Below are 62,793 nucleotides of genomic sequence, written 5' to 3'. Positions count from 1 at the left end.
GCTTTCGATCTCGCTCCATTTTGTTTTCCTCTTATTTAATTAATTTTTATCAATTAGAGAGCATAAATCATCGCAAAACGCTAATCACTGAAAGCACACTAGTCTAATCAGAACTGGCCTATCACTGAAACTAGAATCGCCACAATCAACGGTTATTTCAAATGCTTTGTTCCTTAGAATTACGCTTATTTGCATGGTGAAATCAATTGGTAATCTCTATAGTTGCATTGAAACTTGATTTCAAAAGAAGAGCGTCTTGGCTACGTCTGCTCCTACAAAAATTTTTAAAAATCGAAGAACTAGGCTGACTAATGTAAGCTAACTATGCATCAAGGCTTATTAAATCGGAAAACTATTGATGCATCTTGACGAAAAATCAAGGTTCAAGACAACTATGCAGACAGTTTTCAATCGGAGTACTCGCCCATTCTACACTAAATGTCCCGTAATTCTACAGAAAACCCAAATTAACTCTTTCAACAAAACAACTAGTTCCAATTCTTTCAGCGGATAAAAATTAATGGTCAGCAAATTAAATTTTTGTGGCAGAACTTGAGAGCAAGATGGATTCCTATCATGAGATCCACTAACAAAGGAACAAACTTTACTTAGGTAAAAACTTAATAAATATGAGCGCATTAGTATAAATTACAAAATATAAAACTTTGAAAACAGGAAAATCATAGCAAAAACTGCTCTTGATGTTGCTCAATAATCTTTGAATGACTGTGGAAGACAAAGATCTGGGGAGATAAAGAAAATAAACAGCTGATGTAAACCAGCATTTGTGACATGATATGCATTTAGCGTTTCCGTATTTATGTTATGTATCAGCAGGGTAGAGGAGCCCAACAATTGCCAAACAAATCTGAGAGCATAATCATCATCATTTTTAAAAACTAAGCTAAAGAGCAGCTGAAGTGAAGCGTGAAAATATATTTTGAGACTCACCTTCGAAGGAGTCTTGTCATCAAGAGTCTTGCATCTGCTCTTTCAAAAAACAAAATGAGAATCGAAATCAAAGCTCATTATTGATTAAATTTGACGCAAATCAAATCTCAACTTTGTAGCCCGCCAGTTTTCAAACGGAGCACCCCAGGAAGCTCAGTCATCAGAATAAAGTTGTGCTGAAACCAAAAACTGAACTCGTTAAATTTTCCGCGAGTTGCCAAACATTATTCTTGTTTTGTTTCTCCAAAAAACTGCAATTCTTCGCTGCAATTTTTAATCAATAGTTATTTTGAACTAACATATATATTTGTTTTTCCGGTAACTTCCAATAATCAAACAGAGAAAATTGTCCATACTAAATTGTATTAAATCCACGCTAACTAACATTCAACGAGGGCAAAAATAGATTAAGTAAAAGTTATTGTCTTCTAAAGTATTTCATCATTCTAGCTAGTTCGTCAATTGCTTCCATGATTCCCTCCCCCGTTTCACCCGAACAAGCATGAACATGCCACAACCTATCATTTACTCTGTGCATTTCAAAAGCATCAACCACAGTTTCAAGGCCAACAAAAGAAGATAAATCTGCTTTATTGACCAATAGCAACACAGGAACACCGCGCATTTCATGCTCGCCGAGATGTGATATCATTTCAGCGGAGGCAGTTTGAAAGTTTTCAGAATTTGCACCATCGACAACAAATATAACACCCTCTGTATAGTTAAGATAATGTGCCCACAAAAGACGCAACCGGTCGTTACCCATGTCCCAAACATTCAATTTGGCACCACTGGTAGTAAGTACAGTCTCAATGTTAAAACCTGCACTGGGCATTGTCTGAATTTTGGTATTTAAAATTGCCCAATACAGAATGGTCGTTTTACCGGAGCCGTTCAAACCGAACATAAGAACTCGCCTGTCTTTGGATGTGGTGGCTGAGAGAGTCTGAATCCAATTCATTTATCTCAAAATTTGGAAAGTAACAGTTGCATTCAAGGATTAACATAGATAAGTTTGAATTAAAATCTTGAAATTTCACCAATTCATCAAACTGTGATCGTCAGTTGTGTATTGAAATATTAATAAAAGTAGGAACATAGATGGCAGATTGTCAGAAAAAAGCCGCAATAGCTTCGTACATCTGTAGCCACAAAATGACTGGCTACAGATGTACGAAGTGGCTGAGAGAGTCTGAATCCAATTCATTTATCTCAAAAATTGGAAAGTAACAGTTGCATTCAAGGATTAACATAGATAAGTTTGAATTAAAATCTTGAAATTTCACCAATTCATCAAACTGTGATCGTCAGTTGTGTATTGAAATATTAAGTCAGAAAAAAGCCGCAATAGCTTCGTACATCTGTAGCCACAAAATGACAGCAAGAGAAACAGTCCAAAAAAGAAATTTCTTTTCAATAAATACTGATATATTTTTCGATTAAGAATCCATTTAACTTATTGCTGCTTCTATTAGCTGCTCTCAAATAATCTTCAATCAAAATGACACAAACTCACTTAAAGAATACTCCATTTCTTAGGGAGGAGGTCAATTATGAGTGAAGTAAGTCACGTGTGACCAAAAACTTATTCACGAAACTCGCCCCACTAAGAGTGAAACATTTTGATGTAATTGTGACGTTATATTGCCGAAAAAAAACATTGACAACGAATGAAAAAAACCAAGAGGGCCAATAATATCAGGTATCGCATTTCGGTTATTATATAAAAATTGAATCTCAAAATGTAATTGATTCGCTCTTGACAGCAAAAGGAGAAATTAAAACTAATAACTACTTGGAAAAAGCAGCATGTTAAAATTCGCTCGATCAGCAAAAACTTTTTTACGCCTGCTTTTCTCACTTTCTCTAAAAAAACGACATGAACAGAAAATGACCCTCTCTTCTATCTTATCACACTTAGTTTTCACAAGCGACATTGAATTTTTCAACCAGTTGAATACACTCCAAAAAATATTGATTAAAAAGAGACGCACCACCAATACTCACTTATTCACGCGAAAGGACACAAAAACTCGCTCCACAAAGAGGAAAATGACATCACGAACGCAATTCAGTTGAAATTGCACGAGCAAATGAACAAAAAGCATTGGAGATTTTGAGACATCATATTATTGTAACATAAGAGGACAATTCCTGAAATTTTTATTGTCTAAAAAAACTAGAACTAGAATGGATTATGAGTGAAAACCATGCAAAAAAGACGAACCAAAAAATAAAAACATGATTGGAAGTCAAATTGTCGCACGTAATAAAAACTAGCAAGAAAGCAATTTTTTCAAACAGCACTTTCTCACATTGCCTTAAAATTATGGTGAAAAAATTCACACCACAAAAGGACTCGCGCTTTCGCTCCACTTCCTGTTTGGGCGTGACCAAAATCACTACTCCAATTTGACATTAAAAATCATGAAAATAAGCGAACAGATCTTTGAATAAGACAGCTCGCCAATAAAAAACATACCCGGTAGATTGCTGGAAAAGAAGCGCCGTTGATTCCAATAAGCATGAATGGGATTGAAAGAATAGAAGATAATGAAAAAAAAAGAATTTTGTACAAAAACATTTTTTAATTCCGATCTATTTTGATGGCATTTCGTAGTTGAACATACTTCTGTTTCTTAGAGAGAGGCTGTAGGGGCTATTATCAATACCAATAAGCATTAGAGACGGTAACTAAGACTTATAGGAACACCGTTCAAATAGCGGGCATCTAAAAGTGGGCTTTATGGGTTTCTCCCGTTTATATTTCTGACTTCAATTTTTTTATACTGACTCTGTTCATTTTGAATTGCTTTGCTGAGCAACTGATGTTCAAAATAACTTTTAGCAGAATGAGAGAAACTAGCTAGAGAAGCCAAAACGATTTCACGCAAAAAGTTGAAAAAGCGGCAAAATGAGGTAAAGCGAAACATTTTTTTGTTCGACGAAGTAAAAAAATAGGACCGCTATAATAGCCAGCTGAGAAGATGAGGGCGGCTATTAATCAAATACTTTGATTTATAATAAAATAGGGCCGCTAAAATAGCCGGCTGAAACAATGAGGGCGGCTATAAATTAAATAAAAACTAAAGTTTTTCTATATGTCTCCCTCTTTGACTTTCGGGCCTGAATAGGTTTCTTCTAACCTATGTTTCCGGAAATAGAGGAATTAGGAAAGCGAGGAATTAGTTCATAGTTATTACGTTTGATGACATACTAAGGTACCAAAAAGCTACGTACACCTGAAAATTTTTCCAAAAACGTCAGAATAAATAAAATCTTTATATCAGATCTCTGGTAACGCGTCATTACGCTTTCACCTTTTCTTAGTATTCACAAGACTGTTTGCATAGTTTTTAAACTGGTTTCCCATGATGCCTACAACACCCATAAATTTTTCCAATAGGTTCGTGATTGAAATGCACATCGGGACTGAAACAAAAAGAAGAGATAGAAATTGACAGAATTTTATCCTAAGTTTCAAAAACTGTTCTAATTTGGCTAGCAATTTCAGTTGGATTCTAGAAGTATACTTAATTCAGCTTCTAAACTGAAAGCTACTAAACTTAATACCAATGTCAGCTAGCAAACACTCTAAAGTACTTTGATAACCTAATTCTCGACGACTTAATGACCGGGCTTTATCCCGTCTCTTTTGATTTTGCTCTGGACCTTGATTGTATTCACTATCCTGCGTAATTCATTGAGTGAATAGATTTAAAAACCAATCAGTTGAAACAGTGAGTGAGGTATGTCAGAAGTCAAATGTGAAAGTCGTGACTTATGTAAAACGAAAAACGTGATAAAAAGGTAAACAGAATTAAAAAACAGAAGGACAAATCCTGGCGTACAATTCAAAGAATTTTCATGGACTAAACAAAAACTTTACCTAGAACCAACTATGAGTTAATTGGGGAAACATTTCTAAAAAAACGAGCTAAGAAAAACAGAAAATCAAAGATAAAATGCCGAATGCGAACAAAAAGCCACTAGCGAGTAAGGGAAATTCGGTTGAACAAAAAAAACTAGGCCTAGAATTAACTATGAATGAATTGGGTAAACCATTAAGAAAATCCGATCCAAAAAATCGAAAACAGAAAAAAAGGTGAAATTGCCGCACGTGAACAAAAAATCATCACAGAGAAAGCGAATTATTGTTCAAAAACCGTTTTCTCACTCTACTTCAAAGTAAGACTGAATAAAATTCCACTCTTTTTCGCACTGTTTCGGCTAGACTAAAAAAATTACTTCAATTTGACTTCAAAATCATGAAAAAAGTGTGAACAGAACATAGTTCCGTACACGACTCGAAGTAAAAACTTCACCATCCTAATTGACATAATGAGCCGTCAACAGATTTTCACTAAACATTTTGAATTAAAACAGGGAAAAATGGCTACAAAGAAGTATCTCATAAAAGTTCCTACATCAAAACATTTTTGGCAAAAAACTACGATACGGTTTATCTGAGTTCTTCAAGCCTCTACAAATTGGGGCTGAAAAAAAAACAACTAATTTATACAGAGAAAATCGACGATAGAACTGAAGGACAAATTCAAAATATTTTCTTTTACAAAAATTCTCGAACACAACATAAGCTCTACTTCCCAACTGTAAATTTGAGGAAAATATCTACCACTTCTGCTCAATCATTGACCCAACCAACACCTGGAAGAAAAATTAAACAAAAATTGCAAAGAACGAAAAAAAATCATGAAAAGAATAAAAAATTTGTGTTATTCAAAGAATCGAATAGATTAGCTCTAAATCCCAACCGTCATTTTAAGGGAAACCATCCACTACTTTTGCTCAAGCATTGGCCCAAGCAACAGAAGACAGAAACAAATTTAAAAAAGTCAAAGAACCTGAAAAGAATTGGAAATTTGTGTTATTTACTTCATAGAGTTCCTTTTCTGGTTTTCAATGGCGACATTTAGGAGAGACATCTATAAAATATCTCAAAAATAAAGATTGGAACAAGAAAAACGCCAACGAGAAGAACAAAAAAAAGCAAAAAAAAGAAACACAGACGAAAGTCAGCCAAAATTTGCTCAAAATTATTACTCTTTCGTTAAGTAAAAAAACTCAAAAAAATAAATTAACTAATTTAGAGAGCAGACAAAAAATCTAGAGCAACTTTAAAAAAACCACAGAATTTTGGATAAATTTTTGGAACAAAAAAAACTACCGAACGCCTTAGTACTAATGTATAAACCAAACAAAAAATTTTACCTGAAAAAATTGGATTTTGAACACAAAAGAAAACTGTTATGAAAATGACGCACGTGATCAAAAACATTTGCTCGCTTAGCGAAAAATTTTTCACACCTACTTTTCTCGCTCGCTCTCTCTCTCTCTCTCTCTCTCTCTCTCTCTCTCGAACCGAAAACACGAACTGAAAAACACTATCTTTTCTGTTCTTCAGTAATTTCGTTTTCACATTTAGTTTTCACGCACTTCATTTCCCGTTTCAGATACACTCCAACAAAATGACCGATCAAAAAGACGGCTGTCCAGTAAAGTCAAAAATAGCCAGTAAAGTCAAAAATAGCCCCATTTAACGCACTGCGGTTATTAACAAAAGGACAACAAGCCATAGTCACGTACTTGAATAAAACTTTCATTTCAGAGTCATAATACTGTTTCAAGAACTTCTTTAACAGATTTAAACTGAAAAACAAAACGAATTAAGTGCGCCACTTAGATTCTGAATGAGGACAATCAAAATCACTAAAAAATCAAGAAGTCAAGAATGATGAAAGTCACCCGAAAGTCAAAGCGTCAGACGAAAAATCGCATAAAAATCCAGGGTACCAATATAATCGCTACAAAGTTTCTATTTAGAGCAACTTAACAGTCTGTTAAACTGAGACTCACCTGACCTCAAATAAGACATCTTTATAGCTTTGAGGAAAAATTAATTCTCTTTAGTAGATTTGAAGGCAACTTTTCACAATGAAGATGCATTGCACAGAACAAATATACTAATAAGGTCAGAATTGCTCTCGAACGACAGGCGAATGGGGTTATAGTGTAGCCCTATAAAACAATGGTTCTAGCCAATGGTCCAACAAAACATGCATCAACTGGTTCTCAACTTAATCGAACTAGCATGAAAGCAATGAGACAAAAAACCATTGACAGACTATATTTGAGAAAATTCATTAGCTTGAGGACAACTCAAACTCAGAAAACACGAACTCGAAATTTGAGTTTAAAAAACTACGGGACAAGGGTTAGGGTTTTGCATCTAACAGATGTGGCTGAGAATCATCAATTGTTCAGCGTGTTAGAAAATTACTAAATTTTCTTAAAAAAATAAAAGGTTACCAATTACTACAACTTGTTTGTAAAGCAGCGCTTATGATTATTGCTTTTTCGAGGCATACTGAATGACTTTCATTCAGATTCCAGACAGAAACACAAAAAGCCCACAGTTCAAGTGAATTTTAGTTGAAAGCTTACATTGTATCTGCCTCAAAGTTTCATATTTACCGTACTATACTTGAGGTCTAAAAACAAACTACTTCAACTTAATGGCTAACCAACAGCAAATAATTTAAAAGAACAGACGGTTTGCTACAAATTTATAACAGCTGATAAAGTGAGCAAATGGAAACGAGCAAAATCTTGTTCATTCGACCTTGTGTGTAAAGGAAATCAATTTCAAAACTTCCAATTATTTAAGAACTATCATAAATCTGAAACATCTATTTTTTTATTAAATATTTTCTTTTAAGTTCTTCTGAAATATTTCATCATTCTGACCAATTCGTCCAATGCTTCCATAATACCTTCTCCCGTTTCAGCAGAGCAAGCATGTACATGCCACAGTCTATCAACTACTCTGTCCATTCCGAGGGCATTTACTACTGCACTTAACCCAATAAAAGATGGCAAATCAGATTTATTCACTAGGAGCAATAATGGAACTCCACGCATATCATTATGAGCAGCAATTGGACGAAAAATTTCTCGCGAAATTTGCAAAGTATCTATATTTGACCCGTCGACCACAACAATAAAACCTTGGCAAAACGGGTAATAGTGAGCCCACAAAGGACGCATTTGCTCCTGATCACCGACATCCCAAATTGTAATCTTTGTACCACTTGAAGAGTTGATGGTCTCAACGTTAAAGCCGATAGTGGGAACATAAGTTACTCTCTGCTTTAAAATAGGCCAATAGAGAATAGTTGATTTACCACTATCGCCTAATCCTAGCATGAGAACGGTACGCGTGTCCTTAGAGGAATTACTAGATCGCATCCAATTCATTGGCACCTTAAACTTCTAATATACATTAAGCATGTTACTCCTTCACCGTCTGTAGAAGACGCTGTCAAAATTATCACGTAAAACTATTGTCCAAATGACCAGCACTAACTCAGTCGTACTTAAAATGGCAAGGAAACTTTACGGCAAACTAGAGCAACAAGCCAATGAAAACAAGTTATTATTAGAAAAAAAAAAGAGAAATCCTGCGATACAGCAGACAAACTACGTGGTACATTACGGTCATTCTTTCTAAAGTAAAACTCGCAAAAAATAATATTTGACAAAAAAGACACTTTTTGTTACTAAGTGGTAATTACTTTGTACGAAACTCATTGGTGTTAAAGTGGCTCCTGCTGGGTGATAATGCAACTGTATAATGCACAATAATTACAAGTTTGATAATCCCTCTATGAATTAAAAGTGACCTAGAGGTTTTGCTATTCATCTCGCCTGAATACGAACCGTTAAATGGAGCAGTGGGGGATTGAGGACGGTGGGGGATTGAGGCAGGTGAGCACGGGGGAGTGGAGTCAATGTCGTGTTTGACAACCAGCAGGCTTTACCTTTAATGCCATTTTTTGACGACGTAAACTTGTCAGACAAAAAGTCGGTAGTAAGAAAAATTACATGAAGACCAGGAGGACTAACAAGATTCATTTGGGAGCAGTTAATCAACCAAGAATTAAAGAGTGAAAGAGTCCACTCAAAGCCAAAAAGTCAAGTGATAAAAATGCATTATTATAGATAAAAAGATATTAAAAATTTTGTTGGAGACTAATTAGTTACAATGTATCTGCCGAGAAACAATTTTTGCCTTTATCACTTAGAAAGAGAATCAAACGAATAAAACAGTCATGGCTTAGGTCTTGATGAATCAATTTCTTATAGTTTTAGGGGAAAAATGAGTCGATCAGTTGTTAAAAATCGGCAAAAAAACTCTTCAAAGCATCATTTCATAGGCTTTATATTTCATAGACTCTATAACGGTCGGTCAAATTATGTTAACAAGATTATCACATCAAAACATCATTACTTAAAGACTGCAGGGTTTCATTAGCACATTTGATTGGTAAGCAAAAATACTCGGATTAGTGCGTGTATTCAATTTGTCAATATTATTACATGGCAAAACATTCTGAATCAGGTTTTCTTAAAGCTCTATCTTTGCTGCCGTTGAGTAATTTTCACCGAAGGAGGGAAAACTGCTCGACTGTAATATGAAAGGCTCAGAGCGATATGAGTATTGAGGCAAATAAGGGCAGTCTCGGATAAACGAGTCTGCTCAAAAAGAAGGCAAAAAGAAGTTAAAGTGTTAGGGTGATCGGGGTGGAATGAGGTGCGGATAAAGTGGAGACGAGGGGTCTGACACGCAAAACTGCCCCTCACGATTATTTTTTATTCTCATTAGCTTTGACCACTTTTACAATTGGACTAGTGAAACTCGAAAAGAACAGCTCGGGGACGTAAAACTGGCAAGACGAGAAGTCGTAGTACAAAAATTAGCATTAGAAAAATAAACAAGCCCGATATGATTGCTACCAACTTTGAGAATAATTAATCAAGAACTGAAGCGAGATATTCCACCCGTTATATGACAAAATGGATAAGTAAAACAACCCAGACATTTCCCGAATGAGGTTCAGCTCATCTATCGGCAGAAAGTTTATAAAAAATCACAATTTCACGCACGAAACTAATCCTACAACGGTCAAGTTCTGATTCCTAGCATATAATATTCCAATCAAATCGTCATTACGTTAAATTCTCGGAGTCGAAATTCCGCATTTCAAAAGTCGAGTATTTTTGAGGATTGATAAATGCATTTCAAATAGCAATAGTATAATATGGCAAAATTTCAAATCGGTTTAATATTGTTTTATTTATGCTACCGTTGGGCAATTGGTGCATGAGGGAGATGAGACCGTTCGTCGACTGTAATGAAAGGAACTTCTGAGCAATACGGGGATTGACGCTCGACTCCCGGGGACTGATGATCTTGTGGGGTTAGGGGTGGAAAGAGGTGTGAGTGAAGTGAGGGGGGGGGGGGGGGTGGGGTGGGGGGGGGGGGGGTGTTGTAGGGAGGAGGGGGAGTTGAGTTAGAGAGGGGGAGAAGAGAGTGGGATCTAAAACCCACAACACGCCATTATAAGTTTTCTTAGTAGCTTCGGTGATCTGTACACTTAGAGGCTAATAAAGCTCTTAGAGAACTGCTCGGTGACTTAATGCCCGCCAGGATTTTTATTTCGTTTTTGCAGACGATAAATCTTCTATCGTACAAAAAATATGCATCTGAAAAAACGTTGCTTGAGAACAAATAATTATTCAAACTCTCACGGATAAACGAGTCTTTTCGAAAATAGGTCAAAATGGTTAACTTTAGAAAAAAGGCTTCATATAGACTACAAGAATAATTATAGTGTATCTACCGAGGAACAACCTTTTCCTTGATCACTTGGAAACAGATCAAAATATATATTACAGGCGTATTATGGGCCTTGACGAAACCATTTCTCCGGTGACATTTTGAATAACTGAGGTTCACCTCATCTATTGGCAAAAGATTATCAAACGAAAGCAGAATCATTTCACGGACGAAACTAAATCTACAACGGTCAAGTTCTTGTCTCCTAGATTTATCAAATCAAGCCATCATTACGTTACATTACAGGGTCCAAATCGTGCTGTAAGATGTAAATTTAATCGGATTAGTAAGCGTAATCCAAATTGTTAACGCTTCGGCTTTTATTGTTTCCACGGTTCAGCAATTAATACATAAGGGATAGAACGTTATGGAAAAAAAAGCGAGAGAATAGAGAATCTATTGTTTTAAATGTATGAAAATATGTAAAATTAAAAAAGTGTGCATCGTAAGGTAGCATCATCGTTATCATTGTTATTATGATCATGAAACCAACCCGTTATTACGAATCAAGAGATTGGGTTGGTGGTAGATAATTTTCAATGATAGGCTACAATGGTATGCATGTATGAAATCAGGCAGATTATCACACGGAATAAGAAGATTCATAAGAGGTATCTCACACGTATGGACACAAAATGATCATGGTTTATTGTTGCTCCGAGTCAAAAATTGCCTCATTCCACAATTAATAGAGAAAACAGTTTTTCCTCGCGAACAAACCCCTTTTCTAGTGAAGAAATGCGTGTTTTTTTTAATTATTTCAGTATTGTATAGCCTAATTAGAAGTTGAACAAAAATAATCACAGTAAGGTTCCACAGTTATGTGGTTAATCAACAATAATTATCCATTATAATCAATATTTACCTTTTAATGGTTGTACAAATAGCAATTTATAGATGGAAATTTAACCCGCGGAAAAGGAAAGAGTCATATACACAACTCTTTCCGAACCCTTTGGAAAAAAGGCACCTGTCCTATCTTTTGGTATTTTTCAAGATCAGTGGAGCAACAAAAATTAGGACTTAAAGCTCTCTTTTTTAATATTAAAACTACCAACAAACGTATATCCGCCTCAATCAAGGCAATGTGAAAATCGAAGACTGCTTTTTTATGTACAATTTAATTAACCACAGCACAATTTATGGAAGCACAATTTATTTGATTGATCTTTTCAGGGTGAAGTCGTCTGCTGTGAAATCAGTTATAATCAGAAACAGTTACAAGACACGATATACTTGACAATAACGCACTATGCATGTAAAACGACGAACACTTCATTACATTAATCTATAATGGCAAGCGTCAAAGCATACTTCATATCACAAAGTTATGCATCCAATTTTGTTTATCTTAATGAGCCACCGCAAACATGCTTTAATCGGAACACTGCAAACCTACTCAAGTCCTATTTCTGCTCAACTCTCAACTCTCAAATATTAACCTCTAAGCTCATTTTTGAACTCTATTCTTTCGACAATTATACTCAATATGAATACGCATCGATGAAACTATTGTTGATTTGAGAGTTGTTGAAGTATTGTAATAAACAATGATTCAAACATTGATGACAACAACGATTAAGATTTCATGACAAACAATTACTCGCATATCAGTGAACTTTGTGTAGATGGTAGAGACACGGAACAATCAAGAGTTATCATTTCTATTTTGGCAGCAAATAAAATATTTAATGTATCGATTTAGCACAGCATAGATAAAGGCACAGGCAACTAATTTAAATTGGCAATCAAACAAAACCTGATATTTTTCTCTTCAAGCAAAATTTCAAATCTAGTTTTTCTCTATTTTCTTTATCATCGAACAAAATTTGGTGAAAGGGTTAAAAATTGGCCCAGTTGAAGAGAAATTTTACAGATTTCGATAAATATTGACTCAGAACGATGCACAACTCGCTAATTGTGATATTGAAAGGGTGTTTATAAAGATGTCCCGCGGTGGTTCAAATTATTCTTCTGGATATTCATGTGGATTTTTATGTACTGATTTGATAGATATTTGATTGATTCATGGTCAAAAGACTCCAGAGGACTGATTTTTGGTTTGATAGAATTGTTTGATGAAATCGAAGATGGTCCAGATAAGATGTTGATAATTGGCTAGATGAGAAAGATAGTTGCAAATAAATTCTAAGATATTTCCAGTCAGCAAAAAAGCAAAAGTATTCAAATTTCGAAAACTCACTTCCCGCGGCGAGACTGGACGGTAAAATTGTAAACACTTCTCAAAGTAACTTCTATACTTGTAAAAGTTTCTTACCAAGGATGACTTACTAGAAAAATTTACAACTTTGAGGACAAACTTTCAAGAATTTGCGCTGCAAAGGTTAATTTTATAAGAACTTACAAGTTGAAGGGCTGTCCAGTAAATTTCTTGCAACTTGGCTACGGTTAAATTTTGCTCTCATTGGTGCTTCCACTGTGGCTTGATCATTGTAAATGTTGCATATAAAAAATAGTTGCATCTTTGAGGTAAAAATTTAAACAGTTTCTTCTAAAAGCCAAAATTTGGTTGATCTCTAACTTTACAATGTGCAAAAATAGGCACCATTAATTATGAGGACTCGAATATCTTGATGATTTAAGACATATGCTTGATATCATCGGGCTTGTCAGGTTGAAAAATTTTGCAACTATCTTATCCCGAGATAAACACATTACATCATTGAGAGGTTTTGAGAGACAGAGACGGGTACGTGCTGCGACTTCGTTCTACCTCTTTACAGCTTGCCTCGTTTTTTGCCCTCATTACCAGTCTTTGTTAAGGTCAAATGACCAATTCCACTCCAAATGTACAACCTTGTCATCGTCGACAATCTTGCTAGTCACCGAGTAATGACCACGTGCTATCATTCCTGTAAAAACACTATCTAGTGGCAGTCGTAACGCAACAAAAATGTGTCCAAAAAATTGCAAAGGAATGTACGGAAAGAGTGAGAATAGTACGCATGTCACGTGTAGTTACTGAAGTTAAACTAAAACCTATCTCGACCAAAACCCACACACACACACTGGTCGAATACCAATCGAACATGTCCATGCATTGCATATGGAGAAATAACCAAAAAAGTGTGCAACAATTCTCATAAATAACCCTTATATCTAGCTAAAGCCATTATACACATGCCCGAGTATTTCACAAATAATACTTCGAAACTAAAATCCCGTCAAAAAGAACACACCCGGAAGCTCAACGGAAAGTAGTCGCCATTGATTCCCATAACTCTAATTGGGATCGAAGGAACAGAAAAAAAACAGAAAAACATTCATTGCTGCATATAATACAGCTGAGCGGATACAGAGGCTAGTTTCAATACCAATAAGAATTAGAAATTTCAATGACTAAACAAAAAACAAGACGTGAAATAGTCTATGAATGGATTGGAAAAGGCATTTAGAAAAAAAAACACAAGCAGGAAAGCAAATTTTTGTTCAAACACGGCATTTTCACTCCAATTTAAAATTGAAGCGAAAAAATTTCAAGTCGCAAAACAATGAAAAAGCATGAAAAGTGCGAAATCATCTTAAAACAAAGCCAAAATGGATCAAATTCCGGAATCGACTCTGCAGTGAGCATCAAAAAAGAGAAGACTATCTTAATTCAAAAAAAGAAAAATAATTTAAACCAAAAAAGAAAATAAAAAAATTCCATTATTTTTTCAATTTGTGCAAGTACAAATAAAAAGACAGACAATATTTCAAGTAATCGAGACTAATTAATTGCACACACAAATTAAGCGCAAAAAAGTCTCTAAATTTCGAAAACTGTAAAACTCTAATACTTTATACTTTAAGGAAACAATTAGTGTAAAAACCACAGCAATTCCGATTCAGCAACCGATGAGACCTGTCATTAATGCGATTCAGTCATAAGCGCAATTCAGTGACAACTACAATCCAAAATCCTCAACGACATTATTTCAAAAAACTTGAGATGTCATGAAATACCTTTAAGCTGTTGTATGGGCTGAAATAGGGATGCGCCAATATTGTTTAATTTCCTTAAAAAGGCATCTTCCTGGAAATTAATCTCTGTAACCTTTTGCACAATATGAGCTCAATCACTGAATTAACCAAAGCCAGCCTAAGAAACTCTAAACAATCGAACAGGCAAACAAAAAACTGCAAAGTTTAACTTGAAAAATGTGATGCATTAACTTGAAGTTACAACTCCTAGTAGCAGCACCCATAAAATAGAGAAATAACTTTTTAAAAATATATTAAAAATGGAGGGATAAAAAACTGCTAAAACAAAAAACGTCCAGCAGGGCAAAATGGCAAATATAGCTCACAATTTCAAAGTTGCGCTTAAGTCTATCCATTTAGAAGTTTTTCGAAAACTAAAACATAGCAACATTTTATGACAATTTCGACTCTAAGCCTCTTTTGAATGAGTAAAAAAGACAGCTACCGATTAACTGTAGGCATTTTGAAACCATAACGAATAAAAAAAAACAAAAGCCAAAACGATCCTGGATTTAAAAAATTGGATCAATTTCTATAACAAGTTTCCACTCGGAGACAACAATTGTCAAAACTACTTGCCGAACAATTAGTCCTAATTTAGTAAAAAAAAATTAAGATACGATACAAAAAAACAGCAACGATGGAAATTTAGACAGTCAACAAAGCTCATGGCCCTATAAGCGCAAGAATGAACACACACAATTGAAAACAATAAGAATTTTTTTTCAAATATTTATTGTTTTGCGAACGTTAAAAACGGCAACAATTTAAGGAAATGTTGAATCTAAGCACCCTTAGAATGAGTACAAAACACAAAGACCTAGTGGGAATTCATCACAGACGAGCCACGAAAGAGGCAAAAACTAATGAAATTGCTGAAAACAAAATCATTTAGAGTCAGTGGCGTCCCAGTAGAAGAGCCTCATAACTACATTCCAAAAAACTACAATATCTCAAAAATTAAGATTTCATATAATACCTTCAAGCTCTTGTAGGGGCTTAAATATGGAAGGGACAATATGAAAGCAAAATAAAAATTCACTCAATTATTTCGATAAGAGATATGTCAGTCAGCAAAAAAAGCTAAATTTGGAGCGAAAAAAGGCCACATCAAAAATCAAATAAGAACTTTTATTCTTGAGAAGAAGCAATGATACCAATCAAAAACACTAAAAGATAAACAAAAAAAAACATTTGAGGCTACAAAACACTAAATGCAATTTTTTGAAACTCGCCAAACCCAAAAAAACTACTACTGCGAACTCATAGGAATAATATACTTACTTATCACCTACTATAAATCAATGAAACTTATCATATATGAGACCAAATGATCAGCCAACAAAAAACAACCAAATTTTACAAAAACTGTAAAATCTCTAATACTTTGTGAAAACAAGTAATGTGAAAACCACACTTCAAATTCCTCAACCAAAGTATTTCAAAGGTGTCAAAAAATACCTTCAAGCTGTTGTAAGGGCTTAGTCAATGAAGGGACAATATGAAAGCAAAATTAAAATTCGCTCAATTATTTCGAAAAGAGACGTTATGTCAGTCAGCAAAAAAAGCTAAAATTGGGGCCAAAAACTAAACAAAATAGACAGCACTAGAATTCCAATACGGAACTTTTATTTTTGAGACCAAGCGATCAAAACCAAGCGATAACATTCGAGACTAAAAAAATCTATTTTTTGAAAAGTGCCAAAACCATAAAACGACTACTGCGAACTCAAACGAACAATGGACTTACTTATCTGTTACTATCAATCAATGAACCTTATCATATATGCCACTAAAAAATCATAAGCCAACAAAAAACAACCAAATTTTGCAAGAAAATGTAATACTTTGTGAAAACAAGTAATGTAAAGAACAAAGCAGCTCCGTATCAGCAACCAGTGAGACCCGTCATCATTGGAAATCAGTGATAACCACACTTCAAAATCCTTCACCAACGTATTTCAAAGGTGTCATAAAATACCTTAAAGTTGTTGTAGGGGCTAAAAAGGGGAGGGAAAATATGAAAGCAAAAATGAAAAATCACTCAATGACTTCGAAAACAAACGGTATGTCAAAAGCTAAAGTTGTAGCCAAAAAAAGCTAAAGTTGTAACAAACGGTATGTCAAAAGCTAAAGTTGTAGCCAAAAATTGAACAAAATTAGTCCGCACTAAACTTAGCACAGAGCTGGCAGATTGCCAAAAAATAGCCCCAATAGCTTCGTAGATCTGCAGTCTCAATAAAAAAACAGTAAAAAATGACAGAAGAAAAAAAATAGTAGTTTCATTGAGGGTTGAGATGTTATATTTTGATTAGGAGTCTGTATAAGTTTTTGCTGCCTCTGATAGCTGCTGAAACAAACTTCATTTAGAGTGACACAAATTCACTTGACCTTATCTCTTTGAATTAAAATAAACAAAAGTCAATTTCAAAGTGAAGAGGTCATTTCTGGACAGTAAGGTAACTCACGTGTGACCAATAATTTAATCGCGAATGAAAAAACTCGCTCTACTAAGTGAGTGAACGAATCAACAAACAGCAGATTTGAAGTGGTTGTGACGTCATATGGTCGTAACAAACACCTTGACGAGGAAATAAAAAACCAAGAACGCCAATTATAGCCCCAGCCATCGCTGTGTGGCTATCAAAAAGAACTTATTTTCGAGACCAACAATAACACAATAAGAAAAACATCGAAAACATTCGAGAACATAAAAATCCACTTGCATTTTTTTTGAAAGAAATGTGTTATAACCATAAAAACTGCTGTGAACTCACGCGAACAATAGACTTCCTATCTCTTATTATCCATCAATGAACCTTGTCATATATGAGAATAAATGATAAGTCAACAAAAAACGACCAAATTTTGCAAAAACTGTAAAACTCTCTTATACATTGTGAAAACAAGTAATGTACAAATCAGAGCAATTCCAATCAACAACCGATGAGACCAGTCATTAATGCAATTCAGTGATAAGAGAGTGTTGAAAACGAACAGCGTTATTAGTTACAGAAAGCAAAAAAACAAAAGGGAAACATTAAAATGTTTTACAGAAACTAAAAATAACAACACTTCAAGAAAATGTCAACTCTCTGTAACTCTGTATCTCTAGAATGAGTACCAAACACAACTACCAAACATAACCGACTAACGTCGGGCAAATTGCTCTCAAATAACTGGCGAGCGGTTGGCTTCGTCAGTAAATAGCCACGGTTTAGTGAGTCTAGCTTTAGATTAATTGAAGGGGCGTGAGGTAAGCACACCGGGGGTCAATGGGAGGTTTTTTTACTGCAGGGGCCTTTACGGCCTGAATGATGTGCAGCGGTGGTGATTGGGGGGAGTGTGGTGAAGTGGGAGCGGGTGATGTTGGGGATGGGAGAGTTTCTGTGAATCACATACTTGGAGACTATTGAGCTGCAAGGCTCTAAGAGCACTGAATGCCCGCTGCTGGACCTGCCTGATTATTCCGTTTTTGAGGACGAAAAGTCAAATAAGTCCAAAGAAAAATCGGTCAAGCGAAAAAATGCATGAAAAAAACCAACAGGATTAATATAATTACAAGATTCGTTACAGAGCAATTATTTAACTGTATCCATTTTGATAAAATCCAAATTTAAATTCCTTAAAACGGCATCCTCTTGGAAATTACTCTCGAAAACCTTTTGCACAATATGAGCTCAATCAGTGAACTAACCAATGCCAGCCGAAGAAAATCGAATAGACAACCAGTAAAATGCTATTTTTAATAATTTATTTTAAAAACTGCCATGCATTAACTTGAAGTGTGACAACTCTTAGTAGAAGTACCCATATTACAGAGAAATAACCTTAAATAATAAAAATAAACAATTAACCAAAAATCACAAGATGCTATAAAAATGGAGCGATAGAAAACTGGCAAAACAAAAAGCGCCCAGAGGGGCATAATGGCTTGTAAGTCTATCTATCCATTTGTAAGTTCTCCAAAAACTAAAAAATAGCAACATTTTATGACAATTTTGATTCTAAGCCTCCTTTTAATGATTACAAAACACAATTACCGATTAATTGTCAAGCATTTTGAAACAATAAAGGAGAAAATAACAAAAGCCAAAAACGATATCTGGATTTAAACTAGATCAATTTTTCTCACAATCTGCCACTTAGAAACAACCATTGTCAAAGCTATTTGCCGTACAAATAGTCCTCATTTAGTAAATAAATAAGATGTGATACAAAAACACGGCAACGGCAGAAACTTAGATAAACAACAAACTCATGGCCCTATAGAGCAAGAATGAACAAAACAATTGAAAACAATTAGAATTTTTTTTCAAAAAGTATTGTTTTGCAAACACTTTATGGAATTGTTGACTCTCTGCACTCTTAGAAACCAAAACACAACGAACTAGCGGAAATCCATAACAGACGAATCACAACAAAGGAAAAACCAACGAAATGGCTTTAAAATAGTCAACGTCAGTTGCGTCCCAGTAGGAGAGCCTCATAACTACACTCCAAAATCCCCAATCACAGTATTTAAAAATATTAAGATGTCAAATAATACCTTCAAGCTATTGTAATGACAAAAAAAGTGAAAGGACAATATGAAAACAAAATTAAAATTCACTCAATTATTTTAAAAAAATTCTTATATCAGTAAGCAAAAAAGTAAACTAAATTTGGAGCCAACAACTGAACAAAATTAGGTCACATTAGAAGTTAAATAAGAACTTTTATTCTTGAGACCAAGCGATGAGACCAAGCAATAACACCACAAGAAAAACAAAAAAAAACATTGGAGACTTAGATTCAAATTGCAATTTTTTGAAACCATAAAAACTACTGCAAACTTATACGAACAAAAGACTTATTTATCTCTTATTATCAATCAATGAAACTTATCATATATGAGACCAAATGATCAGACAACAAAAAACAACCAAAGTTTGCAAATAATGTAAAACTCTAATACTTTCTGAAAACAAGTAGCGTAAAAATCACAGCAACTCCGCATCAGCAACCCATGAGACCCGTCATTATTGCAAATCACTGAAAACCACACTTCAAAATCCTCGCTTCTACATTTGGTAAACTACATTTGTTTAACAATGAGGATACAGGAGAGTCTCAATTCCAGAAATGTTTTTACTGAGGCTTATAAAAATTCAAGTAGAGGGCAAACTGTGTTTTATGGCTTTATGGGTTTACCTCGCTTCTATTTTTGCTTTCGTTTTACGGCATTTGCTCTGTTCATTTTAGATTGCTCTGTTCTCTTTAAAAGCACTTTATAAAAATGAGAGCAAAATTACACAAGCCTAGAAGATTTCAGGCAAAACATTGAACAGTGTGTGAACCAAGGTAAAGCGTAGAAAACTTTTCTTCAAAAAAGTTTTAAAAAATAGGCTCGCTCAAATAGATGGCTGCGAAGATAAGGGCGGCTGATAAAAACTAAAGAACTGCAGAGTTGATTGATTTCAAAATGTGCGTTCATACCTTTATTTGTTGCAACATAGTAAAAGTAACTCTACTTACCTAACCACACTTCAAAATCCTCAACCAAAGTATTTCAAAGGTGTCATAAAATACCTTCAAGCTGTTGTAACGGCTTAAACAAGGAAGTGACAATATGAAAGCAAAGTTGAAATTCACTCAATCATTTCGAAAAGAGACTTTATGTCAGTCAACAAAAAAAGCTAAAATTGGGGCCAAAAACTAAACAGTAATAGACAGCACTATAATTCCAATACGGAACTTTTATTTTTGGGACCAAGCGATGAAACCAAACGATAAAATTCGAGACCTAAAAAATCTATTTTTTGAGAGGTGCCAAAACCATAAAACGACTACTGCGAACTCACAGGAACAATGGACTTATTTATCTGTTATTATCAATCAATGAAACTTATCATATATGAGACCAAATGATCAGACAACAAAAAACAACCAAAGTTTGCAAATAATGTAAAACTCTAATACTTTCTGAAAACAAGTAGCGTAAAAATCACAGCAACTCCGTATCAGCAACCCATGAGACCCGTCATTATTGCAAATCACTGAAAACCACACTTCAAAATCCTCAACCAAAGTATTTCAAAGGTGTCAGAAAATACCTTCAAGCTGTTGTAAGGGCTTAATCAATGAAGGGACAATATGAAAGCAAAATTAAAATTCGCTCAATTATTTCGAAAAGAGACGTTATGTCAGTCAGCAAAAAAAGCTAAAATTGGGGCCAAAAACTAAACAAAATAGACAGCACTAGAATTCCAATACGGAACTTTTATTTTTGAGACCAAGCGATCAAACTAAGCGATAACATTAGAGACTTAAAAAATCTATTTTCTGAAAAGTGCCAAAACCATAAAACGACTACTGCGAACTCACACGAACAATGGATTTATTTATCTGTTATTAGCAATCAATGAACCTTATCATATATGAGACTAAATATGAGAATAAAAAACAAACCATTGAATTGATTATTTTAGGCAACCTTGGCAAAAGAGGCCAATTTAACACAAAACTCAATTCTATTTCAAAAAAAATCAACGTCGAAGTCAGAAAGCATTAGCTTCCAATTGAAATTAGGACGAAAAATATGTGACCATTAGACATGAACTCAATCATGGTTTTTTGAGAACAAATGGTGTCTAATTCACGAAACCACTACACATAGAACTGAGCAATTACTCAGGTTCATTCCTCATGCCTTATAAGCAATCAATGACACAGAACTAACCAGAAAAAAAGCAAAAATCAAATATTAATTATTTCGCTTGTGTCAAAGTGATAAAAATTTTAGCTTCCCGCTGATAAATTAAAGCAGTTGCAATTGGGCGCAATTAGATGACATATTTATAATATTAAAAGCACTCAAGGGAAGAAACACTCAAAACAGATGTCAAATTGCCGCATGTGAAAAAAAATAGCTTTTAGAAACCAGATACTTCTTCAAATACCAGTTTCTCACTGCACTGTCACATTTTGTAAGAAATAGCGCTTCAAACGTACTCGCTATTTCACTCATTTTAATATTTCACCGTGAAAAAAATCAACTCTAATATGACTTCTCACTGACGTGGAAAACCCAGAAAAGTGAACAAATCCCAAAACAGCCAAAATTGCAAAGTCCAAAAGCTATTCTTAAAACACCTTAAGGAACATTTCGTATTGATTTAAAGACCATGTACTCGATACCCAAACTATGGGCAAACTACATTTGTTGCACTTTATAAAAATGAGAGCAAAATTACACAAGCCTAGAAAATTCAAACAAGACTAGAAGATTTCAGGCAAAATTGAACAGGGTGTGAACCAAGGTAAAGCGTCGAAGATTTTGATTTTAAAAAGTTTAAAAAAATAGGCTCGCTTAAATAGCTGGCTGCAAAGATAAGGGCGGCTGATAAAAACTTAAGAACTGCAGAGTTGATTGATTTTAAAATGTGCGTTCATACCTTTAGTTGTTGCAACATAGTAAAAGTTACTCTACAGACCAAACCACACTTCAAAATCCTCAACCAAAGTATTTCAAAGGTATCATTAAATAACTTCAAGCTGTTGTAACGGCTTAAACAAGAAAGTGACAATATGAAAGCAAAGTTGAAATTCACTCAATTATTTCGAAAAGACACGTTATGTCAGTCAGCAAAAAAGCTAAAATTGGGGCCAAAAACTAAACAGTATTAGACAGCACTATAATTCCAATACGGAACTTTTATTTGTGGGACCAAGCGATGAAACCAAACGATAAAATTCGAGACCTAAAAAATCTATTTTTTGAGAGGTGCCAAAACCATAAAACGACTACTGCGAACTCACACGAACAATGGACTTATTTATCTGTTATTAGCAATCAATGAACCTTATCATATATGAGACTAAAAAATTAGCCAACAAAAAACAACCAAATTTTGCAAAAAAACTGAAAAACTCGCCAATACTTTGTGAAAACAAGTAATGTAAAAATCACAGCAATTCCGTATCAGCCACCGATGAGACCTGTCATCAATACATTTCAACGATACGAGAGTGTTGAAAACGAACTGCGTTATCAGTCGTAGAAAGCAAAATAAAAAACGAACTACCATTAAATTGATTATTTTGGGCAACCTTGGCAACAGAAGCCAAATTAACCTAAAAAACTCAATTCTATTTCAAAAAATCAACGTCGAAGTCAGAAAGCATTAGCTTGCAATTGAAATTAGGACGAAAAATATGTGACCATTAGACATGACCTCAACCATGTTTTTTGAGAACAAAAGGAGTCAAATTCATGGAACCAGTACTCATGAACCTGAGCAATTACTTAGGTTCATTCCTCATGCCTTATAAGCAAACAATGACACAGAACTAACCAGAAAAAAAAGCAAAAATCAAATATTAATTATTTTGCTTGTGTCAAAGTGATAAAAATTTTAGCAGCCCGCTGATAAATTAAAGCAGTTGCAATTGGACGCAATTAGAGGACATATTTATAATATTAAATGCACTCAAGGGAAGAAACACTCAAAACAGATGTCAAATTGCCGCATGTGAAAATCGCTTTTAGAAACCAGATAATTCTTCAACTACCAGTTACTCACTGCAGTGTCACATTTTGTAAGAAATAACGCTTCAAACGTACTCGCTATTTCACTGACTTTAATATTTCAGCGTGAAAAAATCAACTCTAATATGACTTCCCACTGACGTGGAAAAGCCCAGAAAAGTGAACAAATCCGAAAACATACAAAAATTGCGAAGTCCAAAAACTATTCTTAACACACCTGAAGGAACATTTCGTATTGATTTATAGAGCATATAATCAATACCCAAACTATAGGCAAACTACATTTGTTTCACAATGAGGATACCGGAGCTAGTCTCAATTCCAGAAATATTTTTACTGAGGCTTATAAAAATTCAAGTAGAGGGCAAACTGTGTTTTATGGCTTTATGGGTTTACCTCGCTTCTATTTTTGCTTTCGTTTTACGGCATTTGCTCTGTTCATTTTAGATTGCTCTGTTCTCTTTAAAAGCACTTTATAAAAATGAGAGCAAAATTACACAAGCCTAGAAGATTTCAGGCAAAACATTGAACAGTGTGTGAACCAAGGTAAAGCGTAGAAAACTTTTCTTCAAAAAAGTTTTAAAAAATAGGCTCGCTCAAATAGATGGCTGCGAAGATAAGGGCGGCTGATAAAAACTAAAGAACTGCAGAGTTGATTGATTTTAAAATGTGCGTTCATACCTTTATTTGTTGCAACATAGTAAAAGTTACTCTACAGACCAAACCACACTTCAAAATCCTCAACCAAAGTATTTCAAAGGTATCATTAAATAACTTCAAGCTGTTGTAACGGCTTGAACAAGAAAGTGACAATATGAAAGCAAAGTTGAAATTCACTCAATTATTTCGAAAAGACACGTTATGTCAGTCAGCAAAAAAGCTAAAATTGGGGCCAAAAACTAAACAGTATTAGACAGCACTATAATTCCAATACGGAACTTTTATTTTTGGGACCAAGCGATGAAACCAAACGATAAAATTCGAGACCTAAAAAATCTATTTTTTGAGAGGTGCCAAAACCATAAAACGACTACTGCGAACTCACACGAACAATGGACTTATTTATCTGTTATTAGCAATCAATGAACCTTATCATATATGAGACTAAAAAATTAGCCAACAAAAAACAACCAAATTTTGCAAAAAAACTGTAAAACTTGCCAATACTTTGTGAAAACAAGTAATGTAAAAATCACAGCAATTCCGTATCAGCCACCGATGAGACCTGTCATCAATACATTTCAACGATACGAGAGTGTTGAAAACGAACTGCGTTATCAGTCGTAGAAAGCAAAATAAAAAACGAACTACCATTAAATTGATTATTTTGGGCAACCTTGGCAACAGAAGCCAAATTAACACAAAAAACTCAATTCTATTTCAAAAATCAACGTCGAAGTCAGAAAGCATTAGCTTGCAATTGAAATTAGGACGAAAAATATGTGACCATTAGACATGACCTCAATCATGTTTTTTGAGAACAAAAGGAGTCAAATTCATGAAACCAGTACTCATGAACCTGAGCAATTACTTAGGTTCATTCCTCATGCCTTATAAGCAAACAATGACACAGAACTAACCAGAAAAAAAAGCAAAAATCAAATTTTAATTATTTTGCTTGTGTCAAAGTGATAAAAATTTTAGCAGCCCGCTGATAAATTAAAGCAGTTGCAATTGGACGCAATTAGAGGACATATTTATAATATTAAATGCACTCAAGGGAAGAAACACTCAAAACAGATGTCAAATTGCCGCATGTGAAAATCGCTTTTAGAAACCAGATAATTCTTCAAATACCAGTTACTCACTGCACTGTCACATTTTGTAAGAAATAACGCTTCAAACGTACTCGCTATTTCACTGACTTTAATATTTCAGCGTGAAAAAATCAACTCTAATATGACTTCCCACTGACGTGGAAAAGCCCAGAAAAGTGAACAAATCCGAAAACATACAAAAATTGCGAAGTCCAAAAACTATTCTTAACACACCTGAGGGAACATTTCGTATTGATTTATAGAGCATATACTCGATACCCAAACTATGGGCAAACTACATTTGTTTAACAATGAGGATAAAGGAGAGTCTCAATTCCAGAAATTTTTTTGCTGAGGCTTATAAAAATTCAAGTAGAGGGCAAACTGTGTTTTATGGCTTTATGGGTTTACCTCGCTTCTATTTTTGCTTTCGTTTTACGGCATTTGCTCTGTTCATTTTAGATTGCTCTGTTCTCTTTAAAAGCACTTTATAAAAATGAGAGCAAAATTACACAAGCCTAGAAGATTTCAGGCAAAACATTGAACAGTGTGTGAACCAAGGTAAAGCGTAGAAAACTTTTCTTCAAAAAAGTTTTAAAAAATAGGCTCGCTCAAATAGATGGCTGCGAAGATAAGGGCGGCTGATAAAAACTAAAGAACTGCAGAGTTGATTGATTTTAAAATGTGCGTTCATACCTTTATTTGTTGGAACATAGTAAAAGTAACTCTACTTACCTAACCACACTTCAAAATCCTCAACCAAAGTATTTCAAAGGTGTCATAAAATACCTTCAAGCTGTTGTAACGGCTTAAACAAGGAAGTGACAATATGAAAGCAAAGTTGAAATTCATTCAATCATTTCGAAAAGAGACTTTATGTCAGTCAACAAAAAAAGCTAAAATTGGGGCCAAAAAATAAACACTATTAGACAGCAATATAATTCCAATACGGAACTTTTTATTTTTGGACCAAGCGACGAAACCAAGCGATAACCTTCGAGACTTAAAAAATCTATTTTTTGAAAGGTGCCAAAACCATAAAACGAGTACTGCGAACTCACACGAACAATGGACTTATTTATCTGTTATTAGCAATCAATGAACCTTATCATATATGAGACTAAAAAATTAGCCATCAAAAAACAACCAAATTTTGCAAAAAACTGTAAAAATCGCCAATAATTTGTGAAAACAAGTAATGTAAAAATCACAGCAATTCCGTATCAGCAACCGATGAGACCTGTCATCGATACTATTCAACGATACAAGAGTGTTGAAAACGAACTGCGTTATCAGTCGTAGAAAGCAAAATAAAAAACGAACTACCATTAAATTGATTATTTTGGGCAACCTTGGCAACAGAAGCCAAATTAACACAAAAAACTCAATTCTTTTTCAAAATAATCAACGTCAAAGTCAGAAAGCATTAGCTTTTAATTAAAATTAGGACTCATAATATGTGACCATTAGACATGACCTATAATGACGATAAGATAACAAAAGGTATCAAATGATAAAAAAGTAAAAATCATTTGTTTTTTGATAAAAAAGGGTGTCCAATTCATGAAAACCACTACTCATGAACCTAATCAGCAACTAATCAGGTTCATTTCTCAAGCCTTATAAGCAAACAATGACACAGAACTAACCAGAAAAAAGCAAAAACCAAATAATTATTTTACTTGTGTCAAGTGACAAAAATTTTAGCTGCGCGTTGATAAATTCAAGCAGTTGCAATTGGGCGCAATTAGAACACATATTTAGAATATTAAAACCACTAAAGGGGAGAAACACTCAAAACAGAAGTCAAATTGCCGCATGTGAAAATCGCTTTCAGAAACCAGATATTTCTTCAAATACAAGTTTCTCACTGCACTGTCAGATTTTGAAAGAAATAACGATTCAAACGTACTCGCTATTTCACTCACTTTAAAATTTCAGCCTGAAAAAAAATCAACTCTAACATGACTTCCCACTGACGTGGAAAAGCCCAAAAAAGTGAACAAATCCGAAAACATCCGAAAATTGTGAAGTCCAAAAACCATTCATAACACACCTGAAGGAACATTTCGTATTGATTTATAGAGCATATAATCAATACCCAAACTATAGGCAAACTACATTTGTTTCACAATGAGGATACCGGAGCTAGTCTCAATTCCAGAAATATTTTTACTGAGGCTTATAAAAATTCAAGTCGAGAGCAAACTGTGTTTTACGGCTTTATGGGTTTACCTCGCTTCTATTTTTGCTTTCGTTTAACGGCATTGGCTCTGTTCATTTTAGACTGCTCTGCTCTGTTTAAAAGCACTTTAATAAAAAATGAGAGAAAAATTACACCAGCCTAGAAAAGTCAAACAAGCCTAGAAGATTTCAGGTAAAAAATTGAACAGGCTGTGAACCAAGGTAAAGCGTAAGAAACTTTTATTCAAAAAAGTTTTAAAAAATAGGCTCGCTTCAATAGCTGGTTGCGAAGATAAGGTTGGCTGATAAAAACTAAAGAACTGCAGTGTTGATTAATTTTAAAATGTGCGTTCAAACCTTTAGTTGTTGCAACATAGTAAAAGTAACCCTACCAACATAAACAAACGCACATGGAGTAATATTCCGAAAGGCAGAAAACGTGGCAATAAAAATCAAGCAAAATGATTTGTCCTAAATTCTTCAGTCAAAACAAGCTTGATTCTGCAGAGATCAAAAGGCCTCGAAAACCAACATAAAAGCTAATAAAACCAAAACACATTATCCAAGACACTAAAAACAGAAAATAGTATAGAAACTGCTTAAAAGTGTCTTAAACGGCAAAATCACAAGATTTCACATTATACTCTAATATAATATTGAGATGGTTGAAATGCTCAGATAGAAAAAAAATACGTTAGTGTTTGTCAAAATTGTTAGTACTTGTTAAAAACACTTTACTGAAAAGAGATAGGTAAAAACAAAAACTGCTTCAGAAAGAGCAGCAGATTATCAAAAAGTTTTGCGAGTACTTTTTTCGCCCTCTCTCTCTCTCTCGAAAACATTAGGAACAGAGAATCACTCAGCTCTCTCTGTGCTTCAATTAGCTCAGCCATTTGACCTATACATTTAAGTTTCACGTGCAGCATTGAATTTTATATCTTGTTTTAAATACTTACATAGCCGGATGACTCCATCCAAAACGAGCTCGAAGCCAATTACACACGAAACAAAATATGCCTCCATCCATCTTTGATTATTCATTTGAAACATTAACAGTAAAAAACATGAGATAAACAAAATTTGCAAAAGTGTGATAAAAATCTGACGAAAAAGTTATCACAGGTCCCAATCCCGAAAAAACTATTGGCAAGAAAAATTACATTTAAAACAGTTCTCATTCAATAAACGACCGACCAGCAATTGAAAGAGAAAACTACGAAAACGGTACACATGGTGAAAACCGAGAAACGAAGATAAGAAATTTCTTGTTTATAAAATTCCCGAAAAATTCAACATTTAACATTTTCTGTCCTCAATTATTGACCAACTAAATGCCTGTCAGAGTCACCATAATCGAAAACAGAAAAATGAAACAAAAATTACAGATTTAGATAATTCATTATGTAAAAAAGAACAAACTGCCCATGTAAAATTGAACTGTCTCCTCCCATTAACAATACCTGTTAAATACCGGTTAAATTAACTAATGAATAATTAACCATTGCAAAAAGAAGACATAGGCAAAAAATCTCACCATGTAGAGAAAAAATAAGCCAGAATTTTATCAGAAACAGCTTAAAACCAATAGCAATCAAACCAAATGATCACCAAATGCACATTATTGCTTAACAAGAGTTCAACGAGGCAAAATAGCTCACAATATCATTTAAAGAATAAAAATTACTACGGATGGTCAAGAATGCTCTGAAGCACACTGTTACTAGCAAGCTATTCGAGACAAACACTCTTGGCTGAAAAAATTAGAGTAAAAACTTAAAAAAATACTGAATAAGACGCACGTGATCAAAAATATTGCTCCCTTAGCTAAAAATTTTTCAATAAATTTTCTCGCTCTTTCTAAAAGACCGCATGAACAAAAATAACTTTCTCATACTCTCCTCTTTTGGCTTCCTTTCAGCCGTTTGAACTAAAAACAGACCTCACGTGGAGCATTGACTTTAACATCCTGTCTTAAATACACTAAAAATTATCGGTCAAAAAAGCCGGAAGAAATCCGGAAGCAACTCTCACGCAGAAATCCACCAATCTAACTGACATAATGAAAATCCTACTTAAAAAAACTGATCATTTGAAAACACTAACATGATAATGAACAAAGGAAAAGTATCTCAGCAGAAAAGCATGTGATAACTCATTTAATAAGTTGCGACTCCAAAACAACTAATAGCAAAATACTATGCGAACCAGTTAGTTGTCATTAATTAAAGATCTGCCACTTGGCAAAAACCAACAAAAATATTTTTTGTAGAGAAAACTGAGGTAAGGGAAAAGAAATGAAGAACAAAATCAGAGACTCAACAAAGTTTCCTTGAAAATTTAACTAAACATAGCCGGCAGATTGCCGGAAAATAGCCGCGAGACGCTTGTGGCGTTACATGAATTGAAACTAAGAAATAAAATAGACAGATCGACCACCAGTCCTTTAATAGACCACTAGACTTTTTGGGTTAGCTTCGGACTGTCATTTTTATGAGACACATAAGCTCTATAACGAGAAAGCCCTATTAGGGCTTTTCAAAATTAATATTCGAAATCAAAAACTCAAGACTCTAATAATCAAGAATTAGGGCATATATGTTTGGGACTACTTAGATGCACACTATTGACCTTTAATTAGTAAATGTTCATAAATTTTAAAGTTCCATAAGTGAGTTCATTTTAGTGAGGTAAGTCACTGAAAAAATCAATTCCAAGAAGTCAGGGTAAGACGAAACAAAAATCTGTTAGACGACTTAAAAAATAGGACCGCAATAATAGCCGCCTGGAATTGCTGACGCGGCTATAAAAAAACTATCCGCAAACTGCAAAAATGCCAATTCCCCACCATTATTTTTGCAACTAACTGCTATAATTGCTTCTGCTCAGGCATTCACTAACTGAACTGGCAGATTTTTTAAACAATAAAGAAAGGAAAAAACCGGCGAAAAATAAGAAATTTGTATTTGTTATTTTGTTGAAAAGTCTCCTGTCTAACTTCCAATGGCACCTGTTCAGAGCAACAACTCTCGAACAGCTCTTAGTTAAATATTCAACAAGAAAAAAAAACGAAACATCCAAAGTCAGAAGAAAAAGAAGATCAGTCAAAATTACTGAATTATCATAACAAAAACAACTCAAAGTAGAATCATTTCAATCAAAAGGCAGCCAAGATAAGTAGAACAATTGAATAAAAGACAAATACACAAAACATTTGAAATCAATTTTAACAAAATAAACAAGAAAAAATTAAGTATTTTTTTTAAATATTAACACAAAGATAAAGCCAAAAGAAATCCTTATAGTATTGAAAAGTTCGAAAAACAATAGGCAAGTCATAAGAGATTAAGGAACTTGTCTAATATTAGAAAATAAAACGACAACCAGCAAAAAAGAATAGTTTAAAATTTCTCCATATTTTTTGTCATTTTTTCTCAACAAAAAAGCTTTAAACCAACAGAACTATAATCATTTGGTATCAAAACTCCTTAATAAAAGACATCTCTTTATATCCGACTGAAGTAGCATCGAAAAATAGACGAAAACCTTGAAATCAGCATAAAACTCATATTATTTACCAGAAACCTTCGAACAGCTATCACAGCACGCCTAAAACTAATCAATGTAATAATCAAACCTCCCAGCCAAATAAAAATGTAAAAAAAACAGCTTTTCAAAGCCGCATATAAACAAAAAATTTTGCTCGCTCACAGAAATTTTTTCATATCTCAACTTCTCGCTCTCGCGAAAACAACGGGGTACGAGCAAAAAACCTTCTTTTTTCACTCCACATTTCAATTTTGTTTGGCACCGATACATCAAATTTATCAAGTGTTTCATTTCGTGCTTCAAAATTTACTTCGATAAAATTGACTAAAAAGCCATCTCCAATGCTCCTCTTCGAGTCGTAAAAAGACAACGCACCAATACAATTCAAGAACTTCGGATTGTAAAAAAAGGAGAGCGCCTTGAGAGGCTGACGTCGGCAATTAATAGTTCTTACCTTTGGGCATTTCATTTTCGGCAATAGTTATGCTGTGAGGCTCTGGTTTGGGTCCATAACTACCCAGCATGTGTGATTCCTTGTCAACTAGAACAACAATATGTGAGTAGAACACCGGTTATCAATGGCCAAATCCGATGTCAAGAACTAATTTTACTTATGTCTACGGGCCCCCTCTTGCTTTATTAAAAAGAATACCCCCCACACATCAATTTGAACATAACCGACTAACGTGGGGGGGGAACGGTTCCGGGGTGGGTGGGAGAGGGGAACGGTTTTGATGAATCGCATATTTAGAGACTAGTGAGCCATATGGCTCTAAGAGAGCTGCTTAGTCAATGCCATCCGGGCGTTACCTGTTTAATCCCGTTTTTGAAGACCAAACGTCAAATGGGTGACAAAAAATCGGTCAAGCAATCGGTTAGCAAACCGCTGCTGCTTTCCAACTTCTAAAAACATAACCGACTAAACGTCGGAAGAATTTCTCTCGAACGACTAGTGGAAGCTCTAATCAATTGCAGCCTGCTTCAGTCGGGGGGGGGGGGGGTGAGGGCAAGCCTAAATGGGACTAAGAAGTTCAATAGTGGGCTTCAAATAACCACATTAGAGTTTAACATATTCCACTATTAAGATCTAAAGTGAAAAATGGCACCAGTTTCGGCGCACCTTTCATTTGACTAAAATTCTCTCTCAATCACTATTTCAAGCAGCTGGTTTAGTATTAAATTGCCGCCAATTGAGTCCAGCTGCTTGAAATTGTGATTGAGAGAGAATTTTAGATCACGCGAAAAAAGTCGAGCATAAAAGTCACTTGAAAAGTCGAAACCGTCAAGCAAAAATTTTGCCAGAAAGGGTCAAAACGGGGAAAAGGAAACAGATACCCAACGTAATCATTTGCATCAAACTCAGGCATGAAACGGCTTTTGCATCACACTCACAGCTCGTATTAACTCAAGAGAGTGGATGATTGTTTTCTTGGTATTTCTATCAAGAGTGTTTATGTACATCTAGGCTGTATAGCAATCTAACCTCTTACTCCTTTCCTCTTGACAACGTGGTGGTATCGCAGACCGGTTACGATATCGTTCTCAACCTAAACAAAAGTAGCACCATAAAAGAACCTATATACAATAACATTGATAACTTTCTGCAATGGTTACTGCAGATTGCATCACTGATACAGCAGATAAAGCATCATTAAAGTAATTGAAAAAAAAAACATTACAGCGATTGAGACGAAGAATAGCAGTGATGAGCAATTTAATTGATTCAATTGACAACAACTTTCCTCTGAAAAACACTGACAAACTAATTTCAGAAATTTTTTCAAAAAGTGAACAACTATATAACAAACAAACTGCAACTTTACAAACTATAACTTTACAAACTGTAACTCCTATATTTAAAACTTAATATTTCACCACAAGTGTTTTTACATGAAAACATCTGCACTTTTGTTCTCACTTAAACAATGATGCAACTTACTGCTAATAGCATTACCAACTTTCATTATCATGGATAGTGTGCAAACAAATAAGCTCACATGATTCTGCGCGTGTCACAGAAACTCGCATTTAACAACAAAAAGGACTTAAATTACTATTTGGAAGGGCACTGCAGCAATTCTTTAGTTTATCCCAAAATTTTTGTCAACAGTGTGCAGGAAGAACTGATTAAAAAAACTGCACACTATGGAAAAATTTTAATGAATTTGGTGGTTACGGCCAGTATTGCTTCAGTTTGCTAGTATATCTAGTCGCAGTGACGGTATTACTAATTGAAGGTATATTCATATTTTAAAAAGCAGAAAAAAATTGCCATTTTGAACAGATGCAAAGATTCCGACTGAATCTCTCAAAACACCTGCTTGATAATGATTTCAAATAGCAGAAATAGTCAACATAGTCAACATAGTAACATAGTGCCTCCTTTTCTCAAAGCGCCGGAAAAGAAAAATAAATAACTTTTTCCTGGACAAGCAGGAGCATTTTCTTCAACAAAAGCAACCAAATTACGGTTCAAAAGATTCAAAAAGCCTTTCCATGCCCTAATACAGCATTTTCATGTGAAATTTTGAATATAACCCATATATTGCCGGACAATAGCCAAAAAATATACCACAAGAAAACTCACTAAAACCACAAAAAAACAGCCGTTGAAAATATGACTTCGTATTATCGTTATTTTCAAAAAAATTTTAAGCTCTGATGTCTTTCAAGAAAAATAGCCTTATAATTCTCAAACTTGGACGGCCTCTATTCGTATCAGTGATCTAGAAAAAACACACTTTGACCTCTTAGTGCTGATCAACTGTAGTAACGGGAAGAACCGCATTTAAAAAAGATGGGACCAATAATAGTCGTTGTCTTCACAGATATTAATAAACAAATAAAAATTTGAAATGAGTTTTTGAAAAGCATCAAAACAATACAAAACGGGCAAACTGAACAAAACTGGCAAAATGTCCAAGAGCATTAAAATGATAATAGATAAAGAAATTATTCAGATTAAATTTGAAAGGGCTGAAAATAATTTTAAAATTGAGCAGAGCCGTGTCAAAATCGGGACAATTAGTCGTCAAATGCTCACATTTTGTAAACATACGGACTCTTAAAGATTCTTTTGTGTTTAAATTGTCACAGAAAACTTTGAATATGCGATCAGTGTGAAAAAAGTGTGAACAGACGTAAAGAAAAACATAGCCCTAAGAATTCCGAAAACGACTCGAACTAGAAAATTGACAATCCTCACTGACCTCACCCACATCGTACATAATTATACTAAACAAATTGAACTAATAGGAAAAATAACAAAATAGTAACCGACAAGCTGAAATAGAATCTGATACAATTTATTTTTTTTTCATAACTGCGATCGAAAAAAACTAGACAAAAAACCTTTTAAAAAACTGGTATGTGACCGAATACTTGACAAACAATCAAACAGAAGGTTTCATGAAGAGAAAACCGAAGAAAGTGCAAGGACACGACGAAGGTCAGAGGCGAAAATAAAAATAAGTAACTTTATTCCAACCAATATTCTAAGAAACTTCATACTCAAACCTGCAGACAAATTAGTCACTTGCTCAAAACAAGGCAGAGAAACCTTGAACAGTTTTAAAAACAAAGCACGAAAAACCAGATTGCGAGAAAACAACCCCGACAGCTTCGTCGATCTGCAGTCTCAAAAAGAGTAAAAATACCAAAAAATCTTCTTTTCCTTAAATAATGAGATGTTATATTGTGATTAAAAATCTGTATAGCTTATTGCTGCATCTATTAGCTGCTCTTAAATAACCTTCAATTAGGGGAAAGCATTCACTTGAGCTTATCTCTCTGAATCAAAGTAAAGACATAGCTGGCAGATTGCCAGAAAATAGCCGCAATAGATTCGTAGATCGGCAGTCTAAAAAAAAACAGTAAAAAAGACAGACCAAAAAAATTTGCCTTTTCATTGAAGGCTGATCTGTTATATTTTGACTAAAAATCTGTATAATTTATTGCTGCCTCTATTAGCTGATCTCAAATAACCTTCATTTAGAGTGGCACACACCCATCTGACGTTATCTCTTTGAATTAAAGTAAATAAAAGTCAATTTCAAAGTGAGGAAGTTATTTTTGAGAGTGAGGTAAGTCAAGTGTGACCAAAAATTTAATCACGCGCATGAACAAAAAAACTCGCTCCACTAAGAGCGAAAAATGACGTCACACATGCAATTCAGTTGAAATTGCATGAACGAATGAACAAAAAGTGGCTGTGACGTCATATGGTCTTAACAAAAATCATGACGACGAAATAAAAAAAAACCAAGAGAAGGCCAATAATAGCCCCAGCTATCGCTGTGCGGCTATTGACAAGACTATTTAAGAGCGAAGAAGTCACTTTTGAGAGTGAGGTGGGTCAAGCGAATAAAAAAAGTGACTACGTGTGAAAAATGACGTCTCGCACGCAACTCAGCCGAACTAGAATGAACGAATGAAAAAGAGCTGATCTCATGTGATTGTGACGTCATATGCTCCTAGCGTAAATGTTGACGCCAAAATAAGAAAACCAAGAAAAGGCCAGAAAACTTCAGATATCGCTTTGCAGCTATTATAAAAACGCTTATAATTTATTTCAGTGAAATTTTCATGTCAAGCCATCAAGTGTTATTTCATAGTAACAAAACGTAAAATAGCAATTAAAAACTTACTGAAAAAAAGTACGAAAAAAGTTACTGAAAAAGTTACTGAAAAAACTTAAAAAATTGGCAGAACAGACAAAATTGGGAAAATTCGCTCAAAACAACTACTCAAAATACATAAGATAGCCGGATAATGTCGGGCGGGTTGCTCTCAATCGACCGGCCAGCGGTTCGCTTCGGTAGTAGACAACTGGAGTTTAGGGATGCTAGCATTAGGGAGGGGGTGACAGGTGTGTGGTGGTGGTGGTGGGGGGGGGGTTTGGGGGGAGCGTTAGGGTTGCGAAGTCTAGATGAGAGGAGGGTTCAAACCGACAATTCGAGGAGGGTGGTCAATGGGAGTGTTGGGGGAGGGGGGTGAGTGAGGGTGATCCAACTTCTACGATTAAAAAGCGCCCTTCGCACCATGAGATTGTCTCCTCACAACAATTTTGGTGAATCGAATTCTAACACATTTTGATGCCCTCCGAGCGTTACCTGCTAATCCCATTTTGGATTACATTGAGGACGAGGTATCAAATGGTCAGATAAAAATAACTATTAGACAAAAAGTTGTTAGTACGAAAAATCGCATAAAAAAGACCAGGGGGACTAATATAACTGCTACCATCTTTGTTTGAGAGAACTTAACAGCACGATCCAAAAATGGATGAGCTCAAGTCGGACACTTAAGCCAAGAATGCTTTTTATTAAAAAGATGTCTTACAATAATCAAGTCACATGTGTGCGTAACAAGCTTTTACTAAAATCTTTTAGTAATTTTCATTCTGAATACACCAAGTATGTTTGCGATCCTCGCCAAACACGCAACTGCTTTATACATCAATTATAGATTCTATTCAGATGCAGTGCTTTTGAAACAAATTTTGTGTGCTTATCCATGTAAATTTTGCCGTTTGTCAAAGCCATAGATAGAAAACTTTAACCTGAATTCTTGCATTTAAAATTCCACGAATGTAGAGGAATTTCAAAAAAAAAGAGGTAAATCAGTTGTTTGTATTCAAATGTTTTCAGATATTTACATGAACTGTTTACATGTTGGATAAAAAGGTTAATTGTAGTTTGATTCACAATTAACTGAATTAACCAAGCAGCCGGTAATTCCGTAACAAAGTCATAAAAAATCTCGTTTATCTTTTAAATTGCCATTATTTTGTATCAGGAGAAAGATACTTGCAAAACCGATCAAACGCAATCACTAAACGACTCAAAACATAGCAGGACACAGGAGCTTTTAAAAACTTGATAGCACAAATAAACAAGATTTGATGCAATTAGAGAGCCACAAGGCTCTAAGAGAACTTAATGCCCTCCGAGCTCAACCTGTTCTTCCCATTTTTGAGGCCGAAAAGTCAAATCAGTTAGACAAAAATCCGTCAAGCGCAAAATCGCATAAAAGACCACAGGACTAGAATTACTGCTACAAAATCCGTTTGAGAGCATTTAATCAATCGATATGAAAGACCACTGAAACTGCTACAAAAACTACTTTCAACAACATAACTCCCCAAATTCGGCAAAAATTGAAGAAGAGTACAAAAACGCTTAGAATACGCGTAGAACAAGTGAAAAATGGTTAAGAAAAACTGAAACTTGAATCTCAAAATATATTTGCTTTAGAAGGTCAAAAATGCCTTCGAGCAGACATTTAATAGTTTAGATCCCTGACAGAAACACATTTGACTGAAAATGTTGGAGTTGAAATACTGCTCTCAAAAAGCCGAACGTGAAGAACTTTCGCTCACTCAGCGACACATTTTCACACCTACTTTTCTTGGTCTCTCAAAAAACAGCCGGTGGATTGCCGGAAAATAGCCGCGATAGACTCTTGTGGCCTAACATGAATTGAAACAACTAAAGGTCGTTTTAATAGTCCACTGACTTTTTGGGTTAGATTCGGACTGTCATTTTTATGAGACACATTTGCTCTACATGGAAAAAGCCCTAAAGGAGCTTTCTCAAAATTAATATTTGATATTAAAACTCAAGACTCTATTACTCAGGAATTAGGGCATATAAGTTCGGCATTACTTAGATGCAATAGACCTTTAATTAGTAAATGTTCATAGTTCCATAAGTGAGTTCAGAATCATTTTTGTGAGTGAGGTAAGTCAAGCAATTGACCAAAAAGCAAAAATTACGTCACGAACACAAATTTTACTGCAAAGCAGTAGAAGTCACTGAAGTCATTGAAAAAGTCAATTCGAAGAAGTCAGGGTAAGACGAAACAAAAATTAGGAGCGCAATAATAGCCGCCTGGAATTGCTGACGCGGCTATTCATAAACATGAACAGAAAACCCCCTCTATCTCTCTCTTCTCTACCATTCTTTCTGCAGTTTGATCGAAACACTTAATTTTTACGTGCGGTACTGACTTTTAAATCCTGTTTTAAAAACACTCTAAAAATTGTCGATAAAAGACGCACCAACAATACTCCTCTTCGAGTCGTACAAAGACAGCGCACCAATACAATTCAACTTCTTTATAATGTAAAGAAAGAAGGCCAATAATCGCCCCAGCTATCGCTTTGCGGCTACTAAAATGTCCAAGCAAAAATTTTGCTTAAAAACAAGCAGGCGACTACAATTGCTTCAAATTCTTTCGCGATCAATAAAAAAATTTGAAACTTACGATGAATTCAAATTCTATTTTATAGCTGATTCCTTCTTTGATTTTGATAGTTGGCAATTTCTCCGTAGCGACGTTGGCTAAAACAAAGAAGGGAGAAAGCATTAGATCAGTAGATAAGCCAAGGTTCCCAATGACAACATATTTCTCGTTAACTGAATTCATTGTCAGTCTCTCCAATAAATTGGAACTCACACTGTAAAGAAATTAAACAAGAAAGTTTGATAAGAAGTGTAAATTTTGAATAGTGTTCTCCGTGACTTTATGCGGCTTAACTTTGATTTTATGAGTACTAAAAGAAGGAAAACTAATTTTATCAGCATCTTAACTAATTTTTTTAAAAAAAACTATGAACACATTTTGGTCTCTTTTGAAGGTTAAATTTGTCTTTTGAATTTTAAAAAAATGGTTAGAAGATACTACAATAAAACATCCATTATAACGTGCAAATATCCATACAAACGAATAATTATAAGTACAAGTTTGAATAATAATCTCTACATCGAGGACTTCGAATAGAAGCGGCACCTTTAGAACAGATTTTACAGTCATAACTGAACTAGTCAACAGCCGGAAACTAACAGAGATCAACTTCTTTTCTGAAATCTTCTGATGTTGATATTAGTGTCATCTTCTTCACTATCACTTTGTGAGGCTCGCCTGAAATAAAAACCATTACAGTGTTAACAAATATAAAGAGCACAGCAATTTTAAATCGCGTCACATTTAAATTTGGTTTAACTGTCACAACCCTCCTCCGATTTGATACAACTTTATAACATTCCGGTTTTTGTTAAAATCGGTCAATTTTGGCCGATCGAAATCTTTTACGGAGAGATATAAGTTGTGCATTTAAAAGCGCTAAAAACTGATTCCATTTGCTAAAGAGACATTTTCGATTTTATTTCTTCATGAAAAGCTCTGTACATAATGTTTCGCATAATGTTTCAGCCCGGTAATCCATATTCTTGGCTCAATTGTCTACCAAATGCAGCAGAGACAATAACTAAAAAACAAAAACAACGTTTATTGATATAACATTCAGCTACATTCCATCAATTTGAAACTCTCAACTTCTAACAAAATTCTGTAGATTTTCAGAGCGGAGGTTTTCTGCTGCGTATATACAGGAAGAGTTTCATCTTCAGAGGATTTTCTGCTGAATATCGTATTCAACGACGTTTTCTTTCCAAAATGAAACTATAGCACCAAACCGTCAGATAAGAATTAAGTACTCAACAAAAAATCTTTTCACACCCAAACTTCCAATTGAATTACATAATGGCATGACTCATTAAAGCGCTCAGGAGATCTGCAATTAAAAAGACCACGAGAAAAAAACAAACAACAAAATCAGCAAAAACAAAAATTTCACGGCAAAAACGCAATATCTAAATTTAAAAGCACATTATAACAACGTCAAAATGCAATCAGATAAAACCTTAGCTAGACAAATTTACGCTTTCTTAACTACATATCAGATTGGATTTTTCCTTAATGGGACTAGGTAACATATCGACAAAAAGAAAAAATGAGGCAAAATTCAAAAATCAATCAACATTTTTAAAACCGTTTCATAACTTTATACGTCTCAAAAAACTTTAGCGTTAAACAAAATAATTCTTGATAAAGTTAGAAAAAGTCATTAAGAAACCAATAGGACCTGTATTTGTTTAGACTAAGCCACACAAACGAACTAAAGTTGTAGAAAAACTAAAAAAAAAAACAAATTGCAAAAACAAATTTTGAAGCAATTTAAAGCATTAGTTTTATCTGAATATTTTTCGCTTATTTCAATTATTATCAACACTAATTCATTAAAAATTATACTGAACAATTAAATAAGATAACTCCGTTCTATTTTGAAAATCATTGGGATCTGTTATTTCGTGAATATGCTTAAAAAAACATCCTTCTAGAAAACAACAAAAACAGAAAAATATTTAAAAAATTATTGAAAACAAATATTATCATAAACTTTGAGGCTATGCGTTATAAACTGACAGCTTTGAGTAACATCATTTATTCAATCCTCAATTAGAAGCTTATGAAACCTCTCAGCGTTTTACGACTAACAAAAGAACAAAAAACAGTCAAAAACAGAAAAGTAAAAAAGAGAGAGAAAAGTGTCCACGCCAAACAGAAAAGTAAAAAAGAGAGAGAAAAGTGTCCACGCCATTAAAAATTGAACTTTTCAGTATGAACTTTCTATCTTCAATTATTTTTTAACAGCAATGGGATGCTTCTTGGTTTAAAACAATTACTTCAGAAAATCAACAAATATGAACAAGTATATCAAAACCACGAAATTTTTACGATAAACACGTAATATCAACGCCATTAAAATCAATAGCTTTAATATGAAATCAAAAAATACACTAACTTATGCCTCAATGGGAAGACTATGAAGTTTGTCATTCATAAAACATCAATAAGACATGACAAAAATCTTATGCTTATGAAAACAACAACAAAAACAGGCAAAAACCAAAAATTCAATAGAAAAAAGCGAGAAATTGTCTAAGCCAATTAAAGCTTAAGCTTTTCTCTGAAAATTTTCTCTATGATCCATTGAACGTTTTTGCGAAGCAAATGAAACTATCAGCATTATGATAATGAAGATTTTAAAGGGAAACAAAAGAATGAGAAAAAATATACAAAAATTTAAAAAAAATTAAGAAAACTCGTGGCATCGTAGTCATAAAACCAATAAACAGAAATCGAAATCGCTATCCAGATTAATTCTGGTTGCATTAGAAAGGAAAGAAGTGCTGTGTTTACTGAATATGACAGAGTTAAAAAAATAGGTTTAAGATTGGTTAATGTTCAAAAAATTTTATATTTATCAAATTATATTTAATGTCTTAACAGCCAGTAGCTGTCCAATCAAAGCACTAGATAGGTAAACCTAACGCTCATTAAGGAGCCTATTGCACGTTTAGTCAACGAGTCTAGGCTATAGGAGTTCAAAAATTTAGTAACATCTCAAAAGAAAGAAATTTCATTAAAAATTACGAAAAGTCAGAGTAGAAGCCAAAAGAAAACAAGTGCGATCCCTCAAAAACCAAATTTTTGTTCATAGGGCTTCATTTGATTTTAAGAGAGGTTCATCATTAACAAAATCTTGATATGGAAAGTGACTAGTCTATGATGACCTTAAAAAACTTCAAAAAAGTTTTCTAAAAAAAAACAGCTCTCAAAGAGAATTGGAGTTTTATTTTTTATAGTAATCTTACGCATGAGACCAAAATTACCATTTTTGTCGCCTTTCGTCTGTTAGGAACGAAAAATGTTTCATATATTACAGTGAAATGTAGTCTTAAATTGATATTTTTACAGAACAAATCTTAATTTGAACGAAAATTAGGCTAAAAGTGAACAAAATCATGCCAAATGTCTTGTGTTCACACAAAACTTTAAACCTCGATAACTCCTCGGAAAAAACGAAATTCAAAAAACTCTTTTTAATTCCTAACTCTACGCTGGACGAGCTTTGTTCACCTTTTGGCGTGAAATTTAAATTAGAAATACTATTTTCATAGAAAATATCTTAATTTGAAGAAAAATTACAATTACACACAAAATTTCAATCCTCGATAATTCCTCGAAAAAAATAACGATAATAAAAAATCTTTTTAATTTTGAATTCTACGCTGGACCAGCTTTTTAATGATACTACTCACATTTCTCTACGATGAAAATATCGATCGGCCAAAATTGTCTGAACAAAGAAAAACCCATTTGGGGTCGGAATAAAAAATGTGTCAGTTTGTAAGACTTTAAGTAAGTGTAATGCAAGCTCTGCACGCTTGAAACCATAAGTCTAATAATTAATTACTGATAAGACCACAAAGAGGCAAAAAAACATTGAACAATTTTGAACATGAAGAGCGTCAAACTCATGCAAACCAATTCGATTATGAAGAAACCATTAATTAAACAAATTTAGCCACTAAGGACAACTTAAGTTATCTGTCCTTAGTGAGACCATGACAAAAAAGCAAATAAAACACAAACTATCATTATTCAGAAGGAAACCAAAATGTTTAAAATCAAAATTAAAAAGAGACACCCTTTTTTCACTTAAAAATTAGTGAAGTCAAGGTTAAAAATAAATAAAAATGAATATTAAAAATTAAGGCAAGATCCAATAGTCAGCAAGAAGTTCCAAAATGAATGCTGTGCCAGTAAAAAAAAATAAGTTACAAATTGAAACCACTAATAAAAGTACTACCTACTTATTAAATGATCGGCCGAAATTCAGATACCGATCACTTTCTTTTTCGAATAAAATTTTTTATAGAATGCGAAAAACCATAGGACAAAAACTAAAGGCATTGAAAAGTTGCAGCAGAAAGCATATGAGACCCGCCACCAATGAAACGAGTTTATTTACGGATCGAAAAGCTGAACGACAAAAGCGAAACTCAGAATTCAAAAATTTGGCGAAACAAATTAAAAGCCACAAAGAGCAAAAAAAATGTTCATTGAAAATATCAAAATACATTCTATTAATACCTCCTTGAAAAGCTACCATTAATGAGAATAGCCGACAAAGTAACATCATAGCTGGCAGATTGCCGGAAAATAGCCGACGTTGACGCGCTAGACGTACATCGGGATTGAAACAGAACAAGAAAAGAGATTGAAATTGACAAAAAAAATTTTTCAAGTTTCAAAAATTGTCCTTATTCAATGTGCAGATTCCGTTAGATTCTAAACCTATACTTACTTCAGCTTCTAAATTGGAGGGTATTAAGCTTAATGATTATATCAGCTAGCAATCGCTCTAGTGAAATTTGATAACCTAATGCACTAAGACTTAATGACCGGGCTTTATCGGTTTATCCAGTTTCTTTTGATTTTGCTCTTTTCAATTGACCATACATTACATTTCGTATTTCCCTCCGTGAAAGAATTTAGAATCAATTCAGTTGAAACAGCGAGTGAGGTAAGTCAGAAGTCAAACGTGAAAATCGTGACTTATGTAAAACGATAAACAGGATCAAAAGGTAAAGCGAATTAAAAAACAGGCGAGCGCCTAAATAATAGCCGTTTGAGAGGCTGACCTCGGCTATTAAACAACATCCACTAATAGAAGCAAAACCACAAACTTACAAATATTTTCCGAAAAGAGAGCGCCTCAAAGTTGTAAAAACAATTCAATGCCCCTTGAAAGATTCAAAGTTGTGAAGTTTACTTAGTAGAATACTATAGTCTATGTTATCGAATGCCTTACGAAGGTCCGATAAAAGGGATGTGAATTTTTTTTACCTTTCAATAGCAAATTTTCAGTTTATTGTACCAATGCATCAACAGTGAAATGTTTTTTACGGAATCCATATTGTTTACAATAAAACATATCAAATCTTTCGAAGTAGTTATATATCAGCTTGAACATTGGCTCTCAAAAACTTTGTCAAACACGCATAAAAGAGATATAAAACGATAATTGCCTTCTGTTTTTGTTCCACTTTTGCGGAGCGGAATGACTTTGGCATGTTTCAGATCAGTAGGAAAGACTCAGCGCTGAATTTATTGGTTGACTGACATTGTTAATATTGGTACGATAGCCTCTTGGGAAACTTTACAATTGCATTAGATATATGATCTACCCCTGAAGAATGTTGATTATCCAATTTCCCAATGATACTGGAAATTTCTTTTTCACCTAAAGGACGCACGTATATCGAGTGTTGAAAACTTCGCAGTTTGGTTGCATTTACACTGGGAACATCTTTCGTGACATTTGCCCCAAAATCTCTAAGTAACTTTTATTCTGTATGCGTCAGAGATGTTTGCGATCCCCACACACGCAACTGCTATATACATCAATTATAGATACTATTCAGGTGCAGTGCTTACTCTACTTTATACACCTCATTGACATCGGGAATTTGGTTCCGGAAAAGTGTGAGGAACTTCAAAAAAAGGTAGGACTTGAAAGATCAGTTTTTTGTTTTCATATGTTTTCTGATATTTACATGAAGTGGGTACATGTTGGATAAAAATGTTGATTGTAGCTGAATTCACAACCAACTGAATTAGCCAAGCAGCCGGTAATTCTGTTACGAAGTCAAAATAATTCTCGTTTATCTCTTAAATTGCCATTATTTTGCATCAGCAAAAGATACTTGCAAAACCCATCAAGCACGCAGTCGCTAAATGACTCAAAACATGGCAGGACATAGGAGGTTGTAAAAACTTGATAGCACAAATAAACAAGATTTAATGCGATACTTTAAGATGAGACAAGAATTATTAAAATACCAGTGATGTATTTGGCGTCCTTCAACAGTTCCTCCTTGTACCTTACAAGTGCCTCGTCATCCTTGTCCTGTTCTAGCACTTGTTTCGTCTCCTTTTTCTCTGGCACCTTCAAACAATTGAACCATTAGATCAGCACGAATCTAATCAGAATTAGGATTCTTTTCAGGCACCAATGTTATAGGATGACGACGCCTTTTGATTAGATTTAAGCTCGGGAATGTGTTGACGCCAGATATCATTCAAGGTAGTAGCAATAAAGCGACAATGGTTTACACTCGAAAACAAGTTCGGGAGAAGCTTATTACGAATTTGAACATAAACGAACCTTGTACTTCTGCCCATGTTGAAAAGAAACGAGTTGAAAATAAAAAGATCAAATAACAAATCGATGAACAAGTCCATCTAGCTTTCAAACCCGAATTTTGAAGAAAATGTCCACCGAGAGCCAGGTTTAAAAAAAATGGCAAATTAATTCTAGGTTTTGAGAAAGAATGGCGAGTACTTCCCACTGACCTTGTATCCTTCGGTCTCCTCGATGTCAGAACTGATCTCCTCCGGTTGCTCCTCGACTGCGGCAGAAGCTCCCTGTTCTTCCTCGGCAGACATGGTTGTTTAATTCAATTTAACTCTGAAAACAACATAAACAAAATTTTTACCACAAAGTGATTACCCAGTGAAACTAGGATTGCTGCACCTCGCCAATATATGCAAAATCTGGCCAAATTAGACACGTTAAAATAGGTGCATTCATGTTCCTTGGCAAAATTTAGATTCAACGCGAGACTTGCTCCTTCCTCCAGACTTGAAACTTCCTCCAGTTATAGAACACTGTTAACATGAAAACATCAAAGCCTTTCTGGTCAAGCTTTTTTGAACACTTCTCACGATAATATAAATTTACGATCAGTGGGTGTGGGGTTCTCTGAAATGCAATGCGTTGTGAGGTGGGGGGATGATAGCTGTGAGGAGTCAGGCAGAAATAAGAGGGGCGGGATCCAAATTTATATCACTTCAAAGGTTTCCTTCACGCCTTTAAGTTCTGCTTACTCGGCAGCTACAGTGTGCGCCGTACATTGAGAAACTAATAAACCTCTAAGAGAGCTAGTCAAAAACTTAATGCCGTCGGCCTCTACAGCTAACATAAATTGCAGCAAAATTTTGAAGTGCTGTCAAAACCTACCCACTAACCTCACTCAAGCCATAAAAAAAGCTCCATTGGCCCCTCAAAAACGACGAAACTTTAAAAAATTGGAAAAATTACTACTATTTTTTTATTAAAAAGAAAAATACTTCAAAAAACTAACATGAAGAGAAAATTTAGATTTATTGACTGATACTGGCAAAAAAACTGGGAAATGAAAAAAATGCACCAATGCCTAAACTTCAAAAAATGACCTTTCACGTTGAATTTAGGCCTTCCGGGCATCTTCAGGACACTAAGCTCTCGGAAAACTACTGTAACCGGCTTAGAAAATCTAATGAGACTTAATACCCATTTGAGAGGCTGACGGCGGCGGCTATTTAAAAGACACATTCACATTAATTGCTTCAAACTTGGGCCGAGAGCAATTAAAAGTAAATAATACCTCTTGAAAAAGTTTTCAACGCAGGACGAATCGAAACTATTTCAAAACTAATCTTTTTGGGGCTTCAGTTCTGATAATCAAAAATAAAAGAAAATTAATTCGATCAAACTTCTATCAATTAAATCTGAAACGCAATTAAAAATTAGTCGAGTATCTTTCACGCGGATTTTCCAATGTTTTTAGATGTGACCTTTAGATTGTTTCGGTTACAGATTGTTCCAGATTTCAACGTCCTTCAAATTTGATATCACCGTGAGCCAAGATGACAGCTTTGAGTTGGTCTGAGTCTCCCTGGAACTCAATTGGAGGGATCTCGCTCTGCTTTTGTGACAGTTGATCGATCCATCGGAGACTGTTCATGTACCTAACTTTACTCTGGCATAGATAGTTCAGATCCTGTATTCGATCAAATTTCAGCCGTCAGAACCTGATTTATTATTTCAATGATTAAAAATGCTCCACATTCTCCAATATTTTTCGGCATCAGTCACCAGAAACTTATTGCTATCTAAGCTGTTTAAATTCAAAAACAGCCGGCAGATTGCCGGAAAACATCCGTGATAGACGCTTGTGGCCTTCCATGAGTTGAAACAACTAAAGAAATAAGACTAGATTTTTTGGGTTAGATTCGGAGCGTCAACTTTGACACACACGGTCTATAAGGAAAAAGCCCTAAAAGAGCTTTTTCAAAATTGATATTCGAAATGAAAAACTCAAGACTAATAATTACAAAATAGGGCATATAAGTTTGGCACTACTTAGATGCACACTATTGATCTTTAACTAGTAAATGTTCATAAAATCTAAAATTCCATAAGTGAGTTCAGAAGTCATTTTTTGAGTGAGGTAAGTCACGCAATTGACCTAAGAGCAAAAATGACATCACGTACACAAATTTTACCTGCAAAGCAGTAAAAGTCACAGAAGTCATTGAAAAACTCAATTCCAAGAAGTCAGTTCATAAGAATCATCGATGGAGACGACGAATTAAAAAAAAACATTGCAGGACAAGTCCTCAAATACAATTCAAAGAATTAAACAAAAAACTTAGAAGTACTCTGTACGACCAGCAGATCAATTGGAAAATGCCAGCCAAAACACAAACAAAATCATCAAAAAAAATTGAGAAACAAACAATCAAACAAACAGAACAAAAATATACTCATTGCTAAAACTATTGAAGCTTTTACCCCTAAAGCAAAATTTGATCCCTTTAAATACACCTATTTCAAAAATATGTTCAAAGCCAATTTCTGTTTTCTAAATCGTTCCAGTATTACATCTCCAATACCTGAAAAAAATTCATTGGCCCTTGAAGATCGATAAACTCGAAAATGAAAAAATATAAAAAAAATGAAATCAATTGCAAATTTTAATGGAATGTTGCAGAAAATCGTGATATCAATATTTTCAGAATCATTTCTGTGTTTCTAGAGGCTATCCAGTAACCCAATTCCAAGCCTTCTAAAATTCATTGGCTCTAAGACCGATAGGCAAAAATTTCAAAAACATTTCAAATTTCAAAAAAAGAGAAATTCGTTCTATTAAAATCTCGAAGACCATTCAATTGCCCCCTCGCAACTATCTAATAACATACTATCAAACCTTGGATGAGGTTACCTGGCTACTGGAGTAAGAAAAACTGAAAAGACAAATGTTTTGAAAGAACTTGAAAATTGCAAATTTTATCGAAAAATTTCTAAAACCCGAAAGTTTAAATTGTTGAAAACAAATCCATTGAAAGTAACAACCATGCAGTAACTTTCACCAGGCCGTGGAATAGGTTTTCTGGCAATTGAGAATTGACAAATATCAAAAACTGACAAAAACCTTGAAAAAATTGCAGATTTTATCAAAAAAAAATGCTAAAATTTGAGACATTTAAAAGTTTCTACTAGAACAATCCATTTCTATTAGAAACTATGCAGTTTCCAGTTATCAAACCTTAAAGGAGATTCCCTGGCCCCTGAAGCTGGAAAAACTTAAAAAATATAAAAATTTTCAAAAAATTTGAAAAAAATGCAAAAAATAGTATCATTTTGCGTGTTTGTGTTTGTAGTACCAAAACATATAGCTCATAAAATGGTCATAACAAGTAATTTTGTCTCGCAAAAGGCCTTAATCAACTTTCGAACACTTAAGACTAATCAAACAAAAATCTCAAAAAATCACCAAAAAAAACATGCAAAATTGCAGCATTTCGAGCCCAAAAACTCCTAAAAATGACCTTTAAACATTAAATTAAGGCCATCCCAGCAACTGCACCACTCTAAGCACTTGAAGGACTACTAAAGCCCACTTTGGGCCTCTAACGCCCGCTGGGCTTTCCCTGTTTATTCCGTTTTGAAAGATCAAAGTAATTGAAAAATGTGTGAACACATCTTAAAAAAACAGCGCCCCAATATAATTCAAACTCTTTGAATGGTAAAAAAAGCCACGATGTCCCCAATAATAGCCGCTATCGCTTCGCGGCTATTAAACAAGACATTAAAAGCCGACAAGTACGACTGAAATTTGTTTATCGTGCCTACCCAAGGTAATAGATTACAAATTTTAGGCTGAAATTAATGTCGATCCTTGTTATCCATCATAGTATAATCCGCCAGCCGACAACTGAAGTCCATTTCAGCTTTTCGAAGCTCGGCGAGGGCATTTTCCAAGTTGGTCTGCCGGTCTTGAATCTGCTCAATCTCTCTCCAGCCAAAATCAGCTAGATCAACCATCAGTTCTGCTTGTCTCTGATCCATGTGTTGTCGCAAATACTTGAAATCGACCTCAACTTGGTTGACCAGTTTCGCTCTCTGTGACTCGATATCCTGACTTTGAGTGAAAATGCGTCCTTTCTTTGCTCTCGCTTCATTGATAAGATGGTACGCCTCAGACTTGGCGCCTTTCAGTTTCTCAATGACTTCTTTCACATGCTCCTGGCGATGTTGATGACAAATGATCTTGCCGCAATGAACACAATGAGACGTTACCTCTTCTGTGTTGCCACATAATTCACATGGTTCGTACTCTTTGCGAAAATTATTAGTCCGCTGACTTTCAGGTCGCTTTTGACGTGGTGTTTTAGATGCCATTAAGTTTATCGTATACTTACTATGAGCTGCTAGTTTCAAACATTAAAGAGCGAACCAAAAACATGAGTTAAAGCAGAGTATCAAATAATACAGAGCAAAACAAAAATATATATTTTCTCAGTCAGTTCTTATATTCTATATATTCTAGCCAATACAATATGTTAAGCACCCTCGTACACAATGTTTGATTGATTGAATGCTTTTACCTCAATAACTTGGAATAAAAAGATCAAAAATAACACGGAAGGTATGACAGCTTCGAATCACAAGAAAGTCTCATATTTGATGCTAAATCAAGCAACAACAGTCGTCCAGGAAACATTAATCACCATATAAGTTATCAAAAATCATTATCACAAAAGGACTGCAAGATGCAACAATATTTATGCAAGCAATGTTGAGCTTCAGTATGCACCTCAAAAAAGTCTCAGTATGCACCTCGCCGCCGCTATTACGATTGTCAGAAAATAACTATCGAAATTTGGCTTTTTGCGCTTCGTGGGGCTTAAACCGGGCCTTTCCCATTATAGCCCCCCATTATTGTATAATTACCATGATTGGGGGCTATAGGTTAACTGACCACTAAGCTGGGGGAGGGGGGGTGCTATATTGGGAAGGAACGCTTAAACCTATGGGCTATCTATTTACTGAGCTAAATAATGACATTACATTGCAAAAATCACATTTGCTCGAGTATATATTCTCGGCAAATCGCTGTTTTTACGCATGTATTATAGGCACATGCATTAAGAGCAGGAAAGTAAGCGAGCGCGAAAAAGTACGCTACGCACGAATTTAGGTAGCAGTTTTCACATTTTACAGTGTGCGAATACTAGCAACAAGTCTAATTGATTATAGTCTTTTGGTCTCGTCACTCTTTTCCGCACGTTTGATGTCGGCGGCTACCACTATTTATCAAATTTTGTTTTGTTCAGAAAAAAGTTTTGTTTTAAATGAAGGATTTGATGAAATTTAAGTCGGAGTAAACAATAACCGAAACGTAACAATTTAAATAACAAATAATTAGTAACACAAACGTAACCACTGAGATGACGAAGGAATGGTACGAATTGGTGCGGCCAAAATTAGCGACGCCATTTGGGTGATTAGTTGCCAATTTTCACAGGGCTATTGTCGCTATAAGTCGCTGCCGGAACGAAAAATTGGTCCGTGATTTTTGCTGATTTCGGCAAATTTGCTAAATTACGAAACACCAACGAAATGTACATTTTCATGTGAAGCCAAAATTAGGGAAGGGCTGATGATCAATGAGAATATCTAAATTACTATACCAAAAGAGGTTAAACGACTTGTCGATGGCTGATTGATTCAACTCTTCCCAGTTCAATTTATTGAATGCTAAAGTCTTAAAGGCTTTAATATAAGGTTCAATGCATTTGAAATTTATATGTGTTGTTAATTGATAAAGATCAGAGCAAGGTTTCGAATTAGGTGCTAGTTTTTGTGCACGTGACTGATGGTAGAGTTCTTTACAAGGTCTGGATCATTACATAACACAACGTAAAGTTGAGTTGGCGCACTGTTTGAAAAGTTTAACTGAAAGAGGGTATCTAGGAATTGAGCTTCACACTCATGACTAGAACACATTGTTGACCAATCTGCACTATTTGGGATAATATCTCCTGTAACCAAAACTACACAGCTTTCCAAGCCGTCAATGACTTCCATCAAACTACTTAAAGGGTTTGTTATGTGTTCAAGAGACCAGCGATAAGGACTATTTCCTGGGGCATTATAAATGAAACATAACATCACTGACCCGGTAAACCCGGTTAAAGAGATAACTAAGTAATCAGAACAATTAAAATTTAGATTGATAAGTTCGTGTCTTATCCCTGACTTCACAGCAATTAGGACGCCACCGTGTTCGCTCCTTACATTGTTTGAGGGTCTGTCTTTTCTATATACTTTGCATGACGATAGGATGAGTGCCTGATTTGGAATTTCTGAAGTAAGCCAAGTTTGGGTTTTACATAGCAAATCATGATCATCTAACAGAGCTGTTTGCAAATTTTATACGTCAAGGTAAATCAAGTTAACTTCGTACATTGAAGGTTAAAATTGAAAGAGTTCCTAGATAATAATTGATTGCCAGTCGATAGTTTCCAGTGTCGGAGTAGCTTTCAGCCTTATCAACGCCCATTGAACTTGAACATGACCCAAGAGTGATACAGGATCCATCTACAAGCTCTTGAAGCTGGAGGTTTCTTATTCTTCAGACATTCGCACTTTTACCCAAGGAGATTAATTCCCTTCGTTTCTTGAGAGCCGCAAGTTCAGGCAGTGATAGCGCAGGGCTTACAAGCAGTTTGTGCTCTTCATGGCTGAAATTTTAAAGATGAAAGGCTGATTTTGATATCACATCTCTATTGAGAGGATTGACCGTGTAGAACGAAACTACGTGGGTTTTTGCTGTCAGTTTTGTATTTTCCACAGCGCTTTACCTTAGTGATTGTGGCATTTGGGATCTCCAATTATTCAGTTACTCTAGCATTGATTTGATTGCTCTAATATCCGAAAACAATCGAGTATTAGCTTTTTCTCTGTGCATTCAGGGATTCCTAATACTCTTATACCAAGATTATCGACGTTTGCGCAATGGTCGATGGGGCATGGTAACTCTTATCAGCAGAAGTAACTTCCTCTGCAAGTTGCCTTATTTGATTTAAACTCTTTGAAATCCTTCTTGATGTCTGTAATCGATTTGTTTGAAGCCTCGACGTTGTAAGCAAATTTATCCATTTTTTCCTTCATTAATTTAAGTTCATCGTTGATTTCGTCTTGTTCAGACTCAGCAATTATAGCTTTCGTTTGGCCACATTGTGCACATTCACCGCAGATGTGAAGTAAATCTTTTTGAAACCATTTAAAGACATCGATTCAAGCTTTTCCAAAACCACAGCAGTCCCTGATCAAAAAACTTTTTTGCAGTAGACTCAACCGAATTTTGGGTGCTTGGTTAGTTCTTTGCATGTGTCGCATGCTTTTCTCATTGTTTTGGTTTTTCCTTTCGAATGGGTTTCTGTGGTGACCGATTGCATGTTAAAACTTTGTTGATTGATGTATTAAGCTCGCAAATAGATAATTGTTTTCACGCTTTATCTATGGATTCACCTTTTTGACCTATAGAACCTACGGTCCCCGCAGCCATCAGTCTCTCTCTCTGTTTTCCTAGTAGTAGTAACAACACGATAGCAAATTGTGACGCTAGCATGCAAAAAGCAAGTGCCAGTTTTGTTCCGATTAAATCGCAAATCAGAAATAAGTCTAATGAAAATTTTCGTCTACGGACAAACCATCCAGCCTTTTAAAAATAATGAGAGAGATAAAGAAAGGGAAAAAATGGGAAAAGGGGGAAAGATCCGAGGAAAACAAAACTTTAAGATCTCACAATTTAATCGAGAAGACGCTCCTTAAATAGCAAAACAACTAAATGGTAGGACACCTGATCGAAAGAGCGAACAAGAAAGCAACGAAGCAGACAACTAATTAGACCCTGTAAAAAAATCCCTACGAACGAAGAAGATTATCAAACTTATTAGTTTAGCTTTTGATTTGTATATTCAAATTTGTTTTCGCAACAATGAGAATAAGCGACCTTTTCAGTAGAATCAACCCCTTTTCGAGGAAAGACGAAGAACAGGAAGGCAGCCACAATGCTTCAGTCACAGGAGGGAACAGCTGCCCTTCACCATTTGACTATGTCAGCATACGAGAGCTCTATCCTAACCGACTGTGGAGTGAAAGTTTTTTCTTTGGGAATGGATTGAGCTCAGCTTCGACTGGAAGGAAATATAGCTTTAGCGGGACAATGACGGAAGACGATTTCCTCAACTGCCTTCATTGGGCTGTGCCAAATCGCCAGAGGCCAGTGAAAACATGTCCTGACACAAACAAGAGGAAGAAAGCTAAACTTATTAGTTTAGCTTTTGATTTGTATATTCAAATTTGTTTTCGCAACAATGAGAATAAGCGACCTTTTCAGTAGAATCAACCCCTTTTCGAGGAAAGACGAAGAACAGGAAGGCAGCCACAATGCTTCAGTCACAGGAGGGAACAGCTGCCCTTCACCATTTGACTATGTCAGCATACGAGAGCTCTATCCTAACCGACTGTGGAGTGAACGTTTTTTCTTTGGGAATGGATTGAGCTCAACTTCGACTGGAAGGAAATATAGCTTTAGCGGGACAATGACGGAAGACGATTTCCTCAACTGCCTTCATTGGGCTGTGCCAAATCGCCAGAGGCCAGTGAAAACATGTCCTGACACAAACAAGAGGAAGAAAGCTAAACTTATTAGTTTAGCTTTTGATTTGTATATTCAAATTTGTTTTCGCAACAATGAGAATAAGCGACGTTTTCAGTAGAATCAACCCCTTTTCGAGGAAAGACGAAGAACAAGAAGGCAGCCACAATGCTTCAGTCACAGGAGGGAACAGCTGCCCTTCACCATTTCACTATGTCAGCATACGAGAGCTCTATCCTAACCGACTGTGGAGTGAAAGTTTTTTCTTTGGGAATGGATTGAGCTCAGCTTCGACTGGAAGGAAATATAGCTTTAGCGGGACAATGACGGAAGACGATTTCCTCAACTGCCTTCATTGGGCTGTGCCAAATCGCCAGAGGCCAGTGAAAACATGTCCTGACACAAACAAGAGGAAGAAAGCTAAACTTATTAGTTTAGCTTTTGATTTGTATATTAAAATTTGTTTTCGCAACAATGAGAATAAGCGACCTTTTCAGTACAATCAACCCCTTTTCGAGGAAAGACGAAGAACAGGAAGGCAGCCACAATGCTTCAGTCACAGGAGGGAACAGCTGCCCTTCACCATTTGACTATGTCAGCATACGAGAGCTCTATCCTAACCGAGTGTGGAGTGAAAGTTTTTTCTTTGGGAATGGATTGAGCTCAACTTCGAAGGGAAGGAAATATAGCTTTAGCGGGACAATGACGGAAGACGATTTCCTCAACTGCCTTCATTGGGCTGTGCCAAATCGCCAGAGGCCAGTGAAAACATGTCCTGACACAAACAAGAGGAAGAAAGCTAAACTTATTAGTTTAGCTTTTGATTTGTATATTCAAATTTGTTTTCGCAACAATGAGAATAAGCGACCTTTTCAGTAGAATCAACCCCTTTTCGAGGAAAGACGAAGAACAGGAAGGCAGCCACAATGCTTCAGTCACAGGAGGGAACAGCTGCCCTTCACCATTTGACTATGTCAGCATACGAGAGCTCTATCCTAACCGACTGTGGAGTGAAAGTTTTTTCTTTGGGAATGGATTGAGCTCAGCTTCGACTGGAAGGAAATATAGCTTTAGCGGGACAATGACGGAAGACGATTTCCTCAACTGCCTTCATTGGGCTGTGCCAAATCGCCAGAGGCCAGTGAAAACATGTCCTGACACAAACAAGAGGAAGAAAGCTAAACTTATTAGTTTAGCTTTTGATTTGTATATTCAAATTTGTTTTCGCAACAATGAGAATAAGCGACCTTTTCAGTAGAATCAACCCCTTTTCGAGGAAAGACGAAGAACAGGAAGGCAGCCACAATGCTTCAGTCACAGGAGGGAACAGCTGCCCTTCACCATTTGACTATGTCAGCATACGAGAGCTCTATCCTAACCGACTGTGGAGTGAACGTTTTTTCTTTGGGAATGGATTGAGCTCAACTTCGACTGGAAGGAAATATAGCTTTAGCGGGACAATGACGGAAGACGATTTCCTCAACTGCCTTCATTGGGCTGTGCCAAATCGCCAGAGGCCAGTGAAAACATGTCCTGACACAAACAAGAGGAAGAAAGCTAAACTTATTAGTTTAGCTTTTGATTTGTATATTCAAATTTGTTTTCGCAACAATGAGAATAAGCGACGTTTTCAGTAGAATCAACCCCTTTTCGAGGAACGACGAAGAACAAGAAGGCAGCCACAATGCTTCAGTCACAGGAGGGAACAGCTGCCCTTCACCATTTCACTATGTCAGCATACGAGAGCTCTATCCTAACCGACTGTGGAGTGAAAGTTTTTTCTTTGGGAATGGATTGAGCTCAGCTTCGACTGGAAGGAAATATAGCTTTAGCGGGACAATGACGGAAGACGATTTCCTCAACTGCCTTCATTGGGCTGTGCCAAATCGCCAGAGGCCAGTGAAAACATGTCCTGACACAAACAAGAGGAAGAAAGCTAAACTTATTAGTTTAGCTTTTGATTTGTATATTCAAATTTGTTTTCGCAACAATGAGAATAAGCGACCTTTTCAGTAGAATCAACCCCTTTTCGAGGAAAGACGAAGAACAGGAAGGCAGCCACAATGCTTCAGTCACAGGAGGGAACAGCTGCCCTTCACCATTTGACTATGTCAGCATACGAGAGCTCTATCCTAACCGAGTGTGGAGTGAAAGTTTTTTCTTTGGGAATGGATTGAGCTCAACTTCGAAGGGAAGGAAATATAGCTTTAGCGGGACAATGACGGAAGACGATTTCCTCAACTGCCTTCATTGGGCTGTGCCAAATCGCCAGAGGCCAGTGAAAACATGTCCTGACACAAACAAGAGGAAGAAAGCTAAACTTATTAGTTTAGCTTTTGATTTGTATATTCAAATTTGTTTTCGCAACAATGAGAATAAGCGACCTTTTCAGTAGAATCAACCCCTTTTCGAGGAAAGACGAAGAACAGGAAGGCAGCCACAATGCTTCAGTCACAGGAGGGAACAGCTGCCCTCCACCATTTGACTATGTCAGCATACGAGAGCTCTATCCTAACCGACTGTGGAGTGAAAGTTTTTTCTTTGGGAATGGATTGAGCTCAGCTTCGACTGGAAGGAAATATAGCTTTAGCGGGACAATGACGGAAGACGATTTCCTCAACTGCCTTCATTGGGCTGTGCCAAATCGCCAGAGGCCAGTGAAAACATGTCCTGACACAAACAAGAGGAAGAAAGCTAAACTCATTAGTTTAGCTTTTGATTTGTATATTCAAATTTGTTTTCGCAACAATGAGAATAAGCGACCTTTTCAGTAGAATCAACCCCTTTTCGAGGAAAGACGAAGAACAGGAAGGCAGCCACAACGCTTCAGTCACAGGAGGGAACAGCTGCCCTTCACCATTTGACTATGTCAGCATACGAGAGCTCTATCCTAACCGACTGTGGAGTGAAAGTTTTTTCTTTGGGAATGGATTGAGCTCAACTTCGACTGGAAGGAAATATAGCTTTAGCGGGACAATGACGGAAGACGATTTCCTCAACTGACTTCATTGGGCTGTGCCAAATCGCCAGAGGTCAGTGAAAACATGTCCTGACACAAACAAGAGGAAGAAAGCTAAACTTATTAGTTTAGCTTTTGATTTGTATATTCAAATTTGTTTTCGCAACAATGAGAATAAGCGACCTTTTCAGTAGAATCAACCCCTTTTCGAGGAAAGACGAAGAACAGGAAGGCAGCCACAATGCTTCAGTCACAGGAGGGAACAGCTGCCCTTCACCATTTGACTATGTCAGCATACGAGAGCTCTATCCTAACCGACTGTGGAGTGAAAGTTTTTTCTTTGGGAATGGATTGAGCCCAGCTTTGACTGGAAGGAAATATAGCTTTAGCGGGACAATGACGGAAGACGATTTCCTCAACTGCCTTCATTGGGCTGTGCCAAATCGCCAGAGGCCAGTGAAAACATGTCCTGACACAAACAAGAGGAAGAAAGCTAAACTTATTAGTTTAGCTTTTGATTTGTATATTCAAATTTGTTTTCGCAACAATGAGAATAAGCGACCTTTTCAGTAGAACCAACCCCTTTTCGAGGAAAGACGAAGAACAGGAAGGCAGCCACAATGCTTCAGTCACAGGAGGGAACAGCTGCCCTTCACCATTTGACTATGTCAGCATACGAGAGCTCTATCCTAACCGACTGTGGAGTGAAAGTTTTTTCTTTGGGAATGGATTGAGCTCAGCTTCGACTGGAAGGAAATATAGCTTTAGCGGGACAATGACGGAAGACGATTTCCTCAACTGCCTTCATTGGGCTGTGCCAAATCGCCAGAGGCCAGTGAAAACATGTCCTGACACAAACAAGAGGAAGAAAGCTAAACTTATTAGTTTAGCTTTTGATTTGTATATTCAAATTTGTTTTCGCAACAATGAGAATAAGCGACCTTTTCAGTAGAATCAACCCCTTTTCGAGGAAAGACGAAGAACAAGAAGGCAGCCACAATGCATCAGTCACAGGAGGGAACAGCTGCCCTTCACCATTTGACTATGTCAGCATACGAGAGCTCTATCCTAACCGACTGTGGAGTGAAAGTTTTTTCTTTGGGAATGGATTGAGCTCAGCTTCGACTGGAAGGAAATATAGCTTTAGCGGGACAATGACGGAAGACGATTTCCTCAACTGACTTCATTGGGCTGTGCCAAATCGCCAGAGGCCAGTGAAAACATGTCCTGACACAAACAAGAGGAAGAAAGCTAAACTTATTAGTTTAGCTTTTGATTTGTATATTCAAATTTGTTTTCGCAACAATGAGAATAAGCGACCTTTTCAGTAGAATCAACCCCTTTTCGAGGAAAGACGAAGAACAGGAAGGCAGCCACAATGCTTCAGTCACAGGAGGGAACAGCTGCCCTTCACCATTTGACTATGTCAGCATACGAGAGCTCTATCCTAACCGACTGTGGAGTGAAAGTTTTTTCTTTGGGAATGGATTGAGCTCAGCTTTGACTGGAAGGAAATATAGCTTTAGCGGGACAATGACGGAAGACGATTTCCTCAACTGCCTTCATTGGGCTGTGCCAAATCGCCAGAGGCCAGTGAAAACATGTCCTGACACAAACAAGAGGAAGAAAGCTAAACTTATTAGTTTAGCTTTTGATTTGTATATTCAAATTTGTTTTCGCAACAATGAGAATAAGCGACCTTTTCAGTAGAACCAACCCCTTTTCGAGGAAAGACGAAGAACAGGAAGGCAGCCACAATGCATCAGTCACAGGAGGGAACAGCTGCCCTTCACCATTTGACTATGTCAGCATACGAGAGCTCTATCCTAACCGACTGTGGAGTGAAAGTTTTTTCTTTGGGAATGGATTGAGCTCAGCTTCGACTGGAAGGAAATATAGCTTTAGCGGGACAATGACGGAAGACGATTTCCTCAACTGCCTTCATTGGCCTGTGCCAAATCGCCAGAGGCCAGTGAAAACATGTCCTGACACAAACAAGAGGAAGAAAGCTAAACTTATTAGTTTAGCTTTTGATTTGTATATTCAAATTTGTTTTCGCAACAATGAGAATAAGCGAACTTTTAAGTAGAATCAACCCCTTTTCGAGGAAAGACGAAGAACAGGAAGGCAGCCACAATGCTTCAGTCACAGGAGGGAACAGCTGCCCTTCACCATTTGACTATGTCAGCATACGAGAGCTCTATCCTAACCGACTGTGGAGTGAAAGTTTTTTCTTTGGGAAGGGATTGAGCTCAGCTTCGACTGGAAGGAAATATAGCTTTAGCGGGACAATGACGGAAGACGATTTCCTCAACTGCCTTCATTGGGCTGTGCCAAATCGCCAGAGGCCAGTGAAAACATGTCCTGACACAAACAAGAGGAAGAAAGCTAAACTTATTAGTTTAGCTTTTGATTTGTATATTCAAATTTGTTTTCGCAACAATGAGAATAAGCGACCTTTTCAGTAGAATCAACCCCTTTTCGAGGAAAGACGAAGAACAGGAAGGCAGCCACAATGCTTCAGTCACAGGAGGGGACAGCTGCCCTTCACCATTTGACTATGTCAGCATACGAGAGCTCTATCCTAACCGACTGTGGAGTGAAAGTTTTTTCTTTGGGAATGGATTGAGCTCAGCTTCGACTGGAAGGAAATATAGCTTTAGCGGGACAATGACGGAAGACGATTTCCTCAACTGCCTTCATTGGGCTGTGCCAAATCGCCAGAGGCCAGTGAAAACATGTCCTGACACAAACAAGAGGAAGAAAGCTAAACTTATTAGTTTAGCTTTTGATTTGTATATTCAAATTTGTTTTCGCAACAATGAGAGTAAGCGACCTTTTCAGTAGAACCAACCCCTTTTCGAGGAAAGACGAAGAACAGGAAGGCAGCCACAATGCTTCAGTCACAGGAGGGAACAGCTGCCCTTCACCATTTGACTATGTCAGCATACGAGAGCTCTATCCTAACCGACTGTGGAGTGAAAGTTTTTTCTTTGGGAATGGATTGAGCTCAGCTTCGACTGGAAGGAAATATAGCTTTAGCGGGACAATGACGGAAGACGATTTCCTCAACTGCCTTCATTGGCCTGTGCCAAATCGCCAGAGGCCAGTGAAAACATGTCCTGACACAAACAAGAGGAAGAAAGCTAAACTTATTAGTTTAGCTTTTGATTTGTATATTCAAATTTAGTTTCGCAACAATGAGAATAAGCGAACTTTTAAGTAGAATCAACCCCTTTTTGAGGAAAAACAAAGAACAGGAAGGCAGCCACAATGCTTCAGTCACAGGAGGGAACAGCTGCCCTTCACCATTTGACTATGTCAGCATACGAGAGCTCTATCCTAACCGACTGTGGAGTGAAAGTTTTTTCTTTGGGAATGGATTGAGCTCAGCTTCGACTGGAAGGAAATATAGCTTTAGCGGGACAATGACGGAAGACGATTTCCTCAACTGCCTTCATTGGGCTGTGCCAAATCGCCAGAGGCCAGTGAAAACATGTCCTGACACAAACAAGAGGAAGAAAGCTAAACTTATTAGTTTAGCTTTTGATTTGTATATTCAAATTTGTTTTCGCAACAATGAGATTAAGCGACCTTTTCAGTAGAACCAACCCCTTTTCGAGGAAAGACGAAGAACAGGAAGGCAGCCACAATGCTTCAGTCAAAGGAGGGAACAGCTGCCCTTCACCATTTGACTATGTCAGCATACGAGAGCTCTATCCTAACCGACTGTGGAGTGAAAGTTTTTTCTTTGGGAATGGATTGAGCTCAGCTTCGACTGGAAGGAAATATAGCTTTAGCGGGACAATGACGGAAGACGATTTCCTCAACTGCCTTCATTGGGCTGTGCCAAATCGCCAGAGGCCAGTGAAAACATGTCCTGACACAAACAAGAGGAAGAAAGCTAAACTTATTAGTTTAGCTTTTGATTTGTATATTCAAATTTGTTTTCGCAACAATGAGAATAAGCGACCTTTTCAGTAGAATCAACCCCTTTTCGAGGAAAGACGAAGAACAGGAAGGCAGCCACAATGCTTCAGTCACAGGAGGGAACAGCTGCCCTTCACCATTTGACTATGTCAGCATCCGAGAGCTCTATCCTAACCGACTGTGGAGTGAAAGTTTTTTCTTTGGGAATGGATTGAGCTCAGCTTCGACTGGAAGGAAATATAGCTTTAGCGGGACAATGACGGAAGACGATTTCCTCAACTGCCTTCATTGGCCTGTGCCAAATCGCCAGAGGCCAGTGAAAACATGTCCTGACACAAACAAGAGGAAGAAAGCTAAACTTATTAGTTTAGCTTTTGATTTGTATATTCAAATTTGTTTTCGCAACAATGAGAATAAGCGAACTTTTAAGTAGAATCAACCCCTTTTCGAGGAAAAACGAAGAACAGGAAGGCAGCCACAATGCTTCAGTCACAGGAGGGAACAGCTGCCCTTCACCATTTGACTATGTCAGCATACGAGAGCTCTATCCTAACCGACTGTGGAGTGAAAGTTTTTTCTTTCGGAATGGATTGAGCTCAGCTTCGACTGGAAGGAAATATAGCTTTAGCGGGACAATGACGGAAGACGATTTCCTCAACTGCCTTCATTGGGCTGTGCCAAATCGCCAGAGGCCAGTGAAAACATGTCCTGACACAAACAAGAGGAAGAAAGCTAAACTTATTAGTTTAGCTTTTGATTTGTATATTCAAATTTGTTTTCGCAACAATGAGAATAAGCGACCTTTTCAGTAGAATCAACCCCTTTTCGAGGAAAGACGAAGAACAGGAAGGCAGCCACAATGCTTCAGTCACAGGAGGGAACAGCTGCCCTTCACCATTTGACTATGTCAGCATACGAGAGCTCTATCCTAACCGACTGTGGAGTGAAAGTTTTTTCTTTGGGAATGGATTGAGCTCAGCTTCGACTGGAAGGAAATATAGCTTTAGCGGGACAATGACGGAAGACGATTTCCTCAACTGCCTTCATTGGCCTGTGCCAAATCGCCAGAGGCCAGTGAAAACATGTCCTGACACAAACAAGAGGAAGAAAGCTAAACTTATTAGTTTAGCTTTTGATTTGTATATTCAAATTTGTTTTCGCAACAATGAGATTAAGCGACCTTTTCAGTAGAACCAACCCTATTTCGAGGAAAGACGAAGAACAGGAAGGCAGCCACAATGCTTCAGTCAAAGGAGGGAACAGCTGCCCTTCACCATTTGACTATGTCAGCATACGAGAGCTCTATCCTAACCGACTGTGGAGTGAAAGTTTTTTCTTTGGGAATGGATTGAGCTCAGCTTCGACTGGAAGGAAATATAGCTTTAGCGGGACAATGACGGAAGACGATTTCCTCAACTGCCTTCATTGGGCTGTGCCAAATCGCCAGAGGCCAGTGAAAACATGTCCTGACACAAACAAGAGGAAGAAAGCTAAGCTTATTAGTTTAGCTTTTGATTTGTATATTCAAATTTGTTTTCGCAACAATGAGATTAAGCGACCTTTTCAGTAGAACCAACCCCTTTTCGAGGAAAGACGAAGAACAGGAAGGCAGCCACAATGCTTCAGTCAAAGGAGGGAACAGCTGCCCTTCACCATTTGACTATGTCAGCATACGAGAGCTCTATCCTAACCGACTGTGGAGTGAAAGTTTTTTCTTTGGGAATGGATTGAGCTCAGCTTCGACTGGAAGGAAATATAGCTTTAGCGGGACAATGACGGAAGACGATTTCCTCAACTGCCTTCATTGGGCTGTGCCAAATCGCCAGAGGCCAGTGAAAACATGTCCTGACACAAACAAGAGGAAGAAAGCTAAACTTATTAGTTTAGCTTTTGATTTGTATATTCAAATTTGTTTTCGCAACAATGAGAATAAGCGACCTTTTCAGTAGAATCAACCCCTTTTCGAGGAAAGACGAAGAACAGGAAGGCAGCCACAATGCTTCAGTCACAGGAGGGAACAGCTGCCCTTCACCATTTGACTATGTCAGCATCCGAGAGCTCTATCCTAACCGACTGTGGAGTGAAAGTTTTTTCTTTGGGAATGGATTGAGCTCAGCTTCGACTGGAAGGAAATATAGCTTTAGCGGGACAATGACGGAAGACGATTTCCTCAACTGCCTTCATTGGCCTGTGCCAAATCGCCAGAGGCCAGTGAAAACATGTCCTGACACAAACAAGAGGAAGAAAGCTAAACTTATTAGTTTAGCTTTTGATTTGTATATTCAAATTTGTTTTCGCAACAATGAGAATAAGCGAACTTTTAAGTAGAATCAACCCCTTTTCGAGGAAAAACGAAGAACAGGAAGGCAGCCACAATGCTTCAGTCACAGGAGGGAACAGCTGCCCTTCACCATTTGACTATGTCAGCATACGAGAGCTCTATCCTAACCGACTGTGGAGTGAAAGTTTTTTCTTTCGGAATGGATTGAGCTCAGCTTCGACTGGAAGGAAATATAGCTTTAGCGGGACAATGACGGAAGACGATTTCCTCAACTGCCTTCATTGGGCTGTGCCAAATCGCCAGAGGCCAGTGAAAACATGTCCTGACACAAACAAGAGGAAGAAAGCTAAACTTATTAGTTTAGCTTTTGATTTGTATATTCAAATTTGTTTTCGCAACAATGAGAATAAGCGACCTTTTCAGTAGAATCAACCCCTTTTCGAGGAAAGACGAAGAACAGGAAGGCAGCCACAATGCTTCAGTCACAGGAGGGAACAGCTGCCCT

At 36.2% G+C, this 62,793-nt stretch overlaps 2 protein-coding genes across 2 annotated transcripts; both read right to left on the bottom strand.

Moving 5' to 3' along the window:
• Positions 1 to 7,611: 7,611 nt before the first annotated feature.
• Positions 7,612 to 10,813, bottom strand: LOC142346161 (ADP-ribosylation factor 6-like). The gene is made up of 3 exons (XM_075398670.1): positions 10,772 to 10,813; positions 10,179 to 10,224; positions 7,612 to 8,183 (listed from the first exon to the last, which is right to left on the bottom strand). Exons 1-3 carry the CDS (start codon positions 10,811 to 10,813, stop codon positions 7,687 to 7,689), a joined length of 585 nt encoding a protein of 194 aa, XP_075254785.1. The 3' UTR covers positions 7,612 to 7,686.
• A 218-nt stretch (positions 10,814 to 11,031) lies between these two features.
• On the bottom strand, positions 11,032 to 44,839 carry LOC142345680 (rho GDP-dissociation inhibitor 1-like). Its single transcript, XM_075397903.1, has 8 exons — positions 44,699 to 44,839; positions 44,186 to 44,291; positions 38,498 to 38,575; positions 37,919 to 37,995; positions 32,136 to 32,199; positions 31,107 to 31,193; positions 13,331 to 13,524; positions 11,032 to 12,769 (listed from the first exon to the last, which is right to left on the bottom strand). The coding sequence occupies exons 1-7, from the start codon at positions 44,789 to 44,791 to the stop codon at positions 13,418 to 13,420; spliced, it is 612 nt and encodes a 203-aa protein (XP_075254018.1). The 5' UTR covers positions 44,792 to 44,839; the 3' UTR covers positions 11,032 to 12,769; positions 13,331 to 13,417.
• Positions 44,840 to 62,793: the final 17,954 nt, after the last annotated feature.

This window comes from Convolutriloba macropyga, chromosome 9 (assembly GCF_964194025.1).
Source record: "Convolutriloba macropyga chromosome 9, txConMacr16.3, whole genome shotgun sequence".
NCBI classification, from domain to species: domain Eukaryota; kingdom Metazoa; phylum Xenacoelomorpha; order Acoela; family Convolutidae; genus Convolutriloba; species Convolutriloba macropyga.
The sequence above is the reverse complement of the archived record's forward strand: the minus strand, read 5'-3'. Positions and strand labels throughout refer to the sequence as shown.

Coding starts and splice junctions, on each gene's coding strand:
- LOC142346161 (XM_075398670.1), bottom strand. CDS start 10,813: ATGATTCTGCTTTCGTTTGATAATCTTTTGCCAATAGATGAG. Junction 10,225..10,771: donor ATCTTTTGCCAATAGATGAG/GTGAACCTCAGT, acceptor TAACCCCACAAG/ATCATCAGTCCCCGGGAGTC. Junction 8,184..10,178: donor CAATCCCCGTATTGCTCAGA/AGTTCCTTTCAT, acceptor ACACGCGTACCG/TTCTCATGCTAGGATTAGGC.
- LOC142345680 (XM_075397903.1), bottom strand. CDS start 44,791: ATGTCTGCCGAGGAAGAACAGGGAGCTTCTGCCGCAGTCGAGGAGCAA. Junction 38,576..44,185: donor GGACGCCAAATACATCACTG/GTATTTTAATAA, acceptor TTTTTATTTCAG/GCGAGCCTCACAAAGTGATA. Junction 31,194..32,135: donor CAAGAGGAAAGGAGTAAGAG/GTTAGATTGCTA, acceptor TTGTTGTTCTAG/TTGACAAGGAATCACACATG.